The 61,393-nt window shown below is 51.6% G+C and overlaps 21 protein-coding genes and 1 non-coding gene across 22 annotated transcripts in view; 14 read left to right on the top strand and 8 right to left on the bottom strand.

The window, feature by feature from the left end:
* The window catches only part of BDW74DRAFT_84647 (putative F-box and JmjC domain protein), a 2,005-nt gene extending 751 nt beyond the window's left edge, over positions 1–1,254 (bottom strand). The window contains exons 1-2 of the mRNA XM_073733878.1: positions 755–1,254; positions 1–681 (exon numbers count right to left, since the gene is read on the bottom strand). The exon at positions 1–681 is cut by the window's left edge and continues 751 nt beyond it. Of these exons, the coding sequence (XP_073580003.1) occupies positions 1–681; positions 755–1,041 (968 nt within the window). The 5' untranslated portion in view covers positions 1,042–1,254. The remainder of the gene's footprint in view (positions 682–754) is intronic.
* Positions 1,255–1,622: 368 nt separating this feature from the next.
* Positions 1,623–3,951, top strand: tif1 (putative eukaryotic translation initiation factor 4). Its single transcript, XM_073733873.1, has 7 exons — positions 1,623–1,749; positions 1,899–1,973; positions 2,039–2,107; positions 2,163–2,521; positions 2,571–2,627; positions 2,721–3,684; positions 3,935–3,951. The coding sequence occupies exons 1-6, from the start codon at positions 1,710–1,712 to the stop codon at positions 3,222–3,224; spliced, it is 1,104 nt and encodes a 367-aa protein (XP_073580002.1). The 5' UTR covers positions 1,623–1,709; the 3' UTR covers positions 3,225–3,684; positions 3,935–3,951.
* Positions 3,684–5,616, top strand: BDW74DRAFT_84610 (uncharacterized protein). The gene is made up of 2 exons (XM_073733876.1): positions 3,684–4,826; positions 4,893–5,616. Exons 1-2 carry the CDS (start codon positions 3,986–3,988, stop codon positions 5,534–5,536), a joined length of 1,485 nt encoding a protein of 494 aa, XP_073580001.1. The 5' UTR covers positions 3,684–3,985; the 3' UTR covers positions 5,537–5,616.
* BDW74DRAFT_84597 (fumarylacetoacetate hydrolase family protein) lies at positions 5,473–6,581 on the bottom strand. Its single transcript, XM_073733874.1, has 3 exons — positions 6,455–6,581; positions 6,185–6,396; positions 5,473–6,123 (listed from the first exon to the last, which is right to left on the bottom strand). The coding sequence occupies exons 1-3, from the start codon at positions 6,511–6,513 to the stop codon at positions 5,696–5,698; spliced, it is 699 nt and encodes a 232-aa protein (XP_073580000.1). The 5' UTR covers positions 6,514–6,581; the 3' UTR covers positions 5,473–5,695.
* A 264-nt stretch (positions 6,582–6,845) lies between these two features.
* On the top strand, positions 6,846–7,399 carry BDW74DRAFT_84545 (uncharacterized protein). Its single transcript, XM_073733871.1, has 2 exons — positions 6,846–6,980; positions 7,063–7,399. The coding sequence occupies exons 1-2, from the start codon at positions 6,933–6,935 to the stop codon at positions 7,303–7,305; spliced, it is 291 nt and encodes a 96-aa protein (XP_073579999.1). The 5' UTR covers positions 6,846–6,932; the 3' UTR covers positions 7,306–7,399.
* Positions 7,250–9,353, top strand: BDW74DRAFT_84569 (PWI domain-containing protein). Its single transcript, XM_073733872.1, has 4 exons — positions 7,250–7,704; positions 7,780–7,870; positions 7,935–8,099; positions 8,152–9,353. Exons 1-4 carry the CDS (start codon positions 7,493–7,495, stop codon positions 9,211–9,213), a joined length of 1,530 nt encoding a protein of 509 aa, XP_073579998.1. The 5' UTR covers positions 7,250–7,492; the 3' UTR covers positions 9,214–9,353.
* An 8,693-nt stretch (positions 9,354–18,046) lies between these two features.
* On the top strand, positions 18,047–21,029 carry BDW74DRAFT_187746 (serine/threonine/tyrosine protein kinase MPS1). Its single transcript, XM_073731564.1, has one exon. The coding sequence runs from the start codon at positions 18,169–18,171 to the stop codon at positions 20,656–20,658; it is 2,490 nt and encodes an 829-aa protein (XP_073579997.1). The 5' UTR covers positions 18,047–18,168; the 3' UTR covers positions 20,659–21,029.
* An 18-nt stretch (positions 21,030–21,047) lies between these two features.
* Positions 21,048–22,087, bottom strand: BDW74DRAFT_160114 (mitochondrial 54S ribosomal protein bL21m). Its single transcript, XM_073725561.1, has one exon. The coding sequence runs from the start codon at positions 22,002–22,004 to the stop codon at positions 21,288–21,290; it is 717 nt and encodes a 238-aa protein (XP_073579996.1). The 5' UTR covers positions 22,005–22,087; the 3' UTR covers positions 21,048–21,287.
* A 93-nt stretch (positions 22,088–22,180) lies between these two features.
* BDW74DRAFT_160113 (rRNA-processing protein NSA2) lies at positions 22,181–23,601 on the top strand. The gene is made up of 6 exons (XM_073725560.1): positions 22,181–22,220; positions 22,286–22,296; positions 22,353–22,856; positions 22,907–22,945; positions 22,999–23,211; positions 23,268–23,601. Exons 1-6 carry the CDS (start codon positions 22,218–22,220, stop codon positions 23,281–23,283), a joined length of 786 nt encoding a protein of 261 aa, XP_073579995.1. The 5' UTR covers positions 22,181–22,217; the 3' UTR covers positions 23,284–23,601.
* Positions 23,602–24,184: 583 nt separating this feature from the next.
* On the top strand, positions 24,185–24,255 carry BDW74DRAFT_t175. The gene has a single exon. It is a non-coding gene; the product is annotated as a tRNA-Gly (tRNA).
* Positions 24,256–24,516: 261 nt separating this feature from the next.
* pex6 (AAA family ATPase peroxin 6) lies at positions 24,517–29,229 on the bottom strand. The gene is made up of 3 exons (XM_073731563.1): positions 28,901–29,229; positions 25,115–28,841; positions 24,517–25,065 (listed from the first exon to the last, which is right to left on the bottom strand). Exons 1-3 carry the CDS (start codon positions 29,088–29,090, stop codon positions 24,612–24,614), a joined length of 4,371 nt encoding a protein of 1,456 aa, XP_073579994.1. The 5' UTR covers positions 29,091–29,229; the 3' UTR covers positions 24,517–24,611.
* Positions 29,230–30,494: 1,265 nt separating this feature from the next.
* Positions 30,495–33,904, top strand: BDW74DRAFT_187738 (uncharacterized protein; the record flags this gene model as incomplete). The annotated part of the gene is made up of 6 exons (XM_073731562.1): positions 30,495–30,673; positions 30,772–30,820; positions 30,889–31,128; positions 31,176–31,569; positions 31,623–32,637; positions 32,685–33,904. The coding sequence occupies 6 exons, from the start codon at positions 30,495–30,497 to the stop codon at positions 33,880–33,882; spliced, it is 3,075 nt and encodes a 1,024-aa protein (XP_073579993.1). The 3' UTR covers positions 33,883–33,904.
* A 593-nt stretch (positions 33,905–34,497) lies between these two features.
* Positions 34,498–35,671, top strand: BDW74DRAFT_187736 (uncharacterized protein; the record flags this gene model as incomplete). The annotated part of the gene is made up of 2 exons (XM_073731561.1): positions 34,498–35,508; positions 35,618–35,671. Exons 1-2 carry the CDS (start codon positions 34,528–34,530, stop codon positions 35,669–35,671), a joined length of 1,035 nt encoding a protein of 344 aa, XP_073579992.1. The 5' UTR covers positions 34,498–34,527.
* Positions 35,672–37,828: 2,157 nt separating this feature from the next.
* On the top strand, positions 37,829–40,038 carry BDW74DRAFT_84462 (uncharacterized protein). The gene has a single exon (XM_073733869.1). The coding sequence runs from the start codon at positions 38,010–38,012 to the stop codon at positions 39,834–39,836; it is 1,827 nt and encodes a 608-aa protein (XP_073579991.1). The 5' UTR covers positions 37,829–38,009; the 3' UTR covers positions 39,837–40,038.
* Positions 40,039–40,334: 296 nt separating this feature from the next.
* BDW74DRAFT_181841 (SET domain-containing protein) lies at positions 40,335–41,877 on the top strand (the record flags this gene model as incomplete). The annotated part of the gene is made up of 5 exons (XM_073730122.1): positions 40,335–40,872; positions 40,935–41,070; positions 41,132–41,573; positions 41,631–41,729; positions 41,791–41,877. The coding sequence occupies 5 exons, from the start codon at positions 40,335–40,337 to the stop codon at positions 41,875–41,877; spliced, it is 1,302 nt and encodes a 433-aa protein (XP_073579990.1).
* Positions 41,878–42,269: 392 nt separating this feature from the next.
* On the bottom strand, positions 42,270–44,226 carry BDW74DRAFT_170220 (putative D-lactate dehydrogenase (cytochrome); the record flags this gene model as incomplete). The annotated part of the gene is made up of 11 exons (XM_073727135.1): positions 42,270–42,306; positions 42,370–42,473; positions 42,535–42,716; positions 42,778–43,007; positions 43,072–43,362; positions 43,411–43,512; positions 43,570–43,604; positions 43,649–43,745; positions 43,801–43,909; positions 43,966–44,158; positions 44,218–44,226. The coding sequence occupies 11 exons, from the start codon at positions 44,224–44,226 to the stop codon at positions 42,270–42,272; spliced, it is 1,389 nt and encodes a 462-aa protein (XP_073579989.1).
* Positions 44,227–44,771: 545 nt separating this feature from the next.
* Positions 44,772–46,523, top strand: BDW74DRAFT_181839 (putative MFS transporter; the record flags this gene model as incomplete). Its single annotated transcript, XM_073730121.1, has 5 exons — positions 44,772–44,930; positions 44,976–45,131; positions 45,189–45,955; positions 46,026–46,223; positions 46,322–46,523. The coding sequence occupies 5 exons, from the start codon at positions 44,772–44,774 to the stop codon at positions 46,521–46,523; spliced, it is 1,482 nt and encodes a 493-aa protein (XP_073579988.1).
* Positions 46,524–47,164: 641 nt separating this feature from the next.
* On the bottom strand, positions 47,165–49,062 carry BDW74DRAFT_181838 (thiamine diphosphate-binding protein; the record flags this gene model as incomplete). The annotated part of the gene is made up of 7 exons (XM_073730120.1): positions 47,165–47,690; positions 47,788–48,299; positions 48,357–48,437; positions 48,495–48,658; positions 48,719–48,793; positions 48,850–48,947; positions 49,007–49,062. 7 exons carry the CDS (start codon positions 49,060–49,062, stop codon positions 47,165–47,167), a joined length of 1,512 nt encoding a protein of 503 aa, XP_073579987.1.
* Positions 49,063–49,555: 493 nt separating this feature from the next.
* On the bottom strand, positions 49,556–51,731 carry BDW74DRAFT_187735 (uncharacterized protein; the record flags this gene model as incomplete). The annotated part of the gene is made up of 3 exons (XM_073731560.1): positions 49,556–49,900; positions 49,952–50,651; positions 50,698–51,731. The coding sequence occupies 3 exons, from the start codon at positions 51,729–51,731 to the stop codon at positions 49,556–49,558; spliced, it is 2,079 nt and encodes a 692-aa protein (XP_073579986.1).
* A 719-nt stretch (positions 51,732–52,450) lies between these two features.
* On the bottom strand, positions 52,451–53,630 carry BDW74DRAFT_170217 (DUF1996 domain-containing protein; the record flags this gene model as incomplete). The annotated part of the gene is made up of 2 exons (XM_073727134.1): positions 52,451–53,328; positions 53,396–53,630. The coding sequence occupies 2 exons, from the start codon at positions 53,628–53,630 to the stop codon at positions 52,451–52,453; spliced, it is 1,113 nt and encodes a 370-aa protein (XP_073579985.1).
* Positions 53,631–55,033: 1,403 nt separating this feature from the next.
* On the top strand, positions 55,034–55,852 carry BDW74DRAFT_181835 (alpha/beta hydrolase family esterase; the record flags this gene model as incomplete). The annotated part of the gene is made up of 2 exons (XM_073730119.1): positions 55,034–55,402; positions 55,490–55,852. The coding sequence occupies 2 exons, from the start codon at positions 55,034–55,036 to the stop codon at positions 55,850–55,852; spliced, it is 732 nt and encodes a 243-aa protein (XP_073579984.1).
* A 1,031-nt stretch (positions 55,853–56,883) lies between these two features.
* On the top strand, positions 56,884–57,183 carry BDW74DRAFT_181834 (uncharacterized protein; the record flags this gene model as incomplete). Its single annotated transcript, XM_073730118.1, has 1 exon — positions 56,884–57,183. The coding sequence occupies one exon, from the start codon at positions 56,884–56,886 to the stop codon at positions 57,181–57,183; it is 300 nt and encodes a 99-aa protein (XP_073579983.1).
* Positions 57,184–61,393: the final 4,210 nt, after the last annotated feature.

Genomic DNA, 61,393 nt, shown 5'->3' with positions numbered 1-61,393 from the left:
GGAGGAAGCTTTGATGACGATGGGAACATGATCCAATATTTGGAGCCACGGATGACTGCGTTCCAGGCGCTGGTAGCATTGGGATCCTTGTGGAAAGTACTTCCGGAACGTTCAGGTCCAATGATAAGCCATTGTCTGTCCGGTCTATCATTGCCCAGCACCGAAAAGAAGTCCTCACCGAAGCACGGTGGTGGCCAGTACGCCGTTCCCGGCTCCTGGTCTGGCCGGCCGACCTTGAGACCCATCTTGGAGATAAATTCCTTATCAAAGAGATATAGAGGGCTTTCGTCCGAGTTGTTTTTCATGTAATCCACGTATGTCCGGAAAGGCCAGTCCACTGCCTCTGCTCGGAAGAGAGTCTCTCCATGCTTTGGCAGTAGTGTCTCGACCGACCATTGGTGATATACAGGCCATTGCTTCACGGGCTCCATCAGGATAAAGGGCGTATCAGACCATTTCTCCTGGAATTCTTCGGCAGATAGGTTGGGTAGCCGGCTGATTTGATTACGAGTTGGAATGTTGGATGCGTATGGCTCCAGCGAAATGTGCGCGCAGTAAAATGGTCGGTGTAGGGCGTCTGAGAACAGGTTCGAGCAGTCCAGGGAAGCGACTTTGGACGGCGGTAAGTTCAGGTACGTGGCACGCCATGTTCCTCTCCAAGTAAACGTTGCAGGAGAAAACCTAACAAACTTTAGCGAATACAGTTCGATGTCATGCAACATGCAGCTCTGAACTCAAAGCTAGCCATGCTTACCGGATGAAGAGCGTCTTCCATAGATCTTCTGTCCTAGTAAAAGCAGCGAACGCCTTGCATGTCTGGCCCAACTGCAGCAGGCTGCGGCAGTCCAGGAACTCCAATAATATCAGGATCAGCTCGTCGGGTACCAAGCCGAACGTGCCAATCGCGCTTCGGAGATTCTCAGCGGCGAAGAGGGCATTGCCACTCGGCTTAACGCCTAAAGGGTGTCCTGGGATTGCATCACGTGTGGCTGACTCGTCGACTGTATCGCGATGACTGCCCAGGGTGGTGATGTCTGGCATATCTTTTCAACCGTCGGATGTTTGCCCGTTTGTAAGCGTCTCAGCGGCGAATGTGCCCGGTGACTCAACGATAAGAACAGGGTGACTCAAGGGTCGAACTGACGACCATCCAATGAGCAACGCAAGCAAATCTAGGTCCAACAGCTCAAAAGTCAAGTCTCAAGAAATTCTATATTCTACGTAGAAAAGAAGGTGGGCATGACTCAAAACAGAAGGCGGTTGAGGTCTGTTGGGCAGAAAACTCGTACGAAAGTTCAGGCGGCAAGGGTAATTTAGCCATACAAGACCGACACTTGATGGTCACAGCCAGTAAGATTTGCGAGCAGAGAAAAGTTCGCTTTCCCCCATCCAGAATAATCGATTTTTCCCACCACCAGAAGATCCACCACTCCTTCCAACTTTTTTTCTCTCTTCTTCCACTTCTCAAGTCTCAACTTTTACAACATCTATCATTACTACTAGTTCCTGTCAGTCTCTATCTCGGAGACCTGTGGTTCTAGTCATCAACGCTCATCCGACGAGTCTTTTTGACTGAGATTTTCAGCGACAGCAAAAACCCCACCGGGCCGCTTCGTCGCTAAGGAACAAACCTTTTCAACTCCCAAACCCCCACCGTCTTCGTTCGATCACAGTCCGTTACTGTGATCCCCCCTATACCAACCGCAAACATGGCTTCCAACGACAAGGGTCTCGAGGAGATCCCCGACAGTATGTTCTTTTATCACCCTCCGTATTGTCTCGTGTTATGGCAAGGATTTTCTTCGTGGTTTAGAAGGACAGCGGGACAGGAAAATTCTTGCACTACCCACGGCGGATAAACGGTGAAGATAGCGGAGTTTGCTAACAACTCTCTCCAGGCCAGATCGAGTCCAACTACGATGAGATCACCGACTCTTTCGACTCTATGGAGTTGAAGCCCGAGCTGCTTCGCGGTACGTGCTGATGTTCTTAGTATAACAAAGTGGGGAGGATTTTCTGACAGTTTTTCGGCTTCCAGGTGTCTACGCCTACGGTTTCGAGCGTCCCTCTGCTATCCAGCAGCGTGCCATTCTGCCCATCGTCAAGGGTAAGTCTGAAAACCAGCGCAAAAATACTCGACACGGCGTTAATAATGGCTTTAGGCAACGATGTCATCGCTCAGGCCCAGTCCGGTACTGGAAAGACCGCTACTTTCTCCATCTCCGCTCTGCAGAAGCTCGACCCCAACGTCAAGGCTTGCCAGGCTCTGATTGTCGCTCCTACCCGTGAATTGGCCCAGCAGATCCAGAAGGTCGTCATCGCCATTGGTGACTTCATGAACATCCAGTGCCACGCTTGCATTGGTGGTACCGCTGTCCGTGACGACATGAACGCTCTCCGTGAGGGTCCCCAGATTGTTGTCGGTACCCCCGGCCGTATCCACGACATGATCCAGCGTCGTGTCCTGAAGACCGACCAGATGAAGATGTTCATCCTCGACGAGGCCGATGAGATGCTTTCTGTATGTTGCTTGACTCCTAGGCGTGAGCGATAAATACTGACCTCTGCAGCGTGGTTTCACCGAGCAAATCTACGACATCTTCCAGCTCCTTCCTCAGTCCACCCAGGTTGTCCTGCTCTCTGCCACCATGCCTCAGGACGTCCTCGAGGTCACCACCAAGTTCATGCGTGACCCCGTCCGTATCCTGGTCAAGAAGCAGGAACTTACCCTCGAAGGTATCAAGCAGTTCTACATTGCTGTTGAGAAGGAGGAGTGGAAGCTCGACACCCTCTCCGATCTCTACGAGACCGTCACCATCACCCAGGCCGTCATCTTCTGCAACACCCGCCGCAAGGTCGACTGGCTCACCGACAAGCTCACTGCCCGTGACTTCACTGTCTCCGCCATGCACGGTGACATGGAGCAGGGCCAGCGTGATGTTATCATGAAGGAGTTCCGTTCCGGTTCTTCCCGTGTCCTCATCGCCACTGACCTCCTGGCCCGTGGTATCGATGTCCAGCAGGTTTCCCTGGTCATCAACTACGATCTCCCCGCCAACCGTGAGAACTACATTCACCGTATCGGTCGTGGTGGTCGTTTCGGTCGTAAGGGTGTTGCCATCAACTTCGTCACCGCCGACGATGTCCGTATGATGCGTGAGATTGAGCAGTTCTACAGCACCCAGATCGAGGAGATGCCCATGAACGTTGCTGACCTCATCTAAACTCCCTGATTTTCCGAGCCACCTAATGTCTTCGATGCGGGTTACGATTGCCGCTCCAAGGGCGAGTTGCGGTGGGAAAAAGACTTGTTTTTGATCGTTGCAGCTTCTCTTGGTAAAGGAGATTCCCTTAAAAGTGGCTTTCTGTGTCTCCAGCATTTTATGTGTTAGCAATAGCGGCGACAGCCGACTATTGTTTCATGGTTTCCTTTGTTCTGCTATGCTTATGGAGATGCGACATGTTTGTGCGATTTTTTATGCTGTAATTCATGATTGTCTCTTCTGGGATTTCTTTTCACCTCTTTTCCTTTGTCCCTTTTCCTATGCTGCTCGATCAAAAGCGAGCGAAAGCATTGTATTGCTCGTGGAGGCGTTTGTCCTCTGATGAATTGGGAGGATGAACACCTGATACATGTATGGATCTGGGATGGTTGCTTAAAGTATGGAGCACAATAGACAAGAGGTAAATGCCATTCCGTTTGGTTAAGTTCTAGCACCTAGTACCTCACTATATCTGTAGGACAGGCCCAGTAGATCTCGTACAAGAGGTTCTGTGCTTGCAGGATTTGCCTTTCCTTGTTCCCGCATATCAACCCAATCCTCCACCTGTCACATCGTTCACTCAACCACTCAGCTATGCTTTCAGGACGCAACTTCCCACCTCAACAAACACAACTGCAAACACAGCATTCACTAAAACCTTCCCCACCTAGGTCTCCTTGCAGTCACTGAATTCAAAAGTACCTTCGAATCTGGCACCTAACATGGCGCACGTCGCCGATTCTCCTTCTTCTCTCCTCTGGGCCACTCAACTCCGCCAGGAAAACATTCATCTCACCAGGAAAATGAACGAACTCAATAACTTCCTCAATTCGCTCACGGCCACCATTGATAGTCTTAGGCAGAGTATTGATCTCCAGGCTGAGCACATCGACGAGCTGGAGAGACAACATAAACAGGATAAGGAACAGCTTGTTACAAACATTCGCGATTTTGACGCTAAGATCCGGGGCCTGGAGGCGCGTACTAGCGGGCGAGGTAGCGGGGAAGACAACGACGAACGCCTCGAGGACTTTCTCGAGCAGGTCCGCAAACTTGAAGAGGCGAATCGCGAATTGACCGCGAAGGTCACTGAGACGTCTGACAAGTTCAATGCATTACAAGCCGAGAATGGGACCTTGAGAGTTGGGATCGGCGAAACCCGCCAGAGACTCGGTGCGCTTGAGAAAGAGAACGCTGCGCTGAAGCAAGAGATCACTCGCGCCGATGAGAATTTTGGTCTTTACGAGCAGGCGAACGGGCCGCTGAAGACGAAACTCATGGCTGTCCTTCAGCAATTCGACAAGACATCAAACGAGAATGCGGAACTGAAAGTGCAGGTTGGCGAAGTCGCTGGGAAATGCGGTATCCTAGAGACGGAGAAAGCGCAACTGAAGCAGGATCTCACGGGTCTCGCGCAGACACTTGAGAGGTCTCAAAGTGAGAATGATGACTTACAGGGACGGGTCCGCCTGCTTGAAAACGGTGTTTCTCTGCTGGAGAAGCAGGCCACTAAAACGCAGAATTGGATGTCTATGAAGACTATCGCCGAGGATAGAGACCGAGGTACGACTTTGATCATGCTGCATTGAGGTGAACAAGAAATATTCTGACCATACTCACAACAAACAGCAAAAAGCGCGAAGCCACAGCTAGCCCGAGCTCAAACAGATCAGGACGGTGACCAAAGCATGCGCATCCCAGATTCAATGCCAACGCCGACATCGCGTCGCTCAACACGGGAGAAGGCCGCATACCGGACCGCGTCAGAAACAACTTGGGGCTCCCTCACTGATCTCGACGCATCCTGTACCCCCAAGCGAAGCGGCGCCACTGCCAGTCCTTCGAAAAAAGACGTCGATGTGCAGGAAATACTCGCAACGCTCGCCCAGAATGGCCGTTCGCTGGCCTCGTACCTCCAGTGGGCAGATTCTATTAAGAAACGTGCCCGTTCCACGATGCCGGATGGGACGTTCATCTTCGCTTTCATGGCTGGGTTGGAGGATGAGGATTTGAAGAAGCGCCTCAAGGTGCACACCGGTCGCGCTGGGGTTTCCTGGAGCAGTGTAATGCCCTTGGTGCAGGCTGAAATCACCAAACTCGGGAAGGATCAGAAGGCCGAGGAACAGGGTGATGAGAAGGTGATGCGCACTCCGGTGAAACAAGACTCTGAAGGCTTGGGTCGTGGATCGTTTGGCTTTCGGAAGGAGAACAGGCCGAGACGGTCTATACCCATTGTCCCGGTTGACGAGGAGGACGAGGAGCTCATGAACTGATTCTGGAATGGCTCATAAAGAAGCATTGTAGATAGAGGGCGCGCACGATACATACCCCATTTGCCGATCCAGATGCGAAGCTAGCTATATTGGATCAAGAAATCTATTCATCTCGTATATGTGCAATGTATCACTCACAAAATGTGTACATCTCAGCCTCTAAGTCTCTCGGTACTCATACCTCCCCTCGCGATCCTGCACCTCAACCTCAATCCGTCCCTCCTCGATCTCCTTACCATCAACCTCAATAGACGCCTTCATCACATCGCCACTCTTGACCTCACCAACACCCTTCGGTGTTCCAGTCAGCACCAGATCGCCCTTCTCCAGCGTCATCACGCGCGAGATCTCCGCCAGCAACCGCGGGATGCGGTACAGCATCAGCCCCGAGGAGTCAGCCTGGCGCTGCTGGCTGTTCACACTCAGACGGAGGAACGCATTGTGCGGGTCGGGGATCTGCGACTTCAGGATCTCCTGCGAGACGGGGAGGAAGGTGTCGAAGCCTTTCGCGATGGTCCAGGGGAGGCCCTTCTTCTTCGCTTCATCTTGGACATTCCGCGCGGTCATGTCGATGGCGAGGAGGTAGCCTAGTACGCAGTAGAAACCATTAGCCACCATAGACTCAAATAGAGGGTGCGCGCAACTGACTGTGGATGGCGTCCAGCGCGCCCTTGTCGTCGTTGGGGTCGAGGTCGCGGACTTGCTTGCCCATTACCAGAGCCAGCTCCACCTCATAGTGTAGGTTTGTTCCCGTGGGACGCAAGACAGGACCTTCGTTGGGTAAGAGAATTGAGGAGGTCGGCTTCAGGAAAAAGAAGGGCTGCTTTGGCTTGGTGTTGTTAAGCTCCGTGATGTGGTCGCTGCGAACTTGGAGTCAGTTTTGTGCCGAGGTTGCGGATTCTAAGAGGAGATGCGCACGCATAGTTGCGGCCGATGCAGATGACCTTGCGGCATTGGTTTCTTATTGAGGCTGCCATTGTGCTAGTTGTATGTAAGAGAGAGGTAAATTGGAACAGTTGAGGGGAGATTGCAGCGCGTATATAAGCCGATATAGCGGAAGGCTGGCCGAAGATTGTGGGGAACACGGAAGACCTGAGCGACATTCGGAGTTATCCTTCTCCAACAATCTCCATCCTCAGTCTACGACCACATCAGTGCATTATCTTATCGTCGGTAGGCTCGTCATATAGATCCCCTCGCCATTACATGATCGCATGCTAGCTTAAAGATACTCTCTGACGTTGGTATAACGTCTCAAGACTTTCAGGCCTCATCTCAACGAGCGCAGCATTCGATCTGGTTGGGCAAAGACGCCGGATAAAGATCCGAGTATATTGTGGGGATCTATCGCACAGAGACTCCATCGACTTGGAGAAGCAGCTGAAATCCAAGCGCCATGAAAGTGGCAGAGATCTTGTCTGATCTGACGTCCCTGCGTGCTTGTGTATGTTGAACCACCCAGAGTGCATCAGCGCCGACTTAGGAGTAGATTCGTTTCAAGAGCAGCGCTGATATCGTCTCGACAGGACTACAACGATGCGCTTAACCTTGTCACAGTCAACGAAAGACTGACGTCTTCGGAGACAGCGCCGAAGCCTATACGAGCAGAGGAAACAAAAGATCAACTCCGGGCTGCATCTGAGCTCGTGGAACTGCACTATGAAATGAAGGCGATCCACAAGGATGGTAGAGTAGATGATCAACTGCGCCGTGGGAGAGAGGAAGTAAACCGGGTGCTGCGAGAACTCGCAGCCACTTCGTCGCGTTGATCTTTATGAGTAGACGAGTCACTGCACTTAGAGCTGCTACTGTATATTATGCTATTGATTATAATGAGCTTCTAATGATTGATCTGATGACTTCAAACAACGAAAATTGCCCGGCCGCCCGCAACCACTATAACTTCCTAGTTAGGACATATTGAGGCTCGTCGGTCCAACCGTGCTCCGGTCTCCGATGCAGCGAGCGGCAAGGACCAGCAGCGCAACTCTTCACATTGCAGCGTCTCGCCCTCGATTTACACCTCCGGGACTCAACTACGCATCTCAAAGATCATACGACAAGATGGCGACACGAGTTGATGCGAAGCTGTTACGGCAGACAAAATTTCCGCCAGAATTCAACCAGAAGGTGGATATGACCAAGGTGAACATCGAGGTCATGAAAAAGTGAGTCTCGCCGGGAGCCTGCCGATTGCGCTGGAGAGGTGTCCGTTTGCTAATCGGGTCTCCCTCTTCCTCAAGGTGGATTGCGGGAAAGATTTCTGAGATTCTAGGAAATGAAGACGATGTTGTGATTGAGCTCTGCTTCAATCTGTTGGAAGGATCTCGGTTTGTACGTCTCGAGTCTACGCGCGGTCCTGATTCGTGAAACCCGCTGACCATTGCGCTCCATCTAGCCCGATATCAAATCGCTACAAATTCAGCTTACGGGATTCCTGGACAAAGATACTGCCAAATTTTGCAAGGATTTATGGTCGTTGTGCTTAAGCGCGCAACAAAATCCTCAGGGTGTCGCTAAAGAACTTCTAGAGGCCAAGAAGCTGGAGCTTATTCAAGAGAAGGTGTGTCTACCATACCGAACGTTTTCGTCGCTTGCTTATTTTCATTCGGCAGATCGAAGCAGAGAAGGCAGCAGAAGAAGCTCGGAAGAAGAAGGAGCAGGAACATACACGGGAACGGGAGCTCGAGGAAATCAGACGCAGAGAACGCTCAGACAGAGGCAGGGGTGGAAGAAGAGGCGGATTTGGTGGTCGGGACTTCGATCGACGTCGGTCACCACCAAGACGGGAGCGCTTTCGGGACCAGCCTCCAAGGCGAGAGTTCGATTCGTACGTCCCCTCCGGTCCTCGCAGAGGCCGTCGGCCTTCTAGGCCACCTAGTCGCTCACGCTCACGTTCGCGATCGCGCTCTGTGTCATCTTCCCGATCGCCACCACCTAGGCATCGCCATGACCGCAACAGACGTCGTCAACCAGTTAGTAATTCCGTTTCGCCCGACCGAGACCGCCAGAGGCATAGGAGACGCAGTCCTGATTACGGTGATCGAGCAAGATCCAAATCCCGCAGTGATTCCTCACGCTCACGTACTCCCAGAAGAGATCGAAGACAAAGATCCGTTTCTTCAAGCCCATCGCGCTCGCCCCGACCTAGAGACCGACGCAGGCAGAGGGAATCATCTATCTCAAGATCCAGGTCTCGATCGCGGAGCCGCGACCGGAGGCACGGCCGCCGCAGATCGTCACCTTATGCACGAGATGACAAGAGAGAATCGACGGCTAATATTGCAAAGGGCCACAGAACCCGTGACGATCGCCGTTTGAGCCGCAGCAGAGATCGCGGCGGGGACCGTAGGCGCCGGTACTCGACTCGAAGCGAGAGCCGCAGCCGAAATCGTAGCCGGAGCCGGAGCAGGGGACGTTCTCCTAGCAGGAGCCTCAGCCCGAGACGCCACGATTCTCGTAGCCGCAGCCGCAGCCGCGGAGATCGAAAGCGACGCCGATCCATTCAGAGATATGCTCCCATCGCGCGACGCCGGCGCAACACCTCTTCTGTATCCGTCCATACTGAGAAACGACAGAGAATGGCTGATCCAGACGATGTTGCGCCCCGCAAGTCAAAGTCCCCGCCTCCCGAGACTGAGAATGTAAAGAGCCCTGCTAAAGAGGTGGGTGAATGATTTTCATATATAGAAAGGTATCCCAGTCACGTACCCCTGTCCAACTACATGGTCATCAGGCATGGTCAGTCGGTTAAGTGAACAAAGCTAACACCGTTCATAGCGCACCAATCCTAGACCACGAGCTCCAGCACGCATCTCCAGCACCGAGCTACAAGAGAAAATCCTCCGCGAGAGACTTGTGGCCATGCGTCGAGCTGGAGCCATTTCAAACGAGAAGGTAGGTAGCAACTCGAAGTCTCCAGCGAGCTGAGGCATCTATAATCTACACGCATCCATAATGTCCTATCCTGTCCCCATCAGGAGGGTTTCACGAATTCAAAACCGTTTACTTGAAACGATTTCACTATCATGCCGTATTTGCATATTCCTTTGGACATCATATACTCTGTCCAACTCCGGGAGCCGGGCACAGCCAGCTGAGCCAGGGGCCGGTATAATGCAGTTGTTCCCCAGTCTCCAGATCTACGGAGCACGCCTTTCAGCGAGGTGTCATTCGTACTCGCATCCGTACTCCGTACATTCCGCAGACCGTAACTCGTATACTCCTGGCTCTAAGCTCACGAGTCCAGACTCCAGGACTAGACTACTCCCAACGGCCAGGTGCTATCCTCCTCCTCGGCTTCTTTGGTTGTGGCCGCCAAGTGCCAACCCTACCCAGTCCCAAGGTCCAAAGGAGATCAAATGATCAATAGTCCCGGCGCGAGGAACGTTAGACCCGGAGCTCTGGAACGCGGAGATGAAGATGGAGAACATACGGAGAGTTGGAGAGAGCTTCGACTTTTGAGTTGACACCGTCGCTCGCACATCCCAATTCCAAAGGTCAATAGTCCAGTATGTAGCCTCACCGTTACGCCGGTCTAGTCCAACATGACCCATCTGAACGTTAGGCACGCAAACCTTCCCTAGTTGAGAGACCCCGTGGGCGAATTTAGACCACGCCAGTGCCACACCACGGAGGCTGGCGCACGCCGTCGCCAAGGCTATAGTTGCGCGACCTCTCTCGGCCGACCAGGGTCCATTCAGGGGCACGCAATATAAACTAACTAGAGACCGGAGTCAAGACTTTCGACTCAGACCAGGGTGCAACGCTGCAGCCAGACTAAGTTTATTTTAAGTTCGGTGTTCATTTACTTTGAGCTGAAGACCCTACCCTAGGCCAGGGTTAGTGGTGTGCACTGTTCACACTCAAAAATTGGGAAATTGTTGCGCCCTTGGGGTGCAACGCCAACGATATTTTATTGTCTGTCTAGCCTTATGGAAATGGATTATGGATAGAGGCACGGAGGCAGTCACAAGCCGAGCCGAGCATAGCAGAGAACAAAAGTCTGGCCAGGCCGGGCCATCTCCGTCTCCGCGCTCTTCCTAGCCCTCGCAACTATTCCAACTAGCGATGGCCGGACTGCTCCGGGGCGTGGGCCGTAATCGTATAGTCCCGTCTAGATAGTCCCAAGTCAACAAAATAAACAGGGCAGGTGCCATGGACCGCGATCTCCACATCGGTTACTTCCAAGTTTCAGGACAGCAAGGCTCGGACTCGGTAAATATGCGATAAATGAATAAAATCGACATGTCGATTATTTCGGCAGTTGAAGATGTTGAAATCCAAATCGGAATTGGAACCAGCTTTTCCGCGAGACAGTGATGCAACCGTACCTGAGCGCCCACAAAAAGTCCACCGTGATGCGCGTCCATACTCCGCCTCACTCAGGTGCCCCAGCTCGATAGTTGGATGGAATTGGATGGAGGCCGGAAATTGGAGGTTGTGCGCAATTTGCATAACAAAGGAACGAAAATAGAGGCGGGATGGATGGTCGATCTTAATCCTTCAACGCTGCAGACTGCACGAAGCACATCACAATTTCCAGCCTCGGACTCCAGATTCCAACGGTCAGACAGTCAGACTCAGTGTCGTCAGGGGAAGCCAAGCGGGATTGGACTGAAGATCGTCATGATTGGATATCCTCCACGCGATTGACAACGAGGCAACGTGGAGACGCTATCGACGACAGAAGGAAAAGGAAATGCAGATCAGAGGAGCAATGGATGAAACATTTTGTGAACAGTGAACCAGACTTCTATTTTTTTGAGAGAAAATCAACAGTTGAATGTAGATAGTAGTAATAGATACATCATGACGCTATACATGTACATAGGCCACCTGCTAAAGTGTAAACATAACATTAAGGAATGTACTCCATTAAGGGGATATCAATAAACTGGAAAGCACATGGAGAAGAAATAGTACAGGAGAATTGAAGCTCGGTCGCCCTTCGAGGTGTGGGTTGACTTGACGTGCTCGCCCGGCGCCTCAAAAAGATTAGAATTAGGAATTAGGCAGGTACTGCAGGTGGTGCCATCGCAATCGTCTCGTTAGATTGATTGGGTTCTTCTACCCAGCGCTTAAGCGTCGGTAGGGCAGGCCTCGATGCCAACGGTCTTGGTGACAGTGACAGTCTTCACACCGGCACAGCCCTCGCAAGTAGCGCCACCGGTGGGGACGGGGAAGACGGTGCTGTAGTGGGTAGAGTAGGTCTCGGTGAACTCAGTGGACCAGGTGCCAGTCACACCAGGGAGGCTGGTAGAGAAGGTCTGGTAGATGGTGGTGTCAAAGGAGATGGTGCTGGGCTGGGCCTGGCTAGGGACGGCAGCGGTGTCGGTTGGGGAGACATCGGTAGGGACAGCGGCGGTCTCAGTGCCAGCGGGGACGGTGGCAGAGGCAGTCTCGGAGACGGTGTAGGAGGTCACGCTGTCAGTGGTGAGAGTGTCGCAAGGAGTCTCGCTGGGCTGAGCCTCGCCGGGGACAACAGGGGTCTCGGTGGGCTGGGCAGGAACAGCAGTGGTCTCGGAGTCGGTGGGGGAGACATCAGTGGGAGCAGCGGGGGTCTCGGTGCCAGCGGGGACGGAGGCAGTCTCGGAGACGGTGTAAGAGGTCACGCTGTCGGTGGTAAGGGTGTCGCAAGGGGTCTCGCTGGGCTGAGCCTCGCCAGGAACGACAGGGGTCTCGGTGGGCTGAGCAGGGACAGCGGGGGTCTCGGAGTCGGTGGGGGAGACGTCGGTGGGAGCAGCAGGAGTCTCAGTGCCAGCGGGGACGGAAGCGGTCTCGGAGACAGTGTAGGAAGTCACGCTGTCGGAGGTGAGGGTGTCGCAAGGAGTCTCAGATTCAGCGGGAACACCAGAGGTCTCGGTAGGGCCAGCGGGGGTCTCGATGGGACCAGCGGGAGTCTCGGCAGGAACCTCGGGGACTGAGGGAGTCTCGGTAGGAACAGCGGGTGTCTCGGTGGGCTGAACGTCGGTGGGAGCACCAGGAGTAGAGACGGTGTAGGAAGTCACGCTCTCAGAGGTCAGGGTGTCGCAGGGAGTCTCGGTAGACTCGGCAGGAACCTCAGGGGTCTCAGTGGGAGCAGCGGGGGTCTCGGTAGGGCCAGCAGGAGTCTCAGCGGGAACCTCGGGAGCGGAAGGAGTCTCAGTGGGGACAGCAGGGGTCTCAGTGGGCTGAGCGTCAGTGGGAGCACCAGGAGTAGAAACGGTGTGAGAAATCACGCTCTCGGAGGTGAGGGTGTCACAAGGAGTCTCCTCAGGAGAGGCAGGAGTCTCAGTGTCGGTGGGAGAGACGTCGGTGGGGACAGCGGGAGTACCAGTAGGGACGGAGGGGGTCTCGGAGGGCTGGGCATCAGTGGGAACGCCGGGGGTTCCAGCGGGGACAGAGGGAGTCTCGGTGGGCTGAGTACCAGTAGGGACGGCGGGAGTTCCAGCAGGAACGGAGGGGGTCTCAGAAGCAGGGAGAGCAGGGGTGCTGCTGGGAGTGCTAGGACCATGGGTGACCTGGGAACCGCCGCAGCACTTCTGGCAACCGGTGAGCCAGCCGATGATGATGAGCTGGATGGACTCGTCGATCTCGATGCCGACACCGCCGCCGATGAGAGCAGCGAGCTGAGCACGAGCCTCAAGAGAGAGGGAGAGGACACCCTCACCGCCGAGGATGAAAGAGAGAAGACCGTGGATGTGGGTGCCGAGCAGAGAGTCGATGGTACCAGTGAGGAAGGTGGTGAGCTCGGTAACGATGTTGGTGTGGACGCTGACGGAGAGATCGGTCTCAGCAGTGACACCGAAGGAGAGCCAGAAGGCAAGGAGACCCTTGAGCTCAGCAGTGAGCGAGCAGGAGCTGCTGCCGAGCCAGAGAGAGAGCTCAACACGGTCGGCAAGCTCGATGTCAACAGCAAGGCTGCCCCCGGCGATGAGCTTGAGGATGTTCAGGATGGCAACGTCAATCTCGAGGCCAACCTTGGTCTCAAGGAAAGCAGAGAGAGAAGCCTGGGCACCGGCGACAAGAGCACCGGTCTCTCCAATGAGGGCCTGGAGAGAGGCACCGACACCAATGGTAGCAACACCACCAGTGGGGAGGCTGCCAATGGCAACAACATCGCCACCAATCTTGCCCTCAATCCAGAGAAGGAGGGTCTTCTTGAGGCTGACGGAAAGACCGCACTCGGAGCCGTTGAGCCAGACCTTGAGGGCATTGATGATCTCAACATCAAGATCGGCCACGATACCACCGGCAGCACAGAACTCGAGACCGGCCTTGATCTTCCAGTCAAGAGTGCCGAGGAGAGCAATGTGGGCTTCGAGGGCAGCCTGGGCGGTGGCACTGAGGACAGCGAGAGCGTCGGTAGCAACCTCGAAGACACCCTCCAGGGTAACGTAGAGGTCGGCCTCAGCAGCAATGTGGGAAAGGGCGGGAATGAAGAAGGCGAGCTGAGCACGGAGGTCGACGTCGATCTCAAGGTCAACAGAGACATCAGCCTCACACCAAGCCAGGAGGGCCTTCCTCAGGGAAGCCTCGAGGTGGAGACCAGCACCAGTCTTGAGCCAGATGGCAAGCTTCTTACGGTAGTGAAGGTCAACGGAACCAGCCGCGCAACCAAGAGCACCACCTTGAAGAGCCACGGCAGCCTCAGCACTGATGCTGCCAAGGAGGTGGATTGGGCTCACGCCAGAGAGAATGCTCTCGATGGTGTGAAGGATGCCGTTGATGAGGCCGAAGGTGCGGGTGTCGAGCTGGGTGCTAGAAGTAGCAGGGAGGGCGAGGGCCGAGCCGGCCAGACCAGCAAGCAGAGCAAGGCTGGTACGCATGGTTGCGTTAGTGTGTAAACAAAAGGCTGAGAATGATAATGACTATTCTCGGAGAGAATGGAAAATAACGAATTGACGTATCAAACGGTTTAACGATAGACTGGTAAGAATTATGTTGTAAAACGAGGGACAGGCACTGAAGCCAGGAAATGACAGACAAAGACTTGCTGGTTGGAAGAACGAGGGCGAGCTGCGTGGAGGATTATATACCTCCCCTGAACGTCCGTCAGCCCACAGGGGGCTTCGCTCCTGACCATCTTCCATGGTCAAGGATCTTCATGCTCTCTGCCAAGTGGACCATCGTTCGGTCCGCGAAAAGTATATCCACAGGCCACACTACGCTGGGTGTGGAGCCTAGCCTCCCCTCAGGAACCAAACAAACGCAGAGTGCTATTTCAGGCCACGGGGTTGAGGTTGACCAAAGGAGAAAAGGGTGAGTTTCATGCGCGGTGGGCTAGCTATCCACAAGAGACCGGTTGACCTAGGTGGACTTGATTGCCGTGAATGGAAAAGAAGACGTTACTAAGGCTTTTGATGGAGCCTACCAAGCCCAGAGACTCGTACTCGTTGCAGCCCACTCTTGGGGTAGTGAGGAGTGGAAATCGATGTGTACGACTCTCCTTTCTTACCGATAGCAATGCTGAGAGCCCGGGGTAAGAAGCACCACTGGGTAACGACTTCCGATGGCCCTCTGAGTTTGACGACGCCGGGCAAATTTTGTGTAACTAGAGAGATTCCGCACCGCCGCATTGTTCCTGCATGAAGCCGGCCAATCCAGACTATCCAGCATCCGACTCCCGAGGCGATCGTGCTGGGTATACCGAATAGTCCAATCAGCGAGCTTCTTCATTCCAAATCTGAAAACGCGCACGGGGAACCTGAAGGCGATTCTAAAGCCCATATCGATCCTTAATCATATTTGATGCTATTTCTGGTGCATCAAGAAGAGCACCGCTGTCTCTGACGTCTCTGTGAGGTTTAGGCTCGGGCTTTAGCCCGTGGACCCATATTGCATGTAAGTCGGAAGGCTTGATGGCTGGCAAGCCACATCCTGGAAAGAGCTCTCTCCAGCAACTTGAAACTTGGAGCAAGGGACCATGATGGGGCCTGTATGTCATGATTGTCGTCCCGCATTGCGCAGGTTTTACGGGCACCGCCAGAACAATCGGTAGATACACCCATGTAACCATCTACTTTTGAGTACTGTTTAATCGACAGTGTCAACAGTCATGATCGCTATGTACTGCCGATCCGGCGGGAGAGAATTCAAGAAGTTTATGATGATGGGATCCAGAGCAAGCCGATCAACAGGTCGATAGACGGCGAGAACCCGGAAAGACCCAACGGACACAGCTTTCTTCCGATGAAGTACTCATGACGCCAAACTTGGGTAAGTCCCTCAAGCGAAAATAGAGTAGTGTGCTTTAGACGAATCGACGGACTGGGACTGCCAAACGATGGCCCGGGCAACGGAGTCCCTCGGAAAGCTGAAGTAATCATGAAGAGGATACTCTGCACTCTATTTTGGCGTAGGACTCAATCTTGGCGGCATGGCGGGGATGTTATGATTTCATTGTCGAATTGGACTGATTCTTGTAAGTCTCCTAGCAGCTTAGCAGCCCCTAGTCTGCTTCAGAATAAACGGGACCAACCAGGGATCCTTGGGCCATCCAGGAACCAGTCGGCGGTGATTGGGAGGACAGAAAAAGAAGCAACATCTCTGACGACCGGCTGTTTTGATTTGAGAGCATTAATGCTCTGCGTTAAGGTCCGAGGTTTGTCCACGAGCTGTTTTGCAGCGATCGTTGCCGAACATGTTCCTGAACCAGACTCTGGAAGCCAAAGTTGAAACGCGGTGCTCTGGGTGGCGTTCGCTGGTTCCTGGCTGTGACCCACCAGCTAAGAGCTTGAGAGTCAGGCCAAGGGTCATGGCACTCTGGCAGATGAACCTCGAGATCTCAGGATCATGTATGGATCGTTTCACAATTCACACTGACGTCGGTTGCTTGATCGCCTCGCGGCTCAGCTTAGCGGTCTCAGAAACATGGAGATAGATCGCGATCGTAAATCCTCGCGTTCGGGGGTCTTGGTGTAGCATCCAATTCAAGCTCCCGGCCATCTGCTGAGTGCAAGCCGAATTATTTTGGCATCGGAATTACCTGCCAGAGAGCCTCTGTGACAGGGGTCTTTTAATTTCGCTAGCCATCAACAAGGCAAAGTCGATGTGAGGGGTGCGGGCAGATGCAGAGAGGGGGAGCCAAAGTTGGCGAGTCAAGGCCGCAGAGAAGGCGTCCGGCAATTCGCTGCCGCAGACCATGTGATCCGCTCTTTCTTTGTCGGCCAATTCTTGCGCTCCTCCACAAGTCTCAGTCTGTTGCAGAATTTCCTCCCGAGCGCAACACTATCCCTTTTCCAGCTGGAAAGACTGCTAGTTAGAGCCATGACCTACGGTCATCGCCTCGATACGGAGTCGATGTTCTGGATCGCTCGGAGAGCTCAACCGACTTTGCTCTTGACAGCTCCATTTTTGATGCATTGGTGACAGATCACAGTTATCAGGCCATCAACAGCTCACGCCTTCGTCGCGGATGCTCGGAATTACAGTCAAAATCCGGCTCGAGCAGCAAGAGGGAACAGGTCCGATCAACAACGGGGCAACGGGCTCGAGTGCAGCTGTGACATCCGCATGGCTTTGCCCATGATCTATGCGCCCTGTCAGTTATACACGGTTCAGCAAGGGCCCGCCTTATGAGATGCTGGAGCCCGGATGGCAGCCGCCCCCCATCAAGGACGATGGGAGCGGCGTTGCAGGCTGCAGTCATCGGAATTTGGCAAGCGTCGAAAGGGGGCTGGTCGAGGACGTGCGATTGTCGAATTCCAAATTCGTTGATCTCAGACCACGGTCCATGAGTTCGACTATACGATAGCATAGCCCGCTTAGACTCGATTCTGGAATCCCATCGCTCGATAAGTCGATAGTTTCCTGGTTCACGACTGACTCAGCGCTGTCCAATTCTTCTGGCATCCACAGCACGGAAAATTGATCGAATCTTGCATATCCTCCGACCCCCCACAGTCTATTTGAACAAACGGCTGGGGAAAAGCAAATCTGACTTTTGGGCAATCTTGAATCAAGTCACTACTGCGAGAGAAGAATCTGGAAGCTGGATCCATGTTGCCAATCGCCCGGCTCTGTGTTACATTTCACGACGATGCTATTGTCCTACGGAGCATAGGGTGCTCCCTTTGTCATCCTCAAGTTGAACTGATACCTTGGTCCAGGGCCGTTTGACGATTGGATGATGAGATTCAAGACAGCGATCTCACATCTGTGCTCTCAGAACCTGGATACCAATCCACAGGCATCACATCAGTCAAGTGGTATTGTGCAGTGAATGCCCATTTGAATCACCTCTTACGCAGTATAAGAACTAGTATGAACGTAGATACTCGATACCATTGCGGAGTACGGCAGGAATTCGAAGTGGTCATAGTGTAAGGGATAACACATATCCTCAATTGCCCAAAATATTCCCCGATTTCTCGGTCAGACCATCATCACAAATTATGATGCATCATTCTCTGCCAGACTGCCCAAGAATGCTTTATTTACATTTGCGATTGCCCTTAGCAACCGTCACGTGTGGGGCTAGTCCGCATCAGGACGCGGGCAGACGTTCCCAGCCTCTCGAGTAATTCTGTTTACCATCGACAATCTACATACACAACAAGAGCAAACAACAAGCAACCGCGCCCGCCAATCCGGGGAACCTGCGACGGATGCAGCCGAACGCGTCAGGCCGCCCTACATGAACCACGACAATGGCCTCCCCGAATTCCCTCTCCACCGCCCATGCGACAGCTCTGCATCAACAACAGTATCGACAGATGTCCCGCGCTTCCGTCTCTCGTTCAGGGTCCAGGCGCACGTCTCCTGAAATCCACAACCCCGTTGCCCTCCGGAGCAGCGCTGCATTGATATCCAAGCAGTATTCGACCGGCGACAGCTCCGATGACGAAGTGCCGGAACCGAAATTCAGCGCGTCTGTTAAAGCGCTTCTCGACGAGGACGACGATGGGAATTCTTCGCCCCGCCTACGAAACAGGGGCCTAAACGAATATCGACTGAAGACGCGCGTGGGGTCGGCGTCATCCAGCAATGAAAGGCGCTCCCGAACCACCTCGCCGCTTGATCAATCGAATGGAAGCCCGGCTCCGCGAGTTGTCCGCTTGGAATCTGTGCTAGGAAGCGGCTCGAGGTCACGAAGAGAAGGATCGCGCCTTTCCACAAATGAGAATGCGGAGGTGGAAGCGGAGCCAAAACAATACTCGAAAGACTTCATCACACCGGGCCCTCGAACGCGCAGTGTTCGGATAAATGCGTCGCGTAGCCACACCCGATCTCCTGCGTCCGGCTCACCGTCCGACGGGCGATCCACCAGTCGAAGCCCTCTACACGAAGAATCAAGCGCCGATCGCGCTGAAGACGATGGAAGGTCTAGATATGATGAGTATGCCCCGAGCATTGGGGCATCTTCTGTGCTTCGTTCTCGCAACCCCGAAGACATTGGTATTCAGAGCTCCCTGCGAGTTAAAAGGGTCGGCAGGCTGACGGGAACATTTCTCAATGGCCCTGCAAGACGAGGTGTGCTGCGATGTCAAAGTGAAGAGAACCAGTCACCCAGCTATCTATCCGACTCCAAGGAAGCAGATGGCGCCGACAACAACGAATATCATTATAAAAGCAGCGCCCGCGCCTCACCTCCCAAAGTCTCATGGGCAGAACCCGAGCCACCACAAAAGAGTACGGACTACCGCCGCATCTCATCCGGTAACGGGCCATTCTCAGGATCCTCCTCGCCTAGAACATATGCGTCACACTCCAAATCAACCCCAGGATCATCATCCGACGCATCCTCAAAACCCTCAAGCTCGAACGAGCCTATCTTCAAAGTACCTCCTCCCCCGACATTACCATCCGCGCGTGACCAAGAGAATGAACCTCCACCAACCTTTAAGCGAGCCAAACCACAGGGATTCAATTTTCTGGACAAGCCAGAGAAGCTTTCGGTGGTTTATGGCGATGAGAAGAAGGATCAGGATCTTCCAGCAGGTACTACGTCAAGGAAAATTCTGTCCAACCGAAGCAACAATACACCTCACAGGCCGGCGCCGCCTCCTCCGAAGATGTCCGTACTAGAAACTGCTACGGCCACCGGGGGCGCAGCCACCGCTTCCCAGTCGCGCAAGAAACGTAGCCAGGTCTCAATCAACCACAAGCCATTCACCCGCTTGGATTGCATTGGCCGTGGTGGTAGCTCACGAGTCTACCGAGTGATGGCGGAAAACTATAAGATCTTTGCTTTGAAACGAGTAAACCTGGAAGATGTTGATCCGACCACTTTGGCTGGCTACAAGGGAGAAATCGACCTACTCAAGAAGCTTGAAAATGTCGATCGTGTCGTACGCCTGTTTGACTGGGAGTTGAATTCTGATAAGCACACTCTCAGCGTGCTCATGGAGATTGGAGAGTCGGATCTGGAGAAGGTTCTGACGTATAAGCTGAACGCCGAGGATGCCACCTTGGACATCAACTTTACGCGATTTTACTGGAAGGAGATGTTGGAATGTGTCCAGGCCGTTCACGAGCACAACATTGTCCATTCCGACTTGAAACCCGCCAACTTCCTTCTTGTTCAAGGAAGGCTAAAACTGATCGATTTCGGAATCGCCAACGCCATTCAAGACCACACTGTCAACGTACACCGTGAGCAGCAGGTTGGAACGCCGAACTACATGTCCCCTGAGGCATTGGTGGACTCGAACGCTTCTCTCGGATTACCAGCAAGTGTTGGTAAAGTGATGAAGCTCGGCAAGCCCAGTGATGTTTGGAGTTTGGGTTGTATCCTGTACAAGATGGTCTACGGGCATCCGCCATTTGCCAAGATTGCCAAATACTACGAGCGCATCATGGCAATTCCGAATCCCAAAGTGAAGATCGACTTCCCTGCTTTTGGAGTTGGCGGCATCCAGGTGCCACCAGGACTCATCCGCACTCTCAAAGGGTGTCTGCAACGTGATCAGACTCTGCGACCACCCATCAGCGACCTCTTGGGTCAACGAGACCCATTCCTATACCCCGACGCGCAGCTTGAAGGCGCCGTCCCCATTACTCAGGACGTCCTAGGCAGAATTCTTGTCAACGTCGTCAACCACTGCCGGGTTCGCGGCGTGCCCAACGACGAAGAACTGGCAGCCTGGCCAGCTGGCTTTTTTGCAAAGATCAAAGCAGCTTTGGAAGAAAATCCATAACCCACTGGACTAGCAATCTCCTTTGTTAGTTTTGGCTTGGTGTTTTGACCACCCTGATGACTTGATTACCTTATGACCAACTTGACTTGACTCGACTGGATTGATTTCTATTGTACAACATTTGGCTTGTTGTTGATCTTTTCGGCTTCTTCTTTTTGACTACCCTTTTGTTTTTGTCTTGAATAGGCTGCCTTGGTGTTTGGGTGTTGTCTTTGCATACATACAGCGCGGATGCTGTCAGCGTGGAATTTGTATATTGGGTACTTAATGATTTTCTTACCTTCGTGTACATATTTATATGGGCTTGTTGAAGCCGCAATTGAACTCTTCCAACTATATCCTCAATGTTCTCAATTATCACTGTACTTCCGGTATTGTCGAGTAGGTTAATCCCGTTACCCGGTGCAAATATATATATAACTTGGACTACGAAGATTGTATAGAGAAATACAGCTCACGAGCATCCAATGATAAAAATCAGCAGCATAGTCTTGATACTGTCACAGGGTAGCGGCATTAAACGAATTGAAAGATCCCATTTAGATATAAATACAGTACGATGCACAAGTCTTCAAGATTCCATATCTGTACACATCGTCCTCAACCGGTATCGCCTCCAATGCTCATGCCTATGCCTTATCCTCCTCAACAATAACCTCCCCCTCCCTCTGCAGCTCCTCCACAGACTTAATCTTCACCTCCATAACCCGCAGCAACGTATACCGATGCTTACTCGTGATGCGCTGCACGTGCCTCCTCCGCCTCTTCGTCTTCTCCTTCACACGCAGCGGCTCCGAATCAACACCCATAACCCGAACACGGCACTCGAAGAGTCTCTCATCGACATATGGCGCCCCCCTGAGCGTGAAGTCGCGGGATCCCAGCACAGACGCGCGGTTGAAGCGGAGCACGTCGCCCGGCTGCACGCCGTGCATCAGGAAGGGGAGGCGCAGGTGGTCGCCTTCTGTTACCAGGTAGGGGCGGTCGTGCAGGTGCGCGGTGATGTAGTGCGGCTTTTGGTGGGCGAGGAGGGGGAGCGTCTCGACTAGGGACTTTGGCACCGTCAGTGGTGCGGTGAAGGTTGGGGCGATGGGTTGTTTGGATAGGGGGACATCGGCGCGGGTCGTTGGGACTTTGTTTGGGATTGGCGTGGGTTGGGGGGCTGGTGTGGAGGATTGGGCTCGCGGTGAGGCGCTGAGTGGTTCTTCGGAGGGTGTTGCGGTCGTTGTGGTTGTTGCGGTTGCTTGGTGCAGGCACGCTCGGAAGGTGGTGCTTGTGAAGGTCGGGCGAGCGGCTTGCTCGAGAGGCAGGGCGAAGGCCCTTGCGAGTGCAGAGCGGGAGAACATTTTGGGTGAAAGGTGCTCTGCCTCCAATGGAGTGTATGTGGTTTGAGGGGGCTGGAATGGACGGTTCCTGGCCTGGAGCTGCGGCCGACGAGAAATTCAGATGGAGTCGAGATAACAGGTCACGTGCGCGATTATCGCTCGAAACTTTTTTGATTTCCGCCGCCAGACTACACCCACCTCCATCAATCTATCAACCACGTATAATCTGTCATCATGGTATGTTTTTATCTGCTAACTGCGGTTACTATATTGATAATGCGTGCTAACTGATTCCAAAATAGCCCCAGAACGAGTTCGTCCACTCCCAGCTACAAACCCGTCTATCCATCCCACCTAACAGCCCACAAGGTATATCGAGCGCTGGACCAAGCAGCACGGTAAGCGCTTGGACCACGATGAGCGAGTTCGCAAGCGCGAAGCCCGTCAGGCCCACCAGCAATCCAAGGATGCCCAGAACCTCCGCGGTCTGCGAGCCAAACTGTACCAGCAGAAGCGCCATGCCGAGAAGATCCAGATGAGGAAGCGCATCAAGGCGCAGGAAGAGAAGAACGTCAAGTCCTCTGCGCCTTCCGAGCCCTCCAAGACACCCTTGCCCCAGTACCTGCTCGACCGTTCCGAAGCTACGAATGCGAAGGCTTTGTCTAGCGCTATCAAGGACAAGCGTGCGGAGAAGGCGGCTAAGTTTGCTGTGCCTCTTCCTAAGGTCAAGGGTATCAGTGAGGAGGAGATGTTCAAGGTTGTCAACACCGGAAAGAAAACGCATAAGAAGTCGTGGAAGCGCATGATCACGAAGCCGACGTTTGTTGGAAACGACTTTACCCGACGACCTGTGAAATATGAGCGCTTTATCCGGTGGGTTTTGGCTTGATTATCTGGGTTGAAGAAGTTCTAATTCGCTTTAGTCCTATGGGTCTGCGATACAAGAAGGCCAACGTTACACAGTGTGTTGTTTTCTCTTGGTGGTGTCTGGACTTGGCTAACATTCTATCTCCAGCCCCGAAATGGCCGTCACCGTCCAGCTCCCCATCCTCTCTGTCAAGAAGAACCCCCAGAACCCTCTCTACACTCAGCTCGGTGTTCTCACCAAGGGTACGGTCATCGAAGTCAACGTCTCCGAACTCGGTATCGTCACCGCGGGTGGAAAGGTTGCCTGGGGTAAATACGCCCAGGTTACGAACACGCCTGAGAACGATGGCTGTGTGAATGCGTATGTCATTGTCCCCCGATTTTGTTCATGGGGTTATGTGCTAACTACTATGCTAGTGTCCTCCTCGTTTAATCATCCTGACGCCGAAGAAAGACCTCTTGATACCATTTATGTCCTAGACTTCTGTTTCTCTATACTTTTCATGTTCACGGACGGCGTTTTTTTGGCGTGCCATACTGTCTCAGTCATGTTTCTCAGAAAAGCATATCAAATGATATTTCCCTTCAGAGGATGCATACTCGACCTCTTTCGTTGGGCATCGTACCAGAACATCTGGCACATTCCCAATTAGTTGTGCGTTGAAGGGGTTAGTCTATAAGGTCATGGCCCTCCCAGTCCCAGGTCAGGACGTACCTACTACATGTAGATGATTGGGAATATGAGCTCCCGGTCTCCACCAAGAAGCCTAGCTATTATTCTTCGTATGACAACTTGAGTTCAAACCTCTGTGAGATTCGGTCCAGGGTGTTTGCACTATAGGACGTCAATCGGACTATTGCTTGATTTATTGGGGTATTTTCGTTTGGGTTCGGTTCGCGCCCAGGCCTCATTAGGGGGCTGCCGTTTGTGGGCACTTGTGTCACAATGCATGTATATTCTTGGCTTCGGTGTCAGCTGTGTTGCTAGTAGCCATTTCTGTTGCCGCGAGTGCGGTGAGAGGCGAATATGAGTATATGTCCGGGCATACCAGAGATGTAAATTGGCGGAAGCGAATATATATTCTGCGGGAGCGGATCCAAGTTACTACAACGACTACGCATTTGCATGGCCCAAGACCGAAGTGTGATGGGTAACAGGAGCCTGGCAGGATTGTACCAGCACGAAACACAATAAAGCCCAAGGTTGAGATAGAGCTATGGTAAATTGCTATAGAAGGACCATGGAGTGGCAAATAATGGTGTTCTCCTTTGCTTGTACTGCTTTTCTAAATTTGTTTGATGAGCTGTCAGTATTAGCAAACATACATTAACCAGCTTCAGTGGTCCAACGGTAGGATCTTCGCCTTCCAAGCGAATGGCCCGGGTTCGACTCCCGGCTGATGCATCTTTCTTTTGCTTTTTACATTTTTGCTTGATGGAGACCAGTGCGTGGAGATTTGACGATGTGGAGGCCTACGGAGCGATATCGGATTAGAACCGAGGCTCCGGGGCGGGGCGCGGATGGGCTCCAACATATATCCTGGTGGTCGTCCTGCTGTAGAACCGAGGGCTGCGAAAATGCCGGTAGGTAGATTGAAGACGAAGACGTATCTAATAATGTCTTGTCGGCAGACTCGGATTGATCTTGAAATGGATGGTAATATATAGACACCGGTATGAACAAAGTATATAACGGGCTAATTGCAACATAGACAAAGATAATATGTACAGCAGAAGCCTCTACCATCATCAAGACATAAGCTAATCGACATCTTCACCATCCGACCTCGCCAGATGGTCTGTTCGTACAATGTAATCGTCATCATCGTCACCGTTAATCGTAGTTTGGGCCCCAGGACTCACCAAGGGACCATCAACGGAGGAGTCAGAGTCGGCATTGCCATTCGCAACGGCGGATCTGCTCTTCCAAGGGGTAGCTTTACCCTTGCCCTTATTGCTGCTGACGGACTGGCCACTGGCACTGCGCATGCTGGCATAAGCCGTCTGTTTACCCTTCCCCTTGCCGGACTCTTCGTCCCCCCTTCCATTCATGACGGGACCGCCGTTGTAGTCGTTGATATCATGGCCGAGCTTGAGTGCCTCGATCGCCTCGCCGATGGTGTTTGGTGTTGGCGCCGACTCCTGCTTTTGCTTGTCTTTGTCGGTGGACTCGAACATTTGGCGGATGCGTTCGAAGTGCTCTAATTCTTTGGCGCTGGAAGGTATTAGCACAGACAATTGAACGGGAGTTAAGTGGAACATACCTAACACTAGGAACGAGCTCGCCCTGCGCCGCGTCGAAGTCCTCCTCGGTGACCATCACGGCAACGTCATCAGGAGTAGAAAGGTGGTCGAAGAAGTAGGCAGTGCTGACAGGGCCGCCAGGCAGCTGCTTGATCTTTTCGTCGACTGCTGTAGCCTTGCGTGTGATTGCCTTGAGCATGGCATCGGAGCATAGGGCATAGAGGTCGGCTCCGGTGTAGGTAAGAGGCAGGCGCTCGGAGACTCGGGATAGCGAGAGATCCGGGGCGAGAGCGAACTTTCTCGTCAGAGCTTCTAAGATGGTGGCTTGTTTCTCATGTGTGTCAGAAACACCGAGGTAAAGCATCTTGTCAAAACGACCAGGACGGAGAAGAGCAGTGTCCAAGAGGTCAGGTCGGTTGGTGGCACCGATTACGAAAACACCACCGCTGTTTTCCTCCCCCCCGTTCATACCGTCGAGCTCAGCAAGAAGCTGACTGACAATTCGGTCCATGACACCGCCGCTGTCGCCTTGGTTACCTCGTTTGGGAGCAACGGAGTCGAGTTCATCAAAGAAGACGACACAGGGTCGCGCATCGCGTGCTCGCTGGAAGACGCGACGCACGTTCGCCTCGGACTCACCAATGTACATGTTGAGCAGTTCAGGTCCTTTGACAGAGAAGAAGTTCAGGGAGAATTCGGTAGCAATGGCCTTGGCGAGGAGCGTCTTTCCGGTACCAGGAGGACCATAGAACAAGATACCGCTTCGCTTCTTCATGCCCTTGGCAAAGAGTTCTGGCCGTTCCAGAGGCAGCTGGATGGTCTCGACCAAAGCATCCTTGACATTTGTCAAACCACCAACATCATCCCAGCTGACATTAGGAATCTTAGGAGCGCCAATGGAGTCGGCAAAGTTCTTCCTTGCCGCATCCACAGCGGTATCAAAGTCCGCCTTGGTAACTCCTCGCACGGCCTCGCCTCCAGCAAGGAGGACGTCGCGTACGGTGATTCTGGTGGTGGAAAACTGTTTGTTTGCGATTTCAGCCAGCTTCTCCAGCCGACTTGACCGCGCAACCGAGGCGCGCTCGACGACGTCCACTAGATCTCCAGCAACAAGAGCAGCTGTTTTGAGAGCGACCGTGCCAAGATCAACATCAGGTGCTAGTTTGATGCTACGCTCGGAGACAGCATTTCGTAGTATTCCCTCTCGCTCCTTTTCTTCAGGAGCTGTGATTTCGAATTCGTGCGTAAACATGCTCCGGATGCCTTCAGGGATCTGCTCAACATCTGTGGTCGTGGCGATAATAACCCTAGCATCCGCCAGAATCTCGGTCATAGCCGAGACAATTCGGTCTGCAGTCAGGACCTCGATGTGCTTGATCAGAAGGGCAGTGCAGTCAGCGCCGCAGTGGAAGGCGCGCTCCGCCCTTGCCTTCAGATAGGCCTCGGTTTTCACATCGCCGCCGTTTGCACCACCTTCGGTAAGGATGTCGTAGGCATCAATTGAGAAGGTATGTAGACCAATATCTGCACACGCCCGAGTCGCCAAGGTAGCTTTTCCGATGTGTCTTTGCTGCGATCTTAGGAGAATGACCACCGGCTTCATCCCCAGCTGAATCGCACGAGAGCTTGTGGCCACGGACATGAGGTCTCGGACACGCTGCTGAACTGGAGAAATGAACGGCTGTGGCAGCTCAGTCACAACACCGTGTATCGTTTGCGCGTCAACCACGGGCTTTGGTACAGACTTGGTTCCAAGCCAGTATTCCCAGCCGTTGTTAAGTGTGTTAGGAATGCGACTGACGTCGCTGCCAGCCTGAACCATCCGCGTAGTTGCCGAATCTATAACAGCAACGCCTCCCCAGTCGAACTCGCCAAGGTCATCCTGATCGTCGGGCAGGCTTGGAATGACCTGACCAACTCGGAACCAAGCAACACCGATCTTCTTCGGCCCAGCTCTAGCTGAGTCGGGCCCGGGGCCCAACTTGGTCGTAATGTCATCATCTTGTCCTTCGGCGCTAGTTCCTGCGAAAACAGCCCTACCAAGGGTTTCATCGATGCTTATGCCAAGCAGGTCGCCACTTTTCAAAAGCCGCCGCTTCGTCTCAAAGTATTGCTTCAGTCCGGCAAACAGGGCTGGCTGCAGCACTCGGTCCATCGAAAGCGGGGTGCTAACCTTGAGCAAGGTCACCTCCTTCGCTACAGGAGGGCTGCGAGTGGCAGTCTTCATCTGATGCAAGACGCCAGATCTGGGCGCGCCAATGCCGCCAAGTTTCATCGGAGAAATGCGGAGGTATTTCGGATTCTCCATATTGTTCAGAAGAATGGGTGGCACAAAGACCGAAGGTGTCATGCGCACACCGGGGCGTTGAGAGATGCTTAAGCGCCTATCTCCAGACTGTTTAATCGAGTAGCGAGGTTTAGCGGACGGCAGCCCAGGAAGGCCGTAAATCTTGACTGCGCGCCAGTCTCCATCTTCGTACTGTTCATTAAAGCTGCCGAGCTTGATGGAAGAGAAGATATTGGCCTGGGGCTCCTCCGAAGCTTCAATCCGGACCCAGTCTCCCGAGAAACAGCCAATCTTGGCCAATGTGCTGATGTCTACAAAGATAACAGCCTCCACATCGTCATCATCCCTAGGCTTGGGATAGAGAAGTTCATTCGGGACGCTACGCAGCAAGCCCTCCGCCTTGAAAACCTTGCCGCTACCCTGCCGACCAGGACGTAGTGTGGACGACGTGAGGTTCGACACTATCGACCCAGGAGTGTGAACTCCATCCATGCGTCGACCGCGGGGCGTAGCCGAAGTAATCGCAGACATTACACCCGAGGCCGGCTGCGGTAATTCAGGTGCACTGAGCGAAATCATGTCATCCAGCGAGTCGTCCGATGTATCGCTCATATTCCCGCCGGACCCCTCCGTTTCTGACTCTTCCGCATTGGATGTTGTTTCCATCTCAGTACTGTCATCAACAGGCTTGTCCTCTGCAGCGGAATAAAACTGCTCGTTAGAAGTGTCGTCCACCTCGTCTTCGGCAACTTGCTTGAGCACGCTAGATGCCGACCGCAAGCTTCGCTGGGGGCGGTTGCCGTGGGGCCGTGCCTGAATCAGTACAACCTTGGTGGTAGGAAGCAGAAGACCTTGCGAGACCGGCTCGCAGAACGAAATAAGAGCTGGCGGCGCTGGGGCGTAGGTAATCGGATGAGGTGGCAGAGGAAGCGGCAGTGAATCGCCAGTATGAACTACCCGCTGCGTCGAGAATGCCTCGCGCACCGCGGCCGTAAGCCTCCCTTCTACCTCCGCCGCAGCTCTCTTTGAGTATTTCTTGGGCTCCGCTCCTTTTCCCTTTGCCCAAAGCCCATTAGGACCGTTGGCATCGGAAGTGAATCCGCCACCGAATCTGCTTTGTACATCGTCGTGATTGCGCAGAAGATCCCGCTCCACCGTCACGTATATTGTATCGAGCGGCAAAGGAACCACATCAAGGACTCGGATCTCGATCAAACGTAACGTCTGCGGGGATTGCCTGGTAGGATCTAGCTTGCCCAAAGCACGAACAAATGGCTGCAAGGAGTCGGCGGAGTCGGGGAATATTATTGTTGAATGCGGGAGCGGCGACTCATTCGAGCGACCACCGGACTGCGGACGAACAGGAACAACGGTCCACGTCAAGGCTTCGACAGAGCTCGGACCGGGTAAGTATGGAGAGATTGCGATATAACGTATGTCGGAGTCGTCTTGGAAATCATCTAGATCATGAGGAGATCAGAACAAGCAGCTCAGGCGCTTCCTCGCAGTTCGCACTCACCGGTCGGATCTGACGGTTGAAAGAGGTCGTTGGCCAGGTCATCCGAGACGACACCAACGCTCCCTCGCAAATGATGGTCTAGCGAGAGACGCGCAGATATAGGCGCTTTATTACGCAGTCGCTTCCGAGCGACATTCCTTCTCCGGCGTTTAGGCTGAGCGGAGCTGAAGTCGTGGCGGTCGATGTCCATGATGGGAGCGGAGTCGGAGGGGCGCGCGGAGCCGGCGAGAGACAGGGACAGAAGTAGGGGCGTAAATCAGCAGTACATTGGCTTAGCAAGTACACATCAGTCCTCGACGAACGGCAATTGAGAGGACAGGTACAGTCTGAAGGACGGGTTGGAAGCTGGAGACGATCGAAAGATGGAGAAAGTCCGGGGAGACGCTCACAACTCTCGGCACCGCCCGCTCCGTCTGTTCTGCCTTTCCGAGCCGAGGTCCATCTCTTCCTCGCTCCAGCTTCGGAAGTCTCTTTATCACGGCATTGTTCGAGGTATCTTTTCTACACATTATCCAAGAGACATGGGAGAAACGTCTGTCGGCCTCTTTAGGGAGTCATCGAACCCTAGCTGATGCAATTATGCGCTCAAAAGTCAAAGCCACGCAGCTAACACGGCCATAGAGGCGAATAGAGACGCGCACTCGCATGATCAGCAGATCACGGTCTCGAAAAAAACTAAATATGTGGTTGCAGAATACTCATCCCGATGGATGGTGATGGTACTGGATCCCCGCATCGGCAGCTGCACGGCCATCACATCACCCGCACCAATGGATCGCTGCCTCGTCTGGAGGATCCGTTATCGGCGACCGTGCCCAGGTGGCTTCAACGACAGACCAAGCTAGTAGCTCAGCTTGACGAAATTCTGTTCCAACTGGCGAAGGTTAAACGAGGCACGAAGGAACACAGATAGGGAACTCGTGGCATTGCGAACTGGACGCCCGTTGGCCGTCTACAGCGTCCGTCTGCTGTGCTACGATCTGTATGAGATGCATACGAGCAAACCTTCCGCAGCAGCTGAAAGTTGGGTTTCGATTCTTGTCACACCTGCGCAGATACAATTCATGATTGTCAAACTCTCCTATCAGCTGGATGAGGCTGGCTGACTTGCATCGACGGCCGAGCTAGCTCCTTCATTTGCAACGATCAACAATGGTACTGATGAGCAACGGACAATGCAACGAAGTTGAGAACTTTATTTTCTGCAGAGATCGAACTATATCGGCGTGTAGAAACTCCGGCTGCCCAACCGTGGGGTTCCCTGGATGCGGATTGTAGGACGGATGGATCTGATCTGAAGCTCATGCAAAAGTAATTATACCACGCTGTCCACCACCAGCAGGATCAGGATCAGGAGTAAATACCATTTGACCAAGCTCGCCTCGCTAAACTCACAATGGGTGGCTCGTTCTCCTGCAGGCATCCTGTCATGGGACCGCGGTCGAGCACAGAGAACTGAGACTGATGGTACTTTAGAGTACCGGATGTCAAGCATTTAAGGGTCGTTCTATCCTCCTCGCCAGAGCAATTTCTACCGCAAATACCTTTTCTTTTCGTACACAGAAAACCACCTTCTATCTTGCCAACTCCCGTCATGGATCGCTTCAAGGAAAGCAAACAAGTCGGCCGCAGACTACTTGTCAATTACATTGACGCAATAGCTGTTGAGAATCCTGACAAAATTGCCTTCACCCAGATTATATCATTCAATCCACCGGTTCAGTTCGAGGTCACCTACCAGGTCCTGTCGAACATCATAAACCGGCAAGCCTGGCAGTTGACTGAGAGTCTGCATGGAAAAGCCAGAGACACCACCATCGCGTATTACCATCTTTGTCCACAATCGTGCTAGGCTGCTGACCAGCCTCCAGCTATATAGGCCCCAGCGACGCCAGGCATTTAATCTTGTCTCTTGCGGCAGTGAAGGCCGGATCTAAGGTAGGCAACAATCCTTATTGAAACTCCAAAGCTTACACTAAGAACAATAGCTTCTGGTGTTATCCCCTCGAAACAGTGTCCCAATCCATGAGCATCTTATCAAGGAGACCCAAAGTTCTGGCATTCTATATGACTCCTCGTTTTCAACGACTGTCACAGAGTTGACTGCTTTGAGACAGATAACTGCGGTCCGAGCACCGGAGCTTGTAGATCTTCTATCAGACACAATTATCCCCAATGTATATCCCTACTGGGATACCTTTCAGGATGCATCCGATAAGCCACTTGTGGTGTGTACAACCTTGCATGAGCGAATGACAATATCTAACCTCGGTAGCTTTTCCACACCAGCGGATCTACAGGAATGCCCAAGCCAGTCACTTTTGTTCATGCTGCTATGGCTGCTACCGACAACCTACGGGACCAGTATTCGAAGATAACGCACCGCGTGAGTGCTCAGAGAGTTATTGAGGCTGCGCAAGGCTTCTACAATGGGTGCCCACTTTTTCACCTTGCTGGCTACGTCGTGGGGTTCTTCGCGCTTTTCAGCGGCTGCGTCGTGGTCATTCCACCTCCGAACCAGCCCTCTAGTCCTCAGATGTTCAAGGAAGTCATGCATGCCGCCTGTGTCGAGGGCGCGTTGCTACCGCCACTTGTACTTGACCAGATTGCTCAAGACCCAGCCATGGTTGAGGAAGCCGCTAAGCTCAAGTATATCACATTTGGAGGCGGTACGTGTTTATGAAATAGAGTACCATCGTCATATGGTGTTAATAGATCATAGGCTCTTTGAGCCGAGCAGCTGGAGACTTGCTCGCGAAGAAGACTCACATGCTCAACGTCCTCGGTAGTAGCGAGTGTGGTAATTTCGGCGTGTTCATGACCGAACCGGAACACTGGGACTGGTTTCATTTCGCTGAAGAGGAAATGGGCATCGAGTGGGAGCCCGTCGGCAAAAGTAACGACAAGTCCGAGCTCTTCGAGTTGGTCCTCCGCCGCCGCGACCTTCCCCAGAGACAGGCGGTTTTTGCAAACTTCCCAGATCTGGACGAGTGGCACACAAAGGACATCTTTTTACGCCACCCAACGATTCCGTACTACTACAAGTACCAAAGCAGGAAGGACGACGTGATTGTGTTCTCTACTGGCGAAAAGACCAACCCAATCGATGTTGAAGCAGCAATCACTTCTCTTCCCGGGGTGGAAGCCAGTTTAGTGGTTGGACATAAGCGGCCGTATCCAATCCTATTGGTTGAGCTTGCAGCTTCCGCGACTGTAGACGATATCCTGCCTGACATACACAAAGCATTGGAGGAGCTTAACAAGCTGAGCATGAAATATGCCCAGATCCATCGCGGTGACATCCTCATTGTCCCATCTGAGAAACCTTTTGTCCGAACCCCCAAAGGGACAATCAATCGCAGCCAGACCAACAAGCTATTTGCAGAAGAGATTGATACCCAGTATAATTCGGCCACGGATATCCCGGATCAAGCACTCCAAGCGAAGCTGGACCCGTCTACCGATGAAACCCTTGCAAAGTCCATTGCAGACATGGTTGGTGACCTCACAGGAGTCAAAGACCTCGGTATCAAGGGTGACTTCTTCGCGAGTGGTTTGGACTCGCGTCAGGTGCAGATACTTGCAGCAGCACTGACCCGGTCCCTACCGGAGCAGAACGATATACTGTTTATCCGGAATGCAGTGTACATGAACCCAACCGCCAGTGGGCTTGTGGACCATATTCGCCGCAACGCCGCGGAAGATGTATCGGCAACACTTGATGCGCTATTCGACAAGTATGATGCTCTGCCGCTGCTATGATCCATTTAACTAACAGCGACAGGTACTCATCACTGCTGCCTCAGCCAGCAAAAGCCACGCCGTCAAGAACCGAAAAGAATGCGCACCACATCCTGCTGACAGGAAACACTGGCTTCGTCGGTGGCTTCATCCTTCAGTGCCTCCTACAACGCTCGGACGTTACCGAGATTACCTGCATAAATCGCAGACTTCCTGACTCGGAGCCGGCATCAAACCCAGGGATAGTAGTCAATCACTTCAAAGGCGACCTCTCCCAGCCCTTCCTCGGCCTTCATGAAGACGCCTATGCACACCTCGCCTCGTCCGTCACAGAAGTAATTCACTGCCAATGGCCAGTCACCTTCAACCTTCCTCTTGCGCTTTTCGAGCCGCAAATTGCAGGCATCGCAAACCTAGTCCAGATGGCATACGACTCGCCGCAAGACGCACGGATTATTTTCCTCTCCTCTATCGCCACCATCCAGGGCTGGGATCAGGGTACGCCTGTTCCCGAAGCGCCGCTCGATTCATTGCAATACGCCCAGGGCGGATATGGACAGAGCAAGATGCTTGCCAGCAAGTTGCTGGGCCAGGCGGCTATTATCAGTGGTGTTCCCTCTGCAGTCTGCCGTGTCGGCCAAGTTGGCGGACCCATTAACGGCGATGGTAAATGGCCCGAACGAGATTGGTTCCCAACGCTCCTGCGCGCGTCTGATATCATGGGTGTCCTTCCCAAGTCCCTGGGACATTTCGATGACGTAGACTGGCTTCCAGTTGATACCCTGTCCGAGGCACTTGTCTCGCTAGCGCTCGATTTAGATGATCTGAAAACCGCGACGACAGGACCTAAGATCGACGGAGGAGCAGCATACTACCACTTTACGAACCCCTCCGTCTCTCCTTACCCAGATCTCGTCCCGGCAATTGCACGCCGTCTCGGAAAGTCCAACTCGGACCTCGAACTCGTCGACACTCTGCTCGAGTGGACCGAACGCCTTGCTTCATGGACCCTAGCGGGAAACGACACTGACGCCGAGAAATCTAAGGTGGTGGAGTCATCCATGGCTGCTGCAACGGCCCTGCTTGAGTTCTACCAGGGCCTGGCGAGTAACCTGGACCAACCGAACGTGATGCTCGATACAGCATTGACGGCAGAGAGGATTCCTTCCTTGAAGAGCGCGGGTGCGGTGAGTGAGGCTTGGATCGAGCTTTGGTTAGATCAGTGGGGGTTTGGGAAGTAGGGGGCTGGCCTAGAGGTGGAAGAAGTTTTCGGAAAGAGAATGATATAGCTGGGTAGTCTAGCGATCAGATATGGAACCCTTTAATATGATCTTGAGCAAGTGACTATACTACTGGCGGCCGAGCGACGAGGCTGACACCGTACGACCAGTTTGATACTCAGCGTAACCCCATTCTTCCGTAAAGCTCGTCCTAAAAATGGGTCTGCTACTGAATCTCTGTCATTCTAGGTCCATGCCTACGCAGTGCAGAACTGTCGGCTCTAACAAATTTCATTGTTCCTTGGAATATTGCCACGCACCGGAGGTTGATTTGAACTGTACCTACCTAATTTTGGTGGTTGTAGTGCACAACCAGTGGTAATATAACATTCGACCCCGTATACTGGCATGTAATAAGCATTATCTAGCAACGTCCTTCGGCCCCGTGACGCCGCCGAGCCCCCGCGCGGTTCAAGAGGGAAAGTGTACTCTTGATTGGCGCCAACACTAATACTGCAGGGGGTAGACAGATTCTCAGCCTCACTGACCCCTCAGTCCTCACGTGCAGCGCTTGCCTTCTCTCGCCCAGGTCTCTCCGTCAGCATCCTTCCCACCATTTGACACCCAATCAATTTCATTTCTCCCTTGCAGCGTCTACCTTTGAAAATGTCGACTCGCGACGAGTACCGAGTTGGCTGGATATGCGCTCTCTCAGTCGAGTGTGCGGCAGCCGAATCTATGCTTGATACCGTGCATCCGCCTCTAGCGATCCATGAATACGACAGGAACACGTACATTTTTGGCTCCATCAGTGGCCATAATGTTGTTATCGCATGCCTCCCATCCGGAATCTATGGAACAACGTCTGCAAGCGTAGTCGCGAACGATATGAGAATGAGCTTCCCCTACATGCGCTTCTGTCTGATCGTCGGCATTGCGGGCGGCGCTCCCAGCGCGCAATATGATATTCGATTAGGCGACGTCGTGGTGAGCAGGCCTATTCCTGGATTCAGCGGCGTCATTCAGTACGATTACGGGAAAGCACTTGAGGGCGGGGAACTAGTACACACGGGCTCCCTCGATAAGCCCCCCATGGCTCTGTTGACAGCTATTGCAAGGCTTCAAGCCTACCACGAATTGCATGGCAACAGTATCCTTAACCTACATGAAGGCGCTTTGCGGAAGCACCCGCGACTGCGAAGCAAGTTCAAAGCTCCGCCTACGGCTGATGATATTTTGTTCAAGCCGCAGTATCGACATGCTGAAACCTGCGACTTCGAAAGATGCGAGGAGCGCTACCCGGATTTATTGGAGGATCGACCACCCCGACGTTCGAAACGACCGCAAGTGTTCTATGGCCTCATTGCCTGTGCAAACCAGGTCATGCGAGATGCCATAAAGCGGGATACTCTCTCTCAGAGACACGGCATCTTGTGTTTTGAGATGGAAGCCGCGGGGATAATGGACGCTTTCCCTTGCCTGGTCATAAAGGGGATCTGCGATTACTGCGACTCACACAAGAACAAGCGGTGGCAAGGTTATGCCGCGATCTCTGCAGCTGCGTATGCAAAGGAGCTTCTCTCCTTTATTCCCTCTTCAAGTGTGGCCGGCACCTCCGTGCTCACCCCCGTTTTGGACAATACGTACGTCGAGAACCAGTTTCTGCAACCGCAGAGTCACAATATTGTCCGTTCAAGATCTCTGGGGCCCCGAGATAAAGAAAAAGCGGCACATAATCAACTTCACTTGGTGCCAGAGTCGCATACTGGGCTTCGATCACGCTCCGCAGGGCCACGCCGGACAGAGATAGATCTACCAACCTCATCAAAGGCCCGGACACCTGCCAAAGAAGATAGGCATAACGACAACCACGAAGAGGATATCCAGCCCAGAACCTCAAGATCAGATCTTCAACCTGATCAGATGCATCGCTCTGAAGTGCTTAGTTCAAGGGTTGCCGCACGATCAGAACCATCGAAGCCCAAATATCCAAGCACGTCCAGCCCCAACCTTAGTCAAATCCCGAAACTTGAACCAGACGAACAGAGGTGTGGGCACGGTCAACGTAGGCGTCAAGACAATGCTAGACCAGTATTGATTGAAGATCAACTCGGCAATACAAACCGGCTTTCTCCGGATTCTCCAGGTTTTACGCGGACAAAGTCTCTACGGACGGCGGACCGGAAGAGCAAGAGTTACAATGATCTTCCGTTGGACCCTGACAAAAATACTAAGCCCAGATATCTAGGTCGAACAAACTTCCAAAGGCCTCCGCTTGAAGCAAGAAGTGGCCATAATCAACTTTCGCTGGAGCCTCCAAGAACCATTCGGCCGAGGTCACTGAGCGTCAATTCAAAGCCTGTACAAGACACCGCGGAGGATACTGATCAAGAAGACCGCTTCTTATCAGTTCCCGGTACCGTCACTAGGTCTAGGTCTGTGGACCATAAAAGATCAAGCTCCCAGGGAGACGAAAAGATGGCAAGCCATAGAGACAGCCAGCGTCAATTGCCGGAGCATCAGAACGCGACCCAAGCACGGCATACCCCGGATGAGGCGAGAGAAACCCAATGGGGACTCGAGCCCTACCTCCTGCCGGATGGTAGCGAAGAGCATATCCTAATAATTGGGATTACACTGGGCACTAAGTATACCTCCTCAACCCAACCTATGTTATCTCCGCTAACCTATATCATTACCTAGGTTGTCGAGGGTGTCGTGGGCCACGGCAGAAGACTTCTCTAAGGATCAGGTCAACCGTCTTACGGAGTGGCCAGGCCACCGGAGGGAGCCAAACGTACCGACCAAGTTAGCCTACGAAGGCGTACAAGTCAAATGGGGATGGGACATTCCAGCGTATGCGTCTTCAATATCCTGGCTGGATCTCTTACTTGGGCAGGACGGGAATTTCCACGGCAAGTCAGGCAGATCGTCTCTTCCAAGCACGATAGCAGAGTATTTCGGACTATTATGGGGCCATATCACCCAAACCATAGAGAAATCCCACGGGAAATATTTCTTTTTCAATGCTAGGTACCGCGTGGTGATCACATTACCGGCAATCGCAAAGCCTTCCGTGCTCCCAATCATCAAGGAAGCTGCGGTCAAGGCCGGTATCTTGAGCTCCCCAGCCGCAATCGCAGCCAAGTTGATTACGATGTGGGCACCCGAGGCCGCTGCACTGGTAACGCTACGGAAGCAAAGCGGCTCAATCCAACCTGGGATGTACTTGTGGTTTGCTATGCACGGACCGGAAATGCAGTGAGTCAATTTTAGCACGACAGTTGCTGTCTCTGACACTCCTGTAGGACGTGAACATACTAAAAGTACAACAAATAAGCCCACTACGAGTGCAGAAAGTCGACAGCGACACTGGTAAGGCTCCGCGCCTAGTCTACTTGGCTGTTTTACTGTTTGAAGTGGCTAATATGCGAGCACGACCTGATCAGGCGAGTCCGATAGAGCTGGCAACGCGTACAACATCAAACGAATGATCGATGCGCAGCTATCCAATGCTCGCCAAAGGGATTTTGTGGTTAAAGTATGCAATGCTTTATGCTCCCCTCGAGGTACTCAAGCTTAGAACTGATTTTCGAACCAGGGAATCGTCCTCACTGGCGCAAAGGGCTCGGAGACTTTCCTATATAAATACCTAGAGGCCGCCTACAAATCAGTATTACCGCCGTTGAGAATTTTCCAATTCACTGGCCCGGATGCGTGAGTATCGAATATCTATCATTGCCTGTATGGTCACTGAAATCCGGCTGTCTAGGGAAAGCGCGGTCTGTCATGGTGCGATATACAAAGGCTTCGAGTCTTTCCACGGTCAGTATCAAGAAAGAAGACCTGGCTTTAGACTAATCAATAGAGGAATTATAGAAAGCTACTGATGGGTCTTGCGCGGCGCAGTTTGTGCTCTACTCTAGGAGGTACGTAACGTGATTGGTCGATGTTGAAGTAGATTAACCTGCAACCAGCTAGTATCTCGCTTTAGCCTGATGATTATCTACCGATTAGCAGATCGTTACTAATCTTTTATCTCGCAGGCTTGGAGTCTCTTGACTGGCTGCAACTTTTCCCTGCAGAGTGGCATCCGACATCCCCCGCTTCCGCAATCTCGTCGAGCTCAACCTTTCTCTAGAAAGTATATGCGCGCCAAGTGCATCCTCATCCATAAAATGACACAAGAGCCCAGGAAGGAGCCCCGAGAGTCGTCATGTCACTTCGTGTTCGTTGGAGGTCCGACGTTGCCAGAGTCCGGTGAATTGCGCTCCATCGCGATACAGCGTGCACTCAAAGAAAGACGCACCGAAAGACGGAAAAATGCGACGGACCATCTAGAGTTGATGTTAAAGCCTAAGAAGCCAAGACAGAAGAGTCGAAATGGAACGACCGGGGCCTTATGTTCGTGCTTATGCTCGTCCCTGATGGAGCGGGGCGCTCGGACATGGTGGCTTGAATCGCAGGAGTCAGCTACCTTAAGACATCGTATGATCAAGCTGAAGGATTGGATTGCGGATATCTGCCCGACCTGCGGGGGAGGAGCTTGGCCCGTGGCGGGTTCTAGAGCCCCCAGCCCACAGTCACCCTGGGCAGGGCGCTCCAATCCGCTGCTGCCTGTAAATGCATTAGTGGACAGGCTCAAGGTTCAGGAACTGTTGGACTTTGCGGCTACGACGATATGGCCACACTTCCGGGGACTAGACCACGCAGCTAACTGCTACCAGGGGTGGGTATTTCCGATGGAGAATAAGCTCCAGTTATACGCCATCGTCTGGGCAGCTTCATACCACCGCGATATCCTGCGCATCACATGCGGTGCAGCCTGTGGAGAATCCAGAGACCAGCTTGAGCTCAAGGCATTAGCCCTACAGTCGCTGCAGAGCGAGATTGCCGATGTGGATAAGATCAAGTCCCCAGACGGGCTCGTGATGTGCATTCTCTGGCTGGCAGCAAACGATAAGCACAAGAAGGTCTCTCGGGATCGTAGCCCCTTCTCGCCCCCCTTCACGAACCTGCAGGCTCTGGACTTCTGCGGCGGCCAGGAATATCATCCGCTTCATTGGAGTATGGTGCAGAATATCATCTGCCGCTTTGGTGGGATCGAGAGCATACGGACCTATGCCCTTGCCTGGCTGGTCAGCCTCGCGTCGCTTATCATGGCAGTCCAATCTCTGTCCAAGCCAGTCTACCCAGTCATGGGTGCACACGGTCAACGACTAGATGTGGATCTGCAGCCACCGAGACTGCTATTTCAGCCAAATGGATATCACGACATAGTTCCTGATCTGGCGGGCTCGGGATTCTACGAGCTCCTTTACCTTTGGCCATCGATCAAACAGAGCCTCATTGAAATGTTCATCCAGCTCGGTGAATATGCTGCCGTCATACAACATTTTCAGCGGGATTCCTGCAGTCCTGCAATTCTGGATTTACTAGGAGATAGCCGCAATCTCATCCACCACCGCCTCCTCTCTCTACCTGACGAGCATGATCCTGTCGACAATATCCTAGAATACTGCGACCATGAGCCGACAATAGATCAGGCCAATTGGAATCTTTCCCTTGACATCTACCATGCCGCCCGCCTCACTGCGATTCTCTACGCGGTGCACGTCACATTCCCACTTCCGTACTCAGAAACACCCCGCGAGCGCCTGCTCTATTCTCTTCGCCCCCGCCTACACAACCTGCGCATCGAGAATGTCTCGTCGCCGCTTTTCATCTGGTGTCTGGCTGTAGCGTTGACATGCTCGATGGGACTGAACGAGCCCGAGGTGTCAGAACCCGGGTCTCCTGAATTGATCGCTGATGGGGCCGACCTGGTAGCATACATGGCATGTCTATGCCATAACTTTGGCGTCGATACTCGCCAGAGACTTGAGAGGCTTCTGAGGACTTTTGTCTGGGTTGATGCGGCTGCGACCGAGGAGTGCTGGGGCCGGATCTGGTACAAGATTCAACCTCTCTTATGACACTAGATAGTGGGTTCAATGACAGGTAATAGTTCGGCCTAATGACCTTCTTCTACCGATATATCCAATGGCATACTCTCAGAATCTGGTCCGAATATTTGGGCGACGCCAGTCTGGCAGCCACCCTACCTAAGCAACTATTGCATTCATTTCTTGCATTCCAGGGTCATACTGCCTAGGTAGGTATCAATGGATGCATGGTACCGGATGTTCCTGCCGGATATCGCTCAGGTGCAAGGGGCCTGCGTTCACATTACCCCTCCGTGGCCAGCACTTTCCATGAGCGTTTGGCTCGTTGGTATCATTAGTCAATCCCGGGGCAGGAGCCTCCAAGTTCTCTTCCTAATCCAACAAAGTTCATGATCATCATTTACGCCAGTGAACTAATAGATTCTGCAACCCCCCTATTGGACTGCCTGACGGAACTCAGTTGCGACGCAAAGCGGCCCGAGTTCGCCCGATCCCATCCCTGCTCTGAATGACTTGATCATCAAAATCATGAGACACACAGCATCGACTATCAAACCGACGAGCTTGAACCGTCAAGCCCCCGCAACCGATGCCATGTACACCGTGAAGAACATCCCAGGCAAGGGAAAAGGTCTCGTTGCCACCGAACGGATTTCCCAGGGAACGCGCATCCTCTGCGAAGAACTCATCATCCAAAGCCCCGGGCACCTCGACCAACTGAGCACTGAAAAGCTCGAAAGCCATATCAAGCAGCAAGTCGACACACTCACGGACGAACAGCGACGGGAATTCCTCGCGCTGCACCATATCTACACCTATACGACCCCAGCCGAGCAATACCTTGGGATCATTCGCACCAACGCCCTTCAAACTGACGACGTGGATGGCCAGACCGCAGGCGGGATCTTCCTGCTAGCGAGCCGCCTCAACCACGCCTGCGACAACAACGCCCAGAAGGCCAGGAACCCAAATATCAAGCAGCAAACCGTCCACGCACTCCGCGATATTGCCCAGGGAGAAGAGATCACGATATATTACCTGGGAGCGCACAACAGCCGGTCGGCGCGTCAGGCGGCGCTGCAGACGCGATTCAACTTTACATGCGCCTGTGCACTGTGCCGCTGCCAGACGACGAAAGCGCAAAGAACGACGAGATCCTCGAAGAGATCGAGCGGCTGGACGGACTCGTCAGCGACCGCGGCCTGCAGGGTATCCTGTCATCACCGCTGCAGACCCTGCGCCACCTCGACCGCGAAATCCAGCTGTATGACATGACGGGCCCAGATGACGTCGGTTGTGCGAGAGCATACTTGGACGCGCCGCAGGTTGCGATTGCGCACGGGGATCTTCGCGGAGAGGGCGGAGCGCTTGTGGCGGATTTCCGAGGGGGACGATGGCGAAAACGTGGACAAAACTGCGCCGCTGGCGCGTGATCGCTCGCAACTGTCGCTGTACGGAATGTCCATGCGGTGGAGGACGGCCGTGGATGATGTTCCTGTTGGACTTGGGACCGCGGAATTTGAGGACTGGCTGTGGAGGAGGGAGAACGCTTCTGCTGCAGGTCCGAGGATGCAGACAGGGCTTCGCCTTCGCAACCGCGCAACCTTTCCTGCGTTCAGCGCCCTGCCACATAAATGGGGAGCGGATATGGACTACTACGACGGTTCTGGCCGACCGCGTCGACACTGGTGCCTTCTCGCGGAGATTGTGGACTTTGACTTCCTCACCCGGCTGCACTTGGAGATTCGTGATGTCGACGGGATGAAGGTCCCTCTGTGGTTCTACACCGACGGTCGAGGAAGTGACTTAATGGAGAGCGGGTAGATCCAGAAGGGGTACACCGTTGCGATTCTCTATGCACAGCGGCACTCGTTCGAGTTCGATAGCTCGGGGATCCGCCTTGAAGACCCGGCGAGGATCAAGGTAAGAGCTCAGATAGCTGGATTCCAAGCCTGAGGCTCGCTGACACATTGCATTACTATAGATCTTTCCAACCTCGCTGCAGATGAGCCTGGCAACAGCGACGACCACAGGACATGCCACGGGTGCGGGAAAAGCTCAACCTCCCTGAAGAAGTGTGCCAGATGCGGTTTCTTCTGGTACTGCGGCAACGTATGTTTCCATCAGCATCTACCTAGGGTTGTATAGGTCTCATTACTTACGCACGAAACCAGACCTGTCAGACGCGTGGCTGGAACGAGAAATCCCACAAGGCCAGTTGCAAGCTTCTTCGCGATCCCGATTTGAGCACCATGTTTCTCCTTGATTAGAACCGGTTTGATCAGTATCGCAGCTTTCCTATATGAGCCTACTGAGGCCATTACCACGGTGCTACAATGCAAAGTAATACCTGCCGGATATATGTAACTAGCTGATACATAGGTAGTATTAAACATTGAGCAATCTAAGTTTCCATCCCAATACCATGCTGAAAGGTTACCCTCACCGCTGCCCACTGGCAGTCTAAGGGTCAAACACCTTGCCGGGGTTCATAAGAAAGCTAACAGAAAGCAGGTAGCGCCCGTCAGTCGGAGAAGGTCGAGGCTTGGTAGAGACAACATACTGGGGATCCAAACTCTTCTTCAACGCGCACATCACAGCAACGGTCTCCGGTCCCAGTTCCTCCAGAAGACATTCCTTCTTGCCGAGGCCGATTCCATGTTCGCCCTGCCACCATATCAGCAAACTTCACCATGAGGAAAATTTGTTGACAATGACCTCAACATACCGAAACCGTCCCCTCCATTTCCAGCGCCCGATGGACCATCTTCCGGACACATTCCCGCACGGCCTGTGCCTGAGCAGCATTGGCAGGGTCGTACATGACCGCTTGATGGAAATTGCCGTCACCGACGTGGCCCAGGACGCTGGAGAATAACCCCAAGGCACTAGATTCTTTCTTGGAGAGATCTATCCAGTCTCGCCAATATTACTCCATGTGAGGAACTGTGCTATGGGAAGACCAACGTACCGATAATCTCGGGCATCCGTGACAGTGGCACCGCCACGTCCGTGGACCAGATCTGTGTCCCCTCCGGTCTCTGCGCACACATCGCCCACACGGCTTCCTTGCGCGCCGACCACAGGTCGTGCATCTCCTGCTCGGTCGTTGCAAATTCAAAGGCGCTGCCGCCGCCCTGGGATGAGATCGCTTCGACCTTGGCGATGTCTGCAGCGATGGACTGTGCTGTACCGGAGAATCTATGGCATCCAGTCAGTATTCTCTTCGATGATGGGCTGGAAAGGGGGGAGGGAGAAGGAGTACTTCAATAGTAGCGTGGGCTTCTCCTCCCACAGTCTACCCCCCGAGCCGCCGTTCTTGTTGATGACGCCCATCTGCACCTCGTCCATGAGCTCCACCGCAGCAATCGGGACCCCCTGCCGCATGATCTTGGAGGCGCAGGCGACCGCATCACGGACAGAGGGGAAGGTAGCGACTGCGACGCTGTGTGTCTCGGGGATCGGTGCAAGCTTGAGGGTGATTTCGGTGATCATGCCGAGTGTCCCCTCGGAGCCGGTGAAGAGGGCTGTGAGGTTGTATCCGGCGGATGTTTTGCTAGACTGGTTAGTCATGAAGTGGCCCAGGGAGAAGAGGATCACGCACCGCGGTCGATGTCGGGTTTTGATTATGGAGCCGTCTGCTAGAATGACGGTGAGGTTCAGGACCCAGTCCTTCATGGTCCCGTATCGGACTGCGTTTGTTCCACTGGTCTGGTTAGTCTAGGGCTTGTACCCTAGGTAGCTAGGGAAGAGACTGATGTACCTGCAGTTTGTTGCGACCATGCCTCCGATGAGTGCCTGGTGCACGTTAGTCGGATGAAAGGCGCCACGCAGTCACATACAGTAGGGCTTGGGTCCATCGGAAGCCAGAGACCGCTCTCCTTGATGCGGTCGTTCAAGTCAACCCAGTTGACTCCAGGCTGCACCACGACATCCATACTAGATGTTTCGGTCAACCCAGCCTTCTATACAACTTCTAGAATGTGACACGCACTCTTCCTCATGAAACGCAACAATCCGATTCATCTGCGAGAAATCTATGCTCAATCCCGAGTGCGGCGCCGTGAAGTTCCCTTCGACGCTTGATCCTCCCGCAAAGGGAACTATATGCAATTCATGAACAATCAGATACTGTCCTCTTGCAGACGGGGTGCCATACTCATCGGGATCTTATACTCAGAGCAGATCCGAGCAATGACTGAGACCTCGTCTGTACTCCTTGGCGTTACAACGGCTAAAGGTCTCGCTGCGCAATGCGAGGTCGAGACTCCAGAGGACGAATGGAGTTCGATATCTTCCTCGTCAGTGGTGACTGAGTCTGGCCCGAGTGCGTCGGAGATTGCCACGATGCCCTATGCAAGGAAATAGTGCTTAGCTGGGTTCAGAGCTCGCGGTATGAGCACAACTATACCTTGAGCATTGTCTCACGGTCCGCATACTTCACCTCGTTCGTCTCTGGCAGAGAAGCTGGCGCTGTATAGTGCCACGAAGTCAGCGCAAGCCCGCTTAGGCCTGCACCAGCCACCGCAGAGAACCACGAGGCTGCGAATTTGCTCTGTAGCCGCCTTCCTGGCTGTGTAGCACTCTGGAAGTGTCGAGTCCATTGCGGTTCCCTCCGCGCAAAGGACCTTCGAGCAGAAGACAATATCGGTTGAGGCCTGAGTACTCGTACTGGATGCATGATGACCTCCTTTGCGTACTCCTCCGATCCTGACCTGGCATCGTTTTTATGCTAGAGCCGGAATTCCTCCGCCCCAGTCCCCTTTGCCCACGGGTCCGCAGCGGCGATTCCAAATGCGGATATCCGCCAGATCCGACAGGCGTGGAGAAGGGGTAGGGCTGCCCCAGATTTCCCCCGCGATTTGTGCTCCCGACTCTGGCTGGATAAGGCTATCAGAGTACTATAAAGGCCTTTCCCATGCCATGTCTCCACTCGTACAATCAGACCATTCGGACAAATTCAGCATGGCGTCTGATCCGAAGAATATGGCTACCCATACCGAGTTCGCCCCGTCAGATGGCAAGCCTGCCGAGGACATTGAGCTCTCGGAGGGTGCCCCTGTGATAGACGAGGAGATGAACAGGAAGCTGCTGCGCAAGATCGACATGCGATTGATGCCGGTGGTAAGTCCACTCCCTACAAAAAGAGAGTCTTTGCTTACCCCACAGATGTGCTTCACGTATGCCCTGCAGTACTACGACAAGGCGTTACTGAGCCAGGCGGCGATCTTTGGCCTGCGAGATGACCTTGGGATCCGGGATGGGCTCAAATATTCGTGGGTCTCGCTGATCTTCTACTTTGGGTATATCGCTGGCTGCTACCCGGTAAAACCCTCTTCAGCTTCCTCACATAGGATGATTAAGTTAATATCCCTTGGGTAGATCTCCTGGCTCTCGCAAAAATTCTCCATCCGCAAAGTGTGCCCGATCATCTGCTTCCTCTGGGCCATCGTCGTCATCTGCACCCCCGCCTGCACAAACTACGCCGGCATGCTGGTCAACCGCTTTATGCTCGGCCTCATCGAGAGCGGCGTCTCGCCAGCCTTCATGCTCTGCACGGGCATGTGGTACACCCACTCAGAGCAGGTCTTCCGCTCCTCCCTCTGGTACTCCTTCAGCGGCGGCTCGAACATCATCTCCCCGCTCATCAACTACGGTCTCGGACACATCACCGGCGGCGCCATGGCGCCCTGGCAATACATGTATCTGATCGCGGGGCTGGCGACGCTCCTCTGGTCCGTGGCGCTCTGGTTCATCTTCCCCGGGAGTCCTGAGGAGGCTCGTGGGTTTACACCAGATGAGCGAAGACTGCTCCTCGAGCGCGTGCGCGGCAACAACGCCGGGTCTGAGAACAGAACGTTCAAGGCGTACCAGATGCGCGAGGCGCTCACCTCGTACCAGTTCTGGTTCATCTTCGCGCTCTCCACGCTCTCTAGCATTGGGTCCGGCGCCGTGACGACCTTCGGCTCCATCATCTTCAACGGCATGGGGTTCTCGACGTTCCAGTCGCTGCTCCTGAATATGCCCATTGGAGCTCTGGCATTCATCTGCGTGCTGGGCTCTGGGTATATCGGGCGCAAGGTCCCGAATGCGAGATTGCATGTTGTCAGTGGGGCTTGTTTGCCTGTCATCCTGGGGAGCTGTTTGATGTATGCCCACCTCCCTCTCTATTCGATTGAATACAGGATTACACGCTGATGATATGATATCTACCTATAGATGGCGCCTCCCCTCCTCCGAACGCGCCGCCCGCATCGTCGGCTTCTACTTGATCAACTTCTTCTCCTCAGCCTGGGTGCAGTGCATCGCCATGGGGACCTCCAACGTCGCCGGACACACCAAGAAGGCCACTATGGCTGCGGGGACATTCATCGGGTACTCGCTGGGCAACATTATCGGACCGCTTACATTCGACGCGTAACTCTCCCTCCCTACCCCTTTATAAGCCATACTGTCATCATGAACCCTACCCTATCTGCCCTATCAACAATATGAACCATACTAACAAGACACAGAAACGACGCCCCCCGCTACGACCCGGGCTTCCAGGCAACAGTCATCTGCTTTGGTATTTGCCTGTTGCTCGCGCAGGTGTTCCGGGCGCTGCTGCGCGCCCAGAACCGCAGGAGGGAGAGTGAGTATGGGGCGCCTAGCAGTGAGCACGGGTTGGAGGATCTGACAGATGGGGAGAATAAGTCGTTTCGGTATCCGCTGTAGGAAGCTGTGGTGTGGTATGGTTCGTGATATGGTCTTTAGTGTGTGGGAATATAAGCCTACTATCTCTATCTCTTTCTTTATTTCTATCTCCCTCGGCTGGCTTTTTGGAGGTATGACTCTATAGGAATGGAATTTCGGGTACCTTATGCTTTGGCAGGATTGTCCACCGCTACTAGAATGTATACGAAGTCTTATCACTTCTATACGCGCCTCGACTAAGAGCATCTCTGAGTATTCAAGTAGGTTACACTAGCGGGCACGATTCTAGCTTGGGGTCGTAGCCTGTAGTATACCTAATAAAAACTATATATCCTTGTTTTTTAAGTAGATAAAAGAACAAAAGGGATTACTGCGCTATAGAATATATGCCTTAGGTACCGTTATCTTGGGTGTTTCTTTATCTTTCTAACTCGCCTCTAACCCTCATCTGTATTAAGGAGCTTTATATTCACAGGTCACGAAATTCTAGTTATTTCAGGTACCATAGATATTGTAAAGAAGTACCTGTCAACCTAGGCACGTTGATTCGGAGGCCCAGCTACAACTAATTTATAACTAAATATATGTATATATATATCTAGATATTTATATCACACCGAAGCCTATGGTGTCTCTCGCTTTCCATGTCCATCGCAGCTTCCTCATTCCACATGCATCCTCGCATTTCGCTCATTAATCAACTCAATCTGCGCCCGCAGCCGCCACGGCACATCCATCCTATCCATGATGGCCTCCAGGAGCTGGATCGAGCCGAGGTCCGTGTATCGCGGTGAGGAGATGGCCTGCTCAAACTCTTGCTTTGTGGTCACGACCCGACTGTTCGTTTCCCCGTCTCGAGCCCCGAATGCGCGGAGCAGGAGTTGGTGGTTCCAGAGGGGGATGTCGTTGTATCCTGTTCGGGGGTATGATCTGTCAGTTAGGTGGCGGGTTTGGAGGAGGGGAGGTTGGAGGGGGGCGATGGATGGGAGGTAAGCGAGCTTACCCTGCTCAGGCCCGTGGATTGCGCGCTCGATCGTATAACCGTTGTTGTTGATGTCGCCGGGGCGCGCCATGTCGCCGATGCGCTTCCAGATCCAGGATTGGGTTATGCGCGGGGACGTAAGGTCGGAGGGGTACGGAGCGTCGGATTGGGCGGCAGATGAGGGGGAAGGGACAGGCGTAGAGGGTCTCGGAGAGGCGGGTTAGAACTAGATATCTTGTCTTAGTTATGACACCTTTTCAGGGACAGGGTGTGTTACACTCGATCAAGTATACATTTTCATACCGAGCGTGTCCGACCTGGACATAGGTCGCGGCGACGAGGACAGACTGCGCCATTCTCGGCGGATTCCTTGAGTGGCCGCCAGTATTGGAGTCAGAATGGATGAACCCCACGTCGATGACGAGGTCGCTGCCGGTTTCGATTGCGTTCGCTACGCCGGGGAGCGAGACCTGTCCATTGTACACGCCGCCAAAATACGGTTTGTCCTCGGGCACGATGGACTTGCCCATTGGGGTGGTGAAGGTCGGGAGGTCGAGCTGGTCTAGAAGACGGTTCATAACATCTGTTGCACGATATCGGTGCACCAGAGCATCGACGATGATGGTGGGTGCCGACGAGGTCTTGATTATGTCAATAACGGCATGGATCGCAGCAGTACATGCCTCGTCGTCGGTCCGGGGGTTCAGGTCAACCGGCTGGTCGATCAAGGAGGCAAGAATTGGGACGTGAACGAAGTCCATTGGTACAAAGATGTACACGGGGAGGCTGCGGACGTAGCATTCGCGGATGACTCGCTATCCCATCCAAGTCAGCTTCCTCTATTCGCAGCCAAGGAAAGGAAAAGAGCGTACGTCAACCTCTGCAGGCGCAGTGGCAACATCATCAAGCCAGCAATGCGCCGCACGGACAGACTCGGAGATCTTCGAGTAGACCTGGACCCAGCCATACCATCAGCCCAAGCATCCGTTCATAGAAGAAGAAAGACCAACCCGATGGTCCGGATCCGGGCCCAAACAATGATGAATCATTGCTCTTGCCTTCTGTGCCCTCGTCCCCGTCGTGCCCACGATATGGATTAGCTTGACGTTCTCCGTGAACGCGCCCGCCACCCCGTTGATTGCGCTGAGCTCGCCGACGCCCATGGTCGTGACCACTGCAGTTAACCCGTTCCGTTAGAGCTGGTCTCGGGGCACGGAATAAGAAAGTGACTCACAAACACCCGGACACCCCTTGACCCTGCTATATCCGTCCGCGGCGTAGGCAGCGTTAAGCTCGTTGGCGTTGCCAACTGGGATACCAGAGGTTAGCCCTAGGTAACACACAATTTTCAGTGGACAGACGTACCCCATGACAGTCCTTCGACTCCATCAATATAGTCGAGTAGTTCGAGGTTCATGTCACCAGGCACACCCATAACACTCTGCACGCCGAGCTGGCGGATCCTAGCACTCGTCAGATTCCAGATAGAGTGAAGTTTGCTGTACAGGTGCGGTAGGCGTACCTCTGCCAGAGATATGCGGCGAGCGGGATTGTCAAATCATCTCTAATCGAACCCATCGTGATTCTCGTGGTATTGGTGTAAGTTGAGGGGCCACTGAGGATAAGTCCCAATCTTTAATAGCTGGACGGAGGTCCCCCCATTAGCGGAATTACTCCGTCCAGAACAACTCGGAAGCCTGGTGTTCCGAGGTGAGAGGAGACAGAATATATGCAAGGCGTGAGTTGGAGTGATCTAACCAGATCCAACCAAGCTGCTTGCTGGTTTATGCGACGTCACGGTCTACGGGTCAAGGTGGTGGCGGTGTATACCGCTTTGGGATATCCGACAACGCCGCACGCCCGCGACATTGGCCGGTCGGATAGACTGCGCTCAATGAGTGGTGGCCGCTTCTCCACATTTGAGACGAACTGCCCCAATGTATGGGGTGCAGATGAGTCACGTCTCGGTTTGAAGATGGGATATCTGAGGCACCAGAGAGCCTGGAAGTATTCAGGCCCATATGCCTAACGAGGTATGCGGATGTCCACCTCTAATGTAGTGAAGATGTTCCTATTCTAGTGGTAGAAACAAGCTCGACACGCTGTTCAACCCAACCATGTCCGGTAGCGAGTCCCAGAACTCCGAGCCATAGATCCAGTCTCCTTCGGTATCAATCCCGACATCCGGGCCAATTGTAGTGTATCGAGAGAGCACTGGACTACTCTCTCGTGGTCTGTCAGTATCTGCTGCACACGAATTGAGAGCAGCGTTGATCAAAATCTCAAGGAGAGCGGCATAGCGCTGCGCCATGTGGACATCATCCGGGGAATTCTCCTTGATTGCGTCGACAACGCCCAGAATAAGGCGAATCCGTGGACTCGACCGGTCGAGGCGCTCCTCGGTTTGAAGAGTACTCTAAACAGCCCTAGTCAGCGGGGGAGCCCGAATATGTCGATGAGGTCGTACCTTGAGGAGATACAATGCGGCGCATACTGTGTAAAGCCAGATCTTGACACCGGCATATTTGAAGGCCTGCGTAGGAGCAAGACAGTGGAGCACACAGTGTAGCATGTCAATAGAAGCGGCGGTCGCATCGCTTGCGAGCTGAGATAGTGCGCCTGCAGTTTCCATCTGGATGTCGGGGAGGCGCTCAAAGATATGCGCCGCCGGGCTCAGGCCGCAGAGTCGGATGTAATAGTATTCGACATCCAAACAGGCCGCTCGCAAGGGCAAGCCTTGATGCATATCTGCACCTGCGTCCCCGTTGCTCAACTCTCGCTGCCGCTTCCAACGGTCAAGACCCCGTCGGAATCCTTCCCATGCCGCGAGAGGAACAGCTCCAGACCCAGCCTCGGTCCTCCTCCAACTTCGGAGAAGCTCTCTGGCCTTTGACATATGAACCCCAAGCTCCACAGCGCTTTCCCAATGTGCATCGTCGACCATGCTCGTCGGGATGTGGTCCGCTAGGTCGTGGCTTCCCGCCACCTGCACTTGCAGCTGTGGCTCGAGCCGCAGCCGAAGAGCCAGACTCTCGTCGGCGAGCCGCAGGAAGGTGCGCAAAATCCGCGTCCATTCCTGACTCAGAGCAGAGCCCTCAGCTGTCCCCGTCTGTTCGTCAAAGACCCCAATCTCCCGTGCCAGGGCGATGGCACTCGAAAGCAGCATCCTTCCTTGTCAGTCTCAACAAAGCAGGGGATGCAAAGAGGACCTACCATGACATCTTGTTGCTCCTGTACGCTGTCGCTACAAGATTGAGGCGCTCGGGTATAGTCGGCCGAGCATGCGCAGCGCCATCCGGCTGATAATGCGGCTCGAAGAGCTCCAACTCGCCACCATCGCCGAGAAAGTCCTCTGGCGAATTGATTGCCTTGGGATGCCACTCGATGAACAGAAGCAGTGCGGCAATCGCACCATAACGTCGCATCCCTGACGCTCCCCATATCGAGGACTGGAAGAGTCTCTGCACCCACGGCCAGGTGCGCCAGTGGATCCGTTCTGACCTGGCTAGGCCATTGTACCCGCTGAGAACGTGGTACCGCGAGGAGAGTGCAATCACTGCAGTAGTGAGCACCGGCTCTGCCGTAGCCAGAGAGACACAGTGCTCGGGGGCTCCGTAGTACTGAGGCACCACGGGGAACAGGGGCCACAGCACGGAGAAATAAAACCCGAGGAACTCGACCGCTTCCTCCGCCCGGAGGATTCCTCTCTTCACTAGGAAACACTGTTTCCATCCGTAGGAAAGGTTTTGATGCGAAGAAGGAGACTGCTCGTCTGCCCCGCGACCGCGAGGCTCACCTGCAGCTCTCAACCGGCCGTCATCGATCTCTTCCTTTGAGCCCGCAACTGCAATCAGATCCAACGCATCGCTTGCATCCAGCAGATGCGTCGACAGAATCCGCTCCTTGGTGCTTGCACCACGGCCTGGCACCTGCGCCTGGAAGGAAGGAGCGGCCGCGGGCTGCCCCCGAGCACCTGCGTCAGATATGTTCTCCGCGCCGAGAGCGAGAGCGAGCCTCGGCGACGACCGGACCTTCCTCTTCTTCCGTCGATGCGTCGTCAAACAAGCTCTGGACTCTTCCTGGCATCTCTGGCACGTCGTTTCGCTGGGGCCCGTCACGCATCGCTTCTTCTTCTCCCGGCAGTTGTCGCAGGAGGCGTAACCACGTCTCGCGCGCTGGCTGGCGGGCGAAGTGGACTGGTTGATCGGAAGAAAGGTGATTGAGGGGGAGTCGCTTGAGTTGTCCATCGCATGGTCTGGTCATGTTCGTGGTTGCCCAGCAGAGGAATGGAGAGAAGAACGACAGTGGAGGAAGCGAGTTGAATGTGGAGCGACAAGCGGGGAAAGAACTCCGCTTAGTATCCGGCTATTAGCCAATCAGGCGGCGGTATTCTAGATGGATACCATTTACAGCAGGGCTAGGTAAGCCCATGTCGCTTTACAAAGGCATAGTTGGTAGGCGTAGATGAAAAATAGCCAAAGACGCTATAACAAGTTATCCTATAGACCTAGATGCAGGGGACATAAAGATTTGACTCTTTAAGTACAAGTTATCAGGGTTTCATGTATAGCATTAGGTAGGTAAGCCATTCTTGAATCAATGTCACAGCCAATGACACGGTTCTATGAGTGCACTACGCAGAAATCTAGTAAGAAAGGATCTGGCGATGTTGCTTGAACGGGTGAATACTAGTAGTTGGTAGGTAGCTAATAGATGTCAATCAAAGTACATGGGAAACGGCACGACCAAGCGCCTAAGTAGTGGTAGTAAGAGTAGTAGTACCGGGGCAGTAAAAGACGCGCCGGACAGGAGATACATAAAGAGAATCAAAATGATGGATACGAGATGGCCGCAACCAAATGCAATTTGAAGCTCAGAACCCAAAAGATACGCGCCTGAGATGCGAACTCCTCACTATAGAGGCAGACGAGGTTGCGAACTAGTCCTCAAAGGTGTCCAGCGTCTGCTACAGCGCGCGCTTCACAGCCTGGGCATTAGATTTCTGCCCGATGCAGCGCTGCCTGATTGAGCTGCATGTTGGTCTAGCCGACTTCTTGGGAGAGGTGGTGGGAGCCGCCGATGTGCTTGCAGCGCCTGAACTGGGAGACGGCGTCTCCAACCCGTTTAAGGAAGAAGTAGAGTTCCCAGTAGACTCATTCCCCGCCGAACCCTCGTTAGCCATCATCTCCAGGCTAGCAAGGTAGTCGCTCGTCCCATTGACCGGGTCCTGGTCCGTAGCCGTGCACGTCGCCTCAAGAGCGACATCCCCGTGAGAGCCAGAGATAAACTGGCCATCGTCGTAACCACCACCACCGCCGGCTAGCAGATTTTTAGCCGCATCCTCATACCAGCCGTTGATGAAGTCGCCGTGGAAGCAGTACCCGTCCCCGGGCGTATCGCTGCACGAGAGCAGAAACGGGGCGGAACCGCTCCAGCCATCCGGAGCCACTGCGCGTGTATTGTAGAGGACGCGGTAACGCAGTTGCGGGATTGAGACCATCCCCTCTGGACAAGTTTGGCTATCGTCGGCGAAGTCGTAGCTGAGATCGTCTGGATTGACGCACTGCGGGAACACGAGGTTCACCTGCAGATGCTCGTCGCAGGTGGAGGTGGGCATCTGGGCGACGTTGGCTTCGCGCGCGTCGGAGCCCTCGCAGAACCATTCCATGTCGTTGTACGGGTTGTCGGCCTCGGTCTGGGTCGTAGCCGAGGCGTTACCGGAGAGCATGGCGAAGTCTTGGGGGACTGCATTGGTCGCGAAGGCGTTGGTGTAGTAGGTGCTGAACTTGAAAATGGGGACTTCGGTGTATGTGTCGCCGTCGACGTGGTAGAGGGTGGGCACCCCTGTTGCGGGTTGTGTGAGTGGGAGATACGGGCAGTAGTGAGGGAGTATGTTAGGTAGGGTACTTACAGTAGACAGACAGGTCATTCGGGTTATTGCCAGTATAGCAGCCAGTCTGGAGCTCGGCAGAGGTGGGAAGGACGTTGGTGATCGCGTCGCTGCCGAAGAAGGTGTGCATGTGCGAGGTGTAGGCGCCAGGCTGGACAATCGCGTCGATGTTCTTGTTCATGAACGGAGCATGACTCAGCTCGGTCCAGGCAGTGGCGAGGCCGGCACCAGCCAGGATGGAAAGCAGAGAACGCATAATTGGTGGACTTTTTTTCAAAGAAAGACAAGTAAAGAATGGAACTGATCCCAGATCAGGAGGGGTTAGGGCACGAAAAGGAGTGACGGTGCAGAAACAGCAGAGATACACGAGAGACATGATCTCTGGATTCCAACCTTAGCCTCATGGTCTTATACCTTTTGCCTTGCGGCAAGCAAAATTGAAAATGCTGAAGTATGTTTCATGCAAATGAACAACGGGGGCATGAAGGGATATCCCACCCGCCATGTCGGATATCCCAATTCAGAACAGCCGCTCGAAGATTCTTCCTGGCCAATGGGATAAAACTGTCCATGACAGTTTGAACAGATCCGGCAAGTGATTCCTATGATAGATTAACTGTGGCCCCTCGCTTAGCCTTGTGGACCCCGTCCCTTGATTTGACGGGCAAGCAGAACCCTCCAGGGCGCCCTTCTCTGTCTCTCTGGGCCTGCTCTCGTCAGAGCTATATAAGCGGTACCCCTTGCAATGGCTTTCACATTCCCTACATGGAAATTCCCCTTACGTACAAGAGCCTTCATACGTGGATGGCTGGATGGACTTTGCCTTCGCAAGCTTCGCCCTGGGCACGATGGGGAGGCCTCACTATTTTTCGGACATCTGTATTACCTACTACAAGACCTGTAGTCTCTGAAGGAAGATGCCAATCCCCATCTCTACTCGTTGGTTCATCGTGAGTAACTTGAAAGTCAACGATTGGGCAGATATGACGCATATCATCCTGCCTAACAAGTGGGAAACCTGATGTTAAAGCTCGTGAACTTAAGGTTTAGTTTGGGTGTACACCGGGAAAAGTGCTAAATTCACTCATGGTGCTATTGTGCCTAGGTAGGTAGTTGTAGAGGTGATGTCAACACCGTCACATGAGTCCAAGTGGTTGCTGGATTTACTGTCCATGAGACCGAGATCCTAAACATAGTAGTCGTTCCTAGTTGGAGGAAATCATTTATTCGCGTCTGGTTGTTGCCGGATATTCCTCAAACGGGAATCGCGACCTCTGACATGAAGTCCGGGTCCAACCTTGGACGGGTCTGGTCAACTGGGCACATGCACATGCAGGCTCTCAGAGACATTTTTCGTTTGCGGGGTCCCCAGATATTGGCACGAACTACACATTATTCCATCCAGTCAATGCAGCCAGTGTAACCCCTCATCTATCTCCAGCATCATCCTGAAAAATACTGATAACCGAATTACTGCCCCCTGTCAGAAGCAGGATCGGATACATCAGAGACCGTCAACATCTTTTCTATCTTCCCTGAGATCACGACCTGACCTATATAGTCATTTCATCGCAAGTTCCAGATGCAACAATGTGGCTCTCTGACTTGATAACCTTGACAACTCTCGCCCTTCCCCTCTTCCACTCAGCCGCATCCGCAATGGCAACCCCAACCCGCGTCCCCTCCTTCGGCTCCAACCCAGCCTCATTGAACATGTACATCTACGTCCCCGACAATCTAGCCCGCACCCCTGGCATCGTCGTAACCCTCCACGGCGCATCCGGAAACGCCCAGCAGCAATATACTTCTACGCCCTACGCCCGCCTCGCAGAGCAATACGGGTTCGTTGTTGTATACCCCGAGTCGCCGCAGGGTGCGTGGGACGCGACCTCGGCGAAGTCGCAAATGCACGATGGTGGTGGCGCCAGCCAGTCTGTTGCGAATATGGCGAGGTATGCGCTTGACTTGTATGCTGGGGATAAGGGGAGAGTGGTTGTTAGCGGGGTTTCTTCTGGGGGCACGATGGCGGTATGGTTTACGTCCTTCTAGTCTGTTTATAGACATTTTTTTATGTCCCTTTGTTAAGCTTTGTTGACGCTGACTGCATGAGAGCAGATTACAATAGCAGGAGCATACCCAGACATCTTCAGCGCCGCAACAACCTATTCCGCAGGCTCTCCAGGCGACATCAAGAGCATGTATCCGGGATACACCGGCAGCTACCCCAAATTCCAGCTGTATCTTGGGTCCGAGGATACAGTTATCGGGTCGGCGGCGTTCAACACGACGCTGGAGGCGTGGGCTGCTGTGCTCGGGTATGACGCTACGCCTGACCAGGTGCAGACTGATACCCCAGTGAGCGGGTGGACGACGCATGTGCTCGGGAGAAAGCTGCAGGGGATCTGGGCGGAAGGAATCGGGCATCCGGTTCCGGTGCAGGGGGTGCAGGATATGGCGTGGTGGGGGTTTGCGAGGTGACTCGTATCTCTCCCTGATGCCACGGTAGAAATAGGGTGTGAGTTCGGTCTACCTACAGTCACTGCATTTGTGATGTTTGAAATTCTGAATGTACGTCTCTTTCTTATTGCGCGAACCTGACACACATCCAAATCCTAGGCTTGCTTTGCAAGGCTATGGCCAGAGCAGATAGCTTGTGGTTACCTAGGGTACTTATGGGGAACGGTACCGATAGACGAGAGCTGAATAATATGTAACGTGGTTGCTACCTAGGCACCAGTGACTTTTCTAAGTATTTCCCACCCGGTTTGCCCATGACTTTGACGCATAACCTTGATATTGTGCCATGTCTTAAATGTGTGATGAGGATCGCTGGTTGGCTAGGGACTTCGTCCGGCCTATCTTCTGTTCGCATCCATACAGATACAAAAGGAATATACCAATGTCATTCAAAGCTATCGATTGATGAATGCCATGCCTACCAAGTAAGCACTTGAAGATGGGAGAGAGTGCAGTTACCTCCATTGCCAAGGAAGGCTGGCCGAGACGCCGTGTAACATCCAACGTGGTCGCTCTCTCCTAAATATAGGACTGCTGGACGAGGCTGAAGTCAGGTTCCTCCTTTCGTTCCAGTCGATTTTGCTTCTCAGTCCCGGGCTCGAACATGCCGAATCCTACCAAGCCTGCAGTACTGTGAATAAGACATCATCATTCGTGAAATATGTCTGATGATGTTTGTTCGATGAAACTCTGGCCGGAGGCTTCTCCGCCAGTGAGAATTATCGTGATAAACGCCGCCAAGGGCGAAAGGGGTACGAATGGATATCGATCAATGTTGGAGGCGGGGCTATCTCTCACTGCCAGGATGACCGGGGTTTGGGTGTTACAAGCATTGGCCTTGGGGTGAGAATACGAGCGAGGAGGGGGTAGGACAAGCCTGACACCCTTCAGCCTCGTCAGCAGCCGCAGCATTTATAAGAATGCGAAGCGGAACGACGATCGAGTATCCCCACACTGTCAGCTCCAGTTCATGCCATGCCTGGTCCTTCATCATGTCTTTCCCCATCATCAACCACACTTACTATAACCCAGTTCGTCCTGAAAGCCCCAGCCATGTCACGGTTGACTCAAGAATAGTCAACCTCAATCCAGAAATGCCCGACCAACAGGAATCCAGCACCCAGCTCAATGAGGGCCCTGCACCTACTCCAGCAGCATGGGGCATCGGTTGGCAGTGCCCTGCCATGATGGTCGGTTTTGCGGTCTGTGGTGCATCGGTAGCGCTCGGTCACCACATATACTACAACAACCTTGACAACAAGCGCGTTACCTCCGTCGAACAACAAACATAGGCTGCTCGAATCGGAACTGGCCTGCCTTTCTCTCGCGTGCCTTTCTTGTAGCAGCTGTTGGTGTTGTCGCCGCCCAAGAGACATGGGCCACCCTCCGCAAGAAAAGTATCAGACTGTACGGGATCAATAACATGTTTAGCAGCTTCAACAACCCGATGGCTTTCTTGTCTCTGGATCTCTGGGTCTACGCAAAGACACTGACTGTTAGTAAGATATTATTACTATAAGGATACATAAACAACAGGGTAATTAGGAGAACGGACTAGGATGAAACACCGAATAGGGACCAGATGACAGACACTAGGCGTAGTAGTACTGTGATATCATTCTCACAGGAACATATCAGGCCAAAAGGAGGATTCTCTCAGCACTCCTTACGGGAAAATTGACTAACTTCCGCCGTAGAAGGTGGGGCGGCGTAGAGACTAGAGTAAAGGGCGTGTTTGGACAGTGGTGGTAGGGTATAGAAATTAATGTTGAGCATCAACGCGGACTAAGCCCCGCACATGCCTGGCTTGCTATGTATGGGAAGCAATTGATTGCGAGTTTATGGGGTACTACACGCCGCTACAGTACAGAAAGTAGTTGGGTTCGACGCGCTAAAAGCTGGCATCAACGCACTAGTCTACCTCAGGCAGGAAAGCGGGTGGAATTTGGCCCGTGCCCTAAATTCCACATGGAATTTACAGCTGTATTTAACTTACCGCTTTATTACTTTTAATATCTTTATTATTAAATTTATATACTTTATTCTTAAGAATAAAAGCAAGCCTATAAAGTAGTAAAACTACCCTTTAATTTATATAAGCTACTTATAAAGTACTTAAAAAGCACTTATTAAGTATCTTAATAGTTAATTCTAATAAATTAATAGCGCATTTAACAGGTTTATAAATATATATAAAAAATACACGGTAAACTATATATATTTTAACTATTAAAATATATAATTAATAACTGCTTCTTAAGTACTTAGGAACTAATTAATTATAAAAACTATTTTTTATTTTTTAACTTTAACTTATGTAACTCTTACTCTTTTTTTAATTTTAATCTACTTTGTAAGTAATTTAGCTTTAAAACTTTAAATCTTTAACTCCTCTTTTAATTTCTATAGCTTTATATTTTAAAATTAATTACATAAATTAGCTATAGTAACTTTTTAAAGACTAACCTAAAAGGTACTAGAAAAGTAAGGGTAAGTACTTAATAAGTAATTTTTAAGCACTTAAATAAAAATTATACCTTAATCTTGCCCAGGAACTTCCTTGCTAGCTTTAACTGCCTTTTTAATTACTTCTTTAACTTAGAGTTTTTTATAGTGGCCTTTTATTACTAAAAGATAAAAAAAATATTTAATCTTAATTATAAATATTCTTAAAAAAATTAAACTCTTTTTTTTACCAAGCTAGCTTTATAATATACTTCTGTATAAGTACTTGCAAGGTGCTTAATAAGTATTTTATAAGTACTTAAGGTAAAGATATATTAAATTAAGCTATATAATTAAGATAACTAGTCTTAAAAATTTAAGTTATATATTAATACCAAAGACCATAAAAGCTATAAGCTTAATTTTATTAAATATTTTATATATCTAGCTTTTATAACCTATGCATATTTAGTAAGTAGTTAGCAAGTATTTATTAAGTATTTAAACTAAGTTATTAAAAACTTACTTTAAAATTACTTGCAGTAGTGTTAAGTGCTTTTTATAATAATTAAACTTATTATATATTTACTTAACAATATTTATACTTTTTTAAATTAAATTAAAAATATAATAAAAAATAAAAAAGTAATACTTATTAAGTCCTGCTATAATAACTGCATTCTTCTTATGGCAAGCCTAATTTTAAACTATAGGATGCTTATACTTTAAGAATAATTAGCTAGTAAGTACTTTTAAAGCACTTAAAAACTAGTTAGGAAATACTTATAAATTAAATAATTATATTATTTTTAGTAATTTTTTTTAAACTTATATTCTAGAAGTACTGCCATTTATGCCCTAAGATATTAATTTAAAGAATTTTTATAAATAATTTTATAAATTCCTTAAAAAAAATACACCTAATATAAAATAAGAATATTCTTTAGAATCTAGAGTTATAAATAGGACTTTAGGTTAATTTTTATTAGGAACTAAAATAGCCTTATTATAAAGGATTAGCTATTACTTAACAAGTACTTAAAAAGTGGTTAAAGGTTACCTTTAATCTGCTTATTATTTATATCTATTACCAAAGCATGCAGTCTAGTGCCATGTATAGTATAAAAAGTAAGCTTTTTACTAGTTAACCTGTAAATAATATTATAAACTTTTTTAAATATAATATAATAGCCTTTTATTATGTCCTTAGTTATAAAGACCTAATATAAAGTAATAACTATTATAAGTAATTAGTTATATATACTCTTTTTTTAATTATTTAAATATACAGCAAACACTAATTTCTTTAGCTCTTTTAACTAAACACGCTTGTATAATATGTTAATCTTAACTAAAGGTAAAGTATAGAGAAGCTTAGCTTAGTCTTTAAGAATATAAATAATAAAAACCTAATTATTATTTTAGTAAATCTCCTGCACATACTTTTAGGTAATATAATTAATTATTAGGTAGTTAAAAAGTAATTACTAAGTACTTGCCTTAAGCTTTATATTCTTTCCTAATTTAAAAATCATATTATTAATATCTTAACCTGCTGGATAATATAAAAGGCGCTGTTTCCTAATAATAGCCCTAATTAGGTCTAGATTTAAGAAACTATTATGAATTTACTGGATTATATAATAACTATATTTAGCATAAAATAACTACAGTGCCAGACTTTTAAGGAAAGTGCCTATAAAGTAGTTAATAATAACTTATAATTAACTTCTAAACTGCTTAAAAAGTACTTACCAAGTATTAAGCTTAGGCTTTAAGCCTGTTTAATTAGTTATAGGATGCTATTTATAATTTTTACTGGGGTTTTTTAAGAAGGTAAAGGGGCATGTGTATAAATATTATAAGATATAAAAATAAAATAGGGGTTGCAATTAAGATTTATAAAAATTAACTAATAAAATATAACCTTGTATTTAGCATGTACTAGTTTTCCTGGTCCCTAAGGGTAATTATAGGCTAATTAAGTGCTTAGCAAGTAATTTATAAGTGGTTAGGAAATATCTCTTAGGTACTTACCATAAAAAAGTAACTTAGATTTAATTAATTTAACCATATTATATTCCTTAGTATTAATAATAACCTTACCAGTAAATAGTTCTTGGAAAAACTAAAGATAAATAAAGCCATTCTTAGGCACCTAATAGGTATAATGCCCGGCAGGATTAGATAATACATTAATATACTTAATATAAGAGTTAAAACCACCTAATAAATTCTATACTTAGTTAATAAGTAGTTTATAACTAGTTTATAGCTACTTAGCTTACTAGAATAAATAACTAAGCTAGTTATGGCTGGCAGGAATCTTAAAATTTAAAATAAGATTATTAATTCTTAAAGAGATTCTTTACCGCGCGGTAAAATTTATTAAAAACTAGTTAAAAAATATTTACTAAGTGCTTGCTAATTACTTTATACCTATACATAGTATTTTTAATTATATCTTTTTTAACTTTGCTAATTCTGTGTTAAATTCCTTGCAAAGTAGCCTATAAATTATTTATAAGACAGGTATAATACATATTCTTAAGCTATATGCCCGCATGTTTATAGATTTTCACCCCAGAATATTAATAGGATAAGCTAAAGTAAGATATTCTAAAAAATAAAGACTAGCTACAAGGCCTGTTATAATAATTTTATTAAATATAATATTAAATTTATTAAGTAGTTAGTAATTACTTAATAAGTACTTAATAAGCACTTATATTATTAACCATGTTCTTAATAGTTTCCCTTTGCTAATTAAAAGGCATGTTTATAACATAGCTATATCTTATTAAATTAGTTACTGGATATTTAGGAAGATTATTACTATATTTTAATTTTAAAACCTTTAATAAGTTTTTTAAGGTATTAATAAGTAAAATTAAGATATTTTCTTTTTCTTAACTAATTAGCAAGTGCTTGGCAGCTAATTACTTGTAATTTACCTTGTGTAATTAATTACTTAATTTACTTTTAATTAATTAAAAGAAATTATCTTATAAGAAAAAGCTAGGATCTTAAAGATTTATTATAAAGTAATTAATAAGT

Source organism: Aspergillus multicolor (assembly GCF_047715735.1).
Source record: "Aspergillus multicolor strain CBS 133.54 unplaced genomic scaffold BDW74scaffold_31, whole genome shotgun sequence".
Taxonomy (NCBI): Eukaryota; Fungi; Ascomycota; class Eurotiomycetes; order Eurotiales; family Aspergillaceae; genus Aspergillus; species Aspergillus multicolor.
The sequence above is the reverse complement of the archived record's forward strand: the minus strand, read 5'-3'. Positions and strand labels throughout refer to the sequence as shown.

Bases quoted from the DNA above. Each gene is read 5' to 3' on its own strand.
- BDW74DRAFT_84569 (XM_073733872.1), top strand. From the start codon at position 7,493: ATGCAGCGAGCGGCAAGGACCAGCAGCGCAACTCTTCACATTGCAGCG. The intron at 7,705-7,779 runs GTGAGTCTCGCC...CTCTTCCTCAAG, and splicing joins AACATCGAGGTCATGAAAAA to GTGGATTGCGGGAAAGATTT. The intron at 8,100-8,151 runs GTGTGTCTACCA...TTCATTCGGCAG, and splicing joins TGGAGCTTATTCAAGAGAAG to ATCGAAGCAGAGAAGGCAGC.
- BDW74DRAFT_84545 (XM_073733871.1), top strand. From the start codon at position 6,933: ATGAAAGTGGCAGAGATCTTGTCTGATCTGACGTCCCTGCGTGCTTGT. The intron at 6,981-7,062 runs GTATGTTGAACC...TCGTCTCGACAG, and splicing joins TGACGTCCCTGCGTGCTTGT to GACTACAACGATGCGCTTAA.
- pex6 (XM_073731563.1), bottom strand. From the start codon at position 29,090: ATGGACATCGACCGCCACGACTTCAGCTCCGCTCAGCCTAAACGCCGG. The intron at 28,842-28,900 runs GTGAGTGCGAAC...CTCATGATCTAG, and splicing joins TCAACCGTCAGATCCGACCG to ATGATTTCCAAGACGACTCC. The intron at 25,066-25,114 runs GTATGTTCCACT...AATACCTTCCAG, and splicing joins GAGCTCGTTCCTAGTGTTAG to CGCCAAAGAATTAGAGCACT.
- tif1 (XM_073733873.1), top strand. From the start codon at position 1,710: ATGGCTTCCAACGACAAGGGTCTCGAGGAGATCCCCGACA. The intron at 1,750-1,898 runs GTATGTTCTTTT...AACTCTCTCCAG, and splicing joins TCTCGAGGAGATCCCCGACA to GCCAGATCGAGTCCAACTAC. The intron at 1,974-2,038 runs GTACGTGCTGAT...TTCGGCTTCCAG, and splicing joins GAAGCCCGAGCTGCTTCGCG to GTGTCTACGCCTACGGTTTC.
- BDW74DRAFT_187746 (XM_073731564.1), top strand. From the start codon at position 18,169: ATGGCCTCCCCGAATTCCCTCTCCACCGCCCATGCGACAGCTCTGCAT.
- BDW74DRAFT_160113 (XM_073725560.1), top strand. The intron at 22,857-22,906 runs GTGGGTTTTGGC...AATTCGCTTTAG, and splicing joins AAATATGAGCGCTTTATCCG to TCCTATGGGTCTGCGATACA. The intron at 22,946-22,998 runs GTGTGTTGTTTT...TTCTATCTCCAG, and splicing joins AAGAAGGCCAACGTTACACA to CCCCGAAATGGCCGTCACCG.
- BDW74DRAFT_84610 (XM_073733876.1), top strand. From the start codon at position 3,986: ATGGCGCACGTCGCCGATTCTCCTTCTTCTCTCCTCTGGGCCACTCAA. The intron at 4,827-4,892 runs GTACGACTTTGA...CACAACAAACAG, and splicing joins CGCCGAGGATAGAGACCGAG to CAAAAAGCGCGAAGCCACAG.
- BDW74DRAFT_160114 (XM_073725561.1), bottom strand. From the start codon at position 22,004: ATGTTCTCCCGCTCTGCACTCGCAAGGGCCTTCGCCCTGCCTCTCGAG.
- BDW74DRAFT_84597 (XM_073733874.1), bottom strand. From the start codon at position 6,513: ATGGCAGCCTCAATAAGAAACCAATGCCGCAAGGTCATCTGCATCGGC. The intron at 6,397-6,454 runs GTGCGCATCTCC...CCAAGTTCGCAG, and splicing joins TGCATCGGCCGCAACTATGC to CGACCACATCACGGAGCTTA. The intron at 6,124-6,184 runs GTCAGTTGCGCG...ACTGCGTACTAG, and splicing joins CGCGCTGGACGCCATCCACA to GCTACCTCCTCGCCATCGAC.
- BDW74DRAFT_84462 (XM_073733869.1), top strand. From the start codon at position 38,010: ATGCGCGCCAAGTGCATCCTCATCCATAAAATGACACAAGAGCCCAGG.